The 72,089-nt window shown below is 42.3% G+C and overlaps 1 long non-coding RNA gene and 1 pseudogene across 1 annotated transcript; both read right to left on the reverse strand.

Annotated features, from left to right (window-relative positions):
* Window positions 1-12,578: 12,578 nt before the first annotated feature.
* LOC123801909 (uncharacterized) lies at window positions 12,579-30,672 on the reverse strand. The gene is made up of 3 exons (XR_006782363.2): window positions 30,289-30,672; window positions 13,692-13,769; window positions 12,579-13,131 (listed from the first exon to the last, which is right to left on the reverse strand). It is a non-coding gene; the product is annotated as an uncharacterized LOC123801909 (long non-coding RNA).
* A 22,412-nt stretch (window positions 30,673-53,084) lies between these two features.
* LOC123801913 (mitochondrial inner membrane protease subunit 1 pseudogene) lies at window positions 53,085-66,484 on the reverse strand (annotated as a pseudogene).
* Window positions 66,485-72,089: the final 5,605 nt, after the last annotated feature.

Here is a 72,089-nt window from a genome sequence, read left to right on the forward strand (position 1 = left end):
CTACACATTTTTTTTTTTGGTATGTGTCTATGCTTTGTCTCGGGGATGATGGGGTCATTGTGTGGGGAATGGCTGATCCTGGGGGTGTACTGCGGCAAGTTCATTGGAAAAAAGTAAGAATTTTGTATTTTTATACTGCTTTATCAGAAACTTCCCCTGTGAGTGGTCTGATGAAACAACAGAGGGGTGCCATTAATAACAGTTTTTTGAAATATTTGTGTGTCTTTGTCCAGTTGTTCTAATTCATTTTTACATTACATACAAGTTCAAAAAAGCCATAGCAGAGCGAGGGCGAGGGGGTTCCAGGATCTTACGGGTGCTGTTCCCTAGCAGTGGGACACACTCAGAGTAGCTCTGGATAAGTCTAGAAAGAGAACTAAGTCTTTAAAGTGATCAAGAGTATGGCTTTTGGTGATGAAGTTAAATGGAATCAAATTCACAGAAGACCCATAAAATACACGAGAGTTTAACTTCATGTGCATCTGTGACTGTTTCCTCAAGTTCCGATTGGAGTTTGGGTCTAAACCCTACCGAAAAATCAATCAACATTTGGGCTTCGACCTGAAGGTGTCTCAGTGTGTTTGACCCACACATGGAGCCAAGTTGGGCCAGAGGGCTGACTTGGGCGTGCTTGGGTCTCTGGCCGCTGCATCCCACGAATGCAGCGCACCACCATCAAGACAGACAGTCGTCCACTGCACAGCCTTGTCCTGAAGTGCACATCATTTACATAAGCCTGCAGAAATTGCTCACACCAGCAAAGGGTGGTGCAGGGGGAGGGGAAGATCAGCGGTCACTTGATGACCACCCTTACTTTTGTTGGAACTCCAAACAGCAATCTGTTCCAAAAATTAACCGGCGAACAAATGCCAAACAACGAGCAAGCAATAAGCATGGTGGTCCTGGGGTCTTCCGAGCTTCCCACCCAGTGGAGATTGGAAGCCCAAAGTGACAGGTGGCTGTGCCCATCACAGAGGCCAGACCCAGACCGGATCTGACCGAGTAGCAGTGAGAGAAAGGAGGACGTGTTCAGGAAAAGAGAGAAACCAACAGACGGCTGAGTGATTTGATTGCAGCTCGGGGGCAGTATTCTTTATGTAATAATATTCTGGTCTGTTAAATTTAATAAATCTCCTTTTGATAATAGTGCCAGGCACTTGCTGTGGTGAGAGAGTCAATCCACATGGCCTCAGAGGAAGAGTTTATCTTTGAAGAGGGCTCTCGAACGGCCAAGAACCCCGACACTCATGACTCCCGCTAAGTGGTCCATCAGATGCTTGTCCCACTTCAGTTGTTTTATTCTCTCCCAAAGCATTCAAGTCCCCTTCCAAGTGCCACTCAGGGGTGCTAGGTCTGCATTTTGGAAAGCAAATATGTGTATTTCCTCACCTCAAAGCTTTTTGATATTTCCCTGTGTTTCTGTAATAGATGATTGTTCATCTCCCATTCACAGGACACTGCAGGACTCTGGAGACTTAATAGTTTAAAAGGAGGAGGAAAGCTCTGCCCCCAGGGGGTGCATAGTCTGGTCAAAAAGATAGTGCATGAAACTAGAAAAAAATATACTAGGATTCTCAATTATGAAATAATGCATTATGAAATTATGGTGTTAACAAGTAGTTTAACTTTTCTAAGTCAACAACCTTCCATTTCTTTAATCATCCCTCTCTGAGTATTCTGAATATATGTATTTTGTATCTAATATGTACACGAGATGAAAAAACAGGTATGTGTGCAAACACCACAATGGGTGGGTATTGGTAACAGATATAAAACACCCACTCCGGTTTTTGAGATGTGGGACAGTAAGAGGTCTGATGGATGTAGGAGTGTTTCTCAGTGGGACTTCATCACAAGAGCACCCAGTTCCCATTAAGGATGGGAAGGGAAGGCTTCCTGGAGGAGGGGAGCGGTGACTAGTGCTAGGCATACCAACTCATTAACAGTAGCAGTCGGGAGGGTACGGAGGTATGTGAAGCAGAAACGGTGCCTGTCATAGCCACTCGTCTACCTGTGGTAGAACTGCACAGACCATACTGGCAACTAAACGCATTTACATGCAACTTACAACAAAACCAAAAAATGCAGGGCAGATCAGATCCGGGAGCTGCAGGGATGTGGCCTGACTTGGTGTTTGTCAGATGGAGGAGGCCCAGAGTCTCAGAGGGAAGGCCTGGGGGTGAGGGAGCTGGCAGGGCTCAAGACAGCCCACCGAGTCTCTGCTAGAACGCGAAGAGATGGGACAAGTCTTCACCCACGTGCTGTCCCGGGAGACCAGCCCCTCCCCTGGCACAGGTGATCTCAGGAACGCTTCTCTGATATGGTGACTTTGGGCCCCGTTTCCCACGTGATATGCCATGACTAGACTCTAAGACTTGACTTTCCCTTTAGCTTAAAAGCTGAGGGGCTCCTTGGTTCCTTACCTACTAGTTTTTTCAGAAACTTGATTTTTGCTGGGTGAAAGGGAGCGTCAAAGACAGGTTTGGGGTTCAGTTTCTTCAGCACACTGTTGGATCCTTGCTGGCAGTCTAGAATCTTCATCTGTGAACTTGAAGTGAGCAGGGGCACATCAGATTTATGGATGCCTGCATCCCGAGGAAGACAGGGGTCCTCCGATGAGCCCCACCTCCTCTAAGGGGGAGATGCTGGTGCTGCAGGACATGGGTGCTCGAGGGAGGCGACACTGGTCCTACGCCGAACTGTCCTTTTCATCACCATTTGAATTCTCCAGGACTTGGCTAAGCTCGGCTACTCTGAGAGCATCACAAAGCATATGTTCTGGCACTTTCTCACCAGTGGTGATTTCCTTAAGCTCGTCGCTTGGCCCAGGCTGACATAGAGGAAAATCAGCATCCATCAGTGGGGAACAGTGGCTGCCATGTGACCCACCAAAGACCGGACATCCGTGCTTTCTCCGTTTGGATAGGACACCTCCTTGTTTCGGGAAATAACTCGTTTCCCCCCTAACAAGCCCAGAACTTGGCTTCTCGGCCAAGGCCCATTCCTGCCTACTTTCCAAGAACTGTTTACTCTGCAGGAAAGCCAGGTGCTCTGTTATTTCAGTTTTCTTAGCCAGCCCCTCTTCCAGTCCCATCTTTGCCTTTATTCATCGGTCTCCTCCGGCTCTCACGGTGGCTGTGCCAGGAGAAGCCACAGACGGTGGCAGGCCCGACCTCGGGCTCCTGAACCAGTTTTGAGCAGTCATCCTAACATTCCGATAGTATGTGAAAAGGACAAACTCAGAGGAAGTGGGTACTTAATTTGCTTCCTAGTTTCAGCATTTGACACCCAAATCTCTCCGAAGATGATACCCTGGTGAGTGAGGCATGACTGCAAATGAACTTCCAGGATTCGTTCTGTTCACCGATTGAAAGCCTAGAGAAAGACCACTCAGCCAATTTCACTGTAAGTCACACCTGAAGAAATGATGACAGTAGGTCTCCCATACCTGTCACTTGGCACACTGTAGTTTTTAAAGGATGTGACACAGAGAAGAGAGGCTGAACACACTTTTTAGCATGCTGTCTGTAAGATCATGACACCTGGCCTGCCTGACAGAGCAGTGGGGACCCTTAGTTTGCACCTGCTAGGCTCAGGCACTGCTGGTGGGTGTAGGGACTTCCCTCTTTTGGTGGGGGTGTGAGGCACGGGACACTGAAGAGAAAGCAGAGCTATCGTTACAGGCAACAAACTCTGTATGTCTGTTAAAAAAAGAAAGCCCTCAGTCCCCTGTTCCATGGAGGAGAAATGAGGTCAATGTTAAGATAGGTACGCTCGCTATTCGTGCACTGGGGAAGTGTCTCAGGGTTCAGGGCTGATGGTGACCACTGGGTTGGCACGTAGGTATGTTGGTCATTGCCCCAAAAGATACAGGATACATAGAGGTAAAACCATGGGAGGAGCAGCCCGTGTTTGTGGGGAAAGCAAGTCTGAACATCCTTTTTAAGACGACAAGCTGAGGACAGATAATAGGAAGGAGGTGTACTTGAGGCCCTATTTCTCTCTTAAGCTGTATTGTGAAGGATTTAACACAGTAACGGAGAGGTGGTCCGAAGACGCATTGAGGAATAAAACATTAAATATATTCCTTGTCGTGGATTCTTACCCCCATATACATTCATCATTGACATAGCTGTCCCAGGGTACTAATAGGGGACCGCATCCCCGCCTCCCGGCTCGGGGATCCCTGGGGCCATGTGTGCCTCAGGCAGGAACTGGCCTCACAGTAGCCTCGGGCTCATTCTCATCAGGATCCAGAGACAGGCTAGCTGGTATCCAATGGGGAAGAGGATGAGGCTCTTAGCAGTCAGGAAGATTAAGGCCAGTCACTAGGAAAAGGCCACAAAAGAAAAACTTGATTTGGAGTTATTTAAACTTCTCTAATCTCCCACAGGAATATCATTTTTGGTTGCGGTTATATTTGCCATTTGTTACAGACCTGGAGGAAGAAGGGAAACCATTCCTGGCACCTGGGCTGGCTTTCCATGTCTCCTGTCCCTAATGATAACAGTTGCTGCCCTTTATGGGGCCATTCGTTGCGTATAGATTGCCCATACTTCTCATAAAACCTTGCTAAGTGTTGCCATCAGAGAAATGAAGAGATTTTCAGGTTAAATCCAATGATAAGCACGTAAATGTTTACAAATGGCCATTGATTATTGACTCTATACCATTAATAATATATTGGGCTAGGAGCTTTACATGCATTCTTAGTTCCTTCTTCACAGTTAACCTACAAAGTAAGTTCAATTATTTCCATTTTACACATGTCAAACAGAAATCCATAAAGGTAGAGTAACTAAGGTCTTATACCTATTAGCAGCTAGGTCCAGGATACAAACACGTGTTCGTCTGGCTGCAAAAATCCATTTTCTGACCATCAAGACAATGCAATATTCAGAAAACATTCTACGTAACTCCTCTCATTGCTAAATAAGTCTGGTATTTCAGGCTTCTAATAACCGACTGAGTCCATGTTAGTACTATAAATTACTATCCGTACTCTGGAGAAAAAGAGTACATTTGCTTAAATTCAAAATGATGTATAAATGGATATCCCAAATATTATTGGTAAAAATAATTTAGGGGCCCCTGGGGAGCACAGTCAGTTAAGCATCTGACTCTTGGTTTCTGTTCAGGTCATGATCTCAGGGTCGTGAGATGGAGCCTCGCATCAGGCTCCAAGCTCAGCAAGGTGTCTGCTAAAATTTCTTTTTTCCTCTCTCTCTGCCCCTCCCTGCGTGTGCTCACTTGCACTCTCTCTCTCTCTCTCTAAAATAAATAATCTTAAAAACATTCAGTCATGGTAAAGTGAGAATAATTTGTAGGTAGGTTTGTTTGTTGTTAATACGTACATTTGTGTTAGCGGGAGTGCCCATAGGACACATGGACAAAGAGTGACTGAAGAAGGGGTCTTTCCAAGGCATGGACGAGGTTAAAGCCACCTAGCAGGAATGATGAAGCTTCCTTGGGCTAAGCTAGGCACAAGGAGTCCATGATCCCTGGGCTTGAAGGTTCAAGAGGAGGCAGCCGTCACTGGAACAGTAGCTGTAGGACAAGGTCCCCTGACAGGAGCTGAGGCATAAACAGGGGAGTGTAGGCATTCACAACCCACAGAAAGAACCAGAAACATGAACACGGGGACCTCGATCTCCTGCCACACTCAAGGTTCCTTTGGGATTTCCCATTGTTCTTATCACCCCCATCCTACCCCCAAGAGGTCACAATGCCAGTAAAGCTCCTTAAGGCATAGGGAAGGGTGGAGGGGGGTTGAAAATGGATTTGGAGAGACCCACAAAGGACAATCAACACAATACCTACTTTCATGGTTGGTGGTTATAGCAGAGTAAAGGTTAGATATTATCCTTACTGTACAACCCTGGGATCAGGATATATCTGCCTCGATCTGTTTGCTGGTTGTAAACTACAGACACTGACCTTAGCTCTGTTTTAGAAGAGATTTCCCCAGGATAGACCCTGAGTAAAGAATAGGGGTGCAAGTGATGTTTTAGAAAAGGGTTCCCAGTTAGGGTTGTCAGATAAAATACAGGACACCCAGTTAAATTTGAATTTGAGACAAGCAACAAATAAATTTGTGGTGTAACTATGTCTCAAATATCCCATGAGACATAGATATACTAAAGAAAAAAACAAAACAAGCTTCGTTTTTCTTTCTAAGACCAGGAAAAAAACAGTAAGAGGATGGTTGAAGCTTGAAGGACATGGGAAAGGGCCCAACAAGGCTGCACTTGCCTAAGGTCCAGACTGAGCTCGATCTGGAAGGGAGCCCTGGATAAGGATCACTCCTCAGAGTCAATCCCTCGTCCTTGCAAAGGGACTGGGCTCCTGCTCTCTCCCATCACACCAGTCGTTCACTGAGGATGGGCTCTGTGTGGGGGGAAGGCCTGTGAGGCAGGACAGTGGGACATGTATAGTTCTCCTCTCAGGCACTTCTGGATCTTCCTAACAGCTGCCGATGTGGCTCTAGCGTCCACAGCATTCCCCAGAAAGTCACACGCGCCATCGGTTGATGTCAGTCACACAGAAACTGAGGGATGAATGCACAGATCTGGGAAAAGGGATAGGAAGGGAAACGGCCATGGCCACACAGTGTCCACTACAATATCTTAAGCAAAATGGAAATTTATTAAAATGTTTCGGGGAACTCACAGTAGGAACTGGAAAACGGAGGCCACAACCTGTTGTTTCTAGAGGCTGTGCTCTTAGAATGCTGGCCATCCCTGTGGATTGGCCTGGGCTCGCTGCTTCTGCCACTGTGGCTCTCGCCTCACAGAACCAGGAGAGGCCTCCGACTGGCCCCGTAAGTTGCAGTCTGTCCTCCCTTCCTCTGGACGGCTGTCCTCAAATAGAGCCTCTGGTGCTAATACCAGGGGATGGCTAGTTGCAGGCAGCCAAACAAGGACAAACCCTGGAAACCCATCCACACACGAGCAGCAAGTAGGCATCCCTTTTTCACACTGTAAGTGACAAAAATCAGAGAAAGGAATAAATAATTCAATGATTTTTTTCACGAAATTTCATTGAGTACCTACTCTGTGTTTTCCAGAATTGTCTATTTCTGACTTTGTGACAATTGTCCACAGAGCATTTCAGATGGAAATCGTATCATACTTCTGTTTGGTGTTCTGCACAGTCTTCTCACGTTTGGAACACGTGATGTGCTCTACACGCTCTTGAAACCGAGAGCCTCCTGTCACCTCGCCCACCCGCATTCTTACGACACCCAAGCTCGTGTGGCTGCAGATGTTCCTGACTTCTTCCTCTCATTTGAAAATAACCTGTTAAGACCATTCCCACCTCGCTCCTTGGTATTTTCTCTGCCTGAAACATTCTTCCCCAGAATATCCGCATGATTATTATTTTATCACTTTATTTAGGCATCTGTTCATCTCCCATCTCCACAGAGGCATCCTTCCCTAACCTCTCATCATACACATTTCACAAGAGCAGCTTCTACCCCCCTCCCCTCTATCCCCTTATCCCGCTTTATTTTTGCTCACAATTAGTATCATTCAGGCTATAACATAAATTTATTTGCTTGCTGTCTGTCTCATTCCCTACCTGTCTCATATATATATGAAGGTGATCACGTGTTTATGAACCTTTCCAAGAGGGCAAGTGCTTAGTTTGTTGTGTTCATTTCTGGTCTCCAGGCCCTAAAACAGAGTCTGGCACGTAGGGGACGTTTGAAATATTAGTTGAAATGAGAAAGAGAAGGAAGGAAGGAGGGAAGGAAGGAAGAAAGGAAGGAAGGAAGGAGAGAAGGAAGGAAGGAAAGAGGGAAGGAGGGGGGGAGGAAGGAAATTCAAGACTGACAGATGTGGAGAGTGGTAATAAGAGATCAAGAACCTTGCCCACATCTTCCTACTCTTTTCTTTTTTTTTTTTTCCAAGATTTTATTTAATTGACAGAGAAAGAGAGCACAAGCAGGGGGAATAGGAGGCAGAGGGAGAGGGAGAAGCAGGCTCCCCCCACAAAGCAGGGGGCCCAACACCAGGCTTGATCCCAGGACCCTGACCTGAGCCGAAGGCAGTCGCTTAACCAACTGAGCCATCCTGGTGCCCCTTTCTGCTCTTTTCCAAATGACCTCCTCACCTCGTCGCTTAAGTGGAAACGTGTCTGTCTTCAGAGAAGGCTGCAGCCCTCAGAAGAGGAACAGCCCCTTACCTTACAGCCAGGTGCATATAGGCGTGCCAGTGTTAGGGTTATTGCTCTTACTCCCTGGAAACACCTACTGTAGATTTCTGGGGGGTCACACCATCCAGCAGGGCCCACCCTCACCCCCCTTTTTGTAAATGTGATCTTGGACACTGAGCTAGTGTCCAAGTTTGGGCTCATGGTCTTTCTTCCCTTGTAAGACCCTGTCTTTATTCCTTCAGTAGCAGTTTCCTGACTCAATAACACGGTGTCAGCAGATTCTCAAACTTTAGATGCCATGGACTGATGGTGCTTTAATAGAGCAAGAAATAGAAACCTTAATTAAGGAGAGTGCAGATACCACATCTGATTTACTAAGCAGCCTGGGCCCTGTATGGGCAATCCCTACTACCACTAAGATGTGTTATGAGCCATATAATATTGGCATCAAAGAGCAGAAATCTGAAAATCTGGGGAGCAGGTAACACATTATATACTTTTAAAGTATTATTATAATTCCTAGAATATTAAATGGGCTATGAAAACCATAATTCAGAGAGGGTTCGCTACTTTGGGATGTAATATTAAAGAAAGAACTTGGATGTTTATTGTATGCACTGAGGTATATTTTTCTAATTTTTCCCTATGAATTTAGATTGCTCAAAGTCATGAAAATAAAAGAAAAGTTGAGTGATGGGTCACTCCCTCTCCTGACCATTGGTTTGCAGCTGTACTTATGCTCATGGGAGGTCAGGCAGTTGTTCTAGAAATGAGGGCTGCTCACAGTGACATACAGTAGGGTTGCTCTTTCCCTTTCCTATTGAAACTAGACATGGTAACATGACTTGATTTGATCAATAACAGCAAGGAGAACTTCTATGAGTCACTTCAACAATGAAGCTCTGCAAGCCTGTGGATAATTTGCTTTCTTCCCTTCACCTTGTTTACTTCTCACGTTCTTAGATGGGGCCTCCATCTTCTTGGGTCATAGTCACTACAGTGAGACAAAGCACCTGTTGGCCATGGGGCGTAACTAAACAACTCGGCTTTCTTAAGTCACTGGATTGGGGGTTGTTACTGCAGCATAAACCTGCTTACTCTGAGTACTACAGAGATTGGCATCCAAGGTCGGGAGAGAGAATTGTGGCAAACATTACGATTTTGTTATAGATTGTGCAAGTTCTAGCGTAGAGAGATGGGATGGTAAATGTGGCTATTGTACTCATGATTGGGAGAGAGGGATCAAATCTAAATAAGCAAGTCCAGGAAAGGAAATGTTGTAAAATAAAGAAAGCTCTGAGGCATGGGATCGAATCCAAGAATCAACCCTTATTTATGAGAATATGGAAGGCAATGAGAACCAGGTATCCGTTTTGGTAAGTTCACGGGATTGCTTGGAAAAGTCTCCTGGATTGGAGAAGGCTCTAATCTGTTACCTGCCTTGGTTAGTCTCATGTTAGGTAGGAAATAAACCAAACAAGACAACAAGAGCCATGGTGATACCTGAATGCCTGTTGAGTGTGTTCTATATTTCCGGTTCACAGGAGACCACAACTGCTAAGTGCAGTGATGTGAATTCTAAATTGTCGGGGGTCCTACTGATCCTGTATAGTGTAGGACTCCTGCAGAGCCACATACAACAGGACTGAGGACACAGCACGATCCCACGCGAGCTAAATAACAGGGAATGCAAATGCATCAATGCGGTGTTGGTGAAGATACTGCAGGCTCATTATGAAGATGTAAATCTTGTACAGGAAAGCCATGATGGCATACTCTAAACAGCAGCACTAGATGGTAGGCAAGAGGATGGGGTAGCCAACAGCTTGCTGAGGGTTGCGCTCCAGTCCTATGGCAGTCACTTCCTGCCTGAATGACCTTGAGTAAGCTGTTCAAATTCTCCGCACTTCCGTTTCTTCATCTTTAAAATTACAAGAATGCCCACCTGGGATAGCATTTCCCAGTAAATGTTAACTATATGTACTGAAAATTTTTTAAGACGGTGCGTGGTAACAGGAACAGAAAGGGCCTTGGAGCCTGATCGATTTGTGGGAAGCACCGGTGAGATCGTGTCTGTGCAGACAAGAGAAGGGGGCGGTAATCCAGACATTTCCTAGTTACAGTTTTTACAGATGGGGACGTTCCGGTCCTACGCCCACTACCCGCAGCTCAACATCAGCACATCACTGGATGATCTGACCTCCAGCTCTTCTCAAAGATCTCCTCGGTTATTTGGGGAATTGCTGGGAGTTACAGGCTCCTTAAACGAGGCTGTCACCCTGCACTCACCCCACGTCTCCTCACCCGCCCATTTCCCCCTGTTGTCTGCCCCCAGCTGTTGGGACAAGACTCAAGCTTCCGGCCCATCGGGACATTTCTATGGTCGGGGCCACTGAACCAGCTCGGAATGCTCTCAAACCATGGGGTTTGGAAGGCACTTGCCATTTACTCTTCCTTTGGGGGGAAAAAAATCATGGTAATGATCCTTCTTTTCTGTATTCATTTGTTCTAAACAATTAATTAAAAAAGAAGACCAACATTCAATTTTAAAATGTTATTAAATTCGGTAAAAGCTTTCGGTAGAATCGGAACTACAACCTGCACTCACCAAGCAGCAGCTTCACCCCTCCCAATCCATACACTGCTTCGCTGCTTTAAACATTACACACGAAAACCGCGAGTGCTCACCAAGGAGGCCAGAGCTGGGCACGAACACGCTTACCTATCTTTGTCTTTGCCATCACTGTGCGATCACCGTTCACCCTGAGTGCACCGCTCTAATGTGGAAACATGTGGCGGGCGCCACGGGGATGGGCACCCAGACTGCGCCCAAAGCTCGCTCGGATGAATTCGAACCTTCACCGATGTGTTCTTGAAGCAAGCCCGTGTAGCTGAGCGCACGTGCATGTCAGCGTCTGAGTCAATCACTGAGCATCGGAGTACTGGCCTTTATGTAGAATGCGATGTTTATTTAAAGGTAAGTCGTAAGAACGTGCTAATTTGAAGCAAATATACGTGCTTGGACGTGGTGCTGTGTGTGCTCGGGACTCCAGCAGGCTTGGCAGTTCTGCAAGACTCGAACCAAGAATTTGTTCATTTGTTTGTTTCAAGGAAGAGTATCTCGTCACTGACATTAAGAATTTCTGTTCATGGTGATTCTAAGGCAGATTGACATTTGGTCAGCCTCGTTACATTTTCTCCCCCTACATTTTCCAAGACATTGAAGCGCCTCATGGCCCACCTTCAAGACAGACCACCTCACTGCTCTGCCTTCAGTGCCTGCCTGTCCTGAGTTTCTTTTCTGCAGGGTCCTGGCCGCTGTCAGATTTTCTGCTGCTGGATGGAGAACCATGTTCTCTCGATGCCTCATTTGATCCCTTGGGCCTGACAAAATTGGACAAATGCCCAGAGAGTCTGAAAATCTCTCCATAATTTTTTTAAAGATTTTATTTATTTATTTGACAGAGAGAGAGACAGCCAGCAAGAGAGGAAACACAAGCAGGGGGAGTGGGAGAGGGAGAAGCAGGCTCCCAGCAGGGAGCTTGATGTGGGGCTGGATCCCAGGTCCTGGGATCACGCCCTGAGCCGAAGGCTTAACGACTGAGCCACCCAGGCACCGCTCTTCAGAATTTTTGCAATAGCTTCCACCTTCCATGGTGTGGCAGGTGCAATCCAGGTCACCAGGAAGCGGCAGATGTCAGAGGCCACACTGTCCCACGCTCCTTCTGCTCTATCTCTGGCTCCTCATGCCTCGGAAATCTCCGTCGTACAGTTACAGACACACGTCTCCATGCGCAGGAGAGGAGAGGGTACTGATTCACGTGTGTGGAGTGCGCTGGGTGGGGGTGGAGAGAGGATTCCAACGCAGCAGAAGCAGCCTGCAAACCCGTGTGGTGTCGTGAGCCTCTGTGACATCAGCATTGTCGTGCCCCAGCCCCCGTGCCGATAAAGCAGAGAGAAATCTCCAAGATACATGCATGTATGCACGTCTACACCTATTTGTATATATACGCATGCATACATAAAGACTTAACTTGTTTGCTTTTTCTCCGAACATCTGATTATATGAATAAGAATGATAAGAAAAATTACAGAGAAAACAACGCGCTTCATCATGGCGTTGTTGTCACATATGCGCCAAGCACAGCGGCTGTCAGAACTGTGATAAGAAGCTGACTTTGCTACCAAGACAGGAGTGCTGTCCTCCTCCTCCTTCTTCACCCCATGCCCACCTTTCTCTGGTTGTTAATCAGCTTCAAAAACCCCCAGTTCCATGCATAATTGACTGCAGTTTTAGAGTTTTCAAAGAAAAGCCTTCTGGACACAATTTTTCATTAATTTATTTTTAGCCAGAGAGAAACAGGTGATAACCTTTAAAAATAAGTAAATGGAACAGCTGAAAAAACCACACACACGCAAGGGAAATGAATTAGTTATTTTCCTTTTTTACCGTTTTCCTGAAAGTTTAGCATTTTTTCCTGTGATTTTTTTTGTCTTGTTAAACATCCCAAAAAGACATTGTACCATAAAATGCAAGAAGGGACTAGATTGTCTCATTAAACTTGGCACCTGAGATAAAGTCTCGGGGGAGCTCAGGAGACAAAGCAGCGTCTACCTGAGACAAGCTGTAAAAGACTAATAGTTTGAACCATAGTTCAAAATGTATCTTAGCAGAGACATTTTAATTCAATTCCCTAATATAACATTATCGAGAGCTAATATGTGTTGTGCCTCTTAAAAAATCAGACACATTCCCCATCCTTAAGAGATCTTTTCATCTGGGAAGGTGGTAGGATGGGATGGATCTGGTCGGAGGATATTTATGTAATTATTTCACCTAATGCTCACTGCATTCCCGTGCTCATATGGCCGGTGGGGTCCTTGTTTTGTCCTTGGGAAACTGATGTTCAGGAGTGTGAGGGAAGTAGGTCTAAACCCCACAGCTCCTCGGTAGTTCAGGTTGCATGCAATGAGCTAGAAAAAGAGACAGATAAATTGTCGTAGGCTGCCAGAGGAAGGACACTAACATTTTCCTGTTTTGGGGGTGGCAGGAATAGAAAGCCCCCATGGAAGGTGATTTAGACAGAACTCAAAAAAAGGGGTTTGCTCAGGAAGCCAGGGAGGGGTGTTTTGGAGAAGATAGCATGAGAAAGGGGAGGGAGGAGTGTATGCCGAGTGAGGAGTGACCTGAGGGCAGGGATGGGCTGTGTAGGATCCACAGAGTGCAAGAGGATAGCGAGACCAGAGAACGGAGAGGTTGGTCTGGTAAGATTATGCAGGGCAAAAGTTATAGTCTGAAAAAATTACAGTTATTTTAGGCAATAACAAACCACTGGAGTTTATGAACTAAACAGTAGTGTGGTCAGTATTGGCTTGGAATATCAATCTGTCCCAATGCGTAAAACGCTCTGAGGTGAAAAATCCCCTAAATGGCTCCATGGGAAATGCAGTGGAGAAGGAACATTCTGGAAGCGGAAGATGTGGGTTGCATTCTATCTCCAGGAAAAAGTAACTGGTGTTTGTTGAGTACTTACCATATTCTTGCTCTAACAGTCCTTCCAAACCCTTCCAAATCCCATGAAAATGTACGAAGTCTGGGAAATGCCTTCTTCCTGTTTGTCGAGGACAAAAACAGAGTCATTTGCTGAACACACAATATTGGCTTTGCCAAAAGAGGAGTGGAAGGTGACACCAGCTTCAGCGGGAGGTGCTGGGTGTGGCAGAGATCCGGGCACTTCTCAGGACCTGAGCTGACCCCTCCTTCCTTAGCAGGTGCAGGGACGGGGTTTACCAGCTCTTTGGTGCAGGACAGATGTGACCTCGAAATGGGGCGAACCACTCCATAAAGGATGCCATCGGCCAAGGTAACGTGAGAGTCATACCATGGAACAGTTGAGTGTCTGTTTGCAGAGAAATGCATCACTGACCTCCACAGAAACATAAATAGATAAATAAAAATAAAAAAAACAATGAAACAAGCCCTTTGCAAACCACTGAGATTTTAATAACACTGGCAAACAGCTCCATGATAGGCATTAGGATGGCCCCGTTGAGAATGATGGAGACATCCCATGCTTTGAGTAATATTCCATCCTGGTTAGAAGCCTGAATTCCAGAGTCTAGCAGAGCTTTGCCTCCCAGCCCTGGGTTTGGAAATTGAGGACTCGAAAGCCACTGCTGTGTGTCAGGGGCTTTAAACGCTAAACATAATATTTGAAAGTGCAGATTATTAGATATTTTTGTTTAAATGGGGACAAACATTAAATACGTTTCTGGGGGAGACAAAGATAGTAATGGGAGACACCAGTTATCGTCATGAAATCTCAGGGATGTGATTCTGTCTTTGTCTTTGGCAGGTAATCTGTTAAGGTAATTATTGAAGTTTAAATCTCGTTTCAAAAGAAGGCGGATGACACTTTTTTTTTGTTTAACAAGGGCACAATCTCTTTATGTGACTCTTGCCATGGAATAAAAGAGTAAATCTAGAAAGTGCTCTTTAAAAAAAAAATCATGCTGATTCTTTTTGCTAACTTATTTCCAGATAACTTCCCCTTTTAGGTATTTCAGTTTATGAATTAAGTTCCCAATAAATATTGTCACAACTCTTTATTCCTCAGTAGCAGAGCAGGATTATACGCCCATGCCCTGGAGGGGCCTGGTGGTGGTAGAATATATTTCTCTTTTCCCTTGACTTTGTGCTGGGCCACTGGCTCACGTGGCCAACGCCTGGTACAGACACAAGGCCAGCTAAGGTTTCGAATATGCCCATGTACTCACCCCTGCCTTTTTGTCCTTCTGTCATTACCATGAAAAGATCATGTCACATTTTGCTGGTAATGTTATTAGAACAAGACAAATGGGTAAACCTGGACCCAGTTTATAGCCTGGACATAGACCAAAGCCCAGCTAAGCCACCACCACTAAGACAGAAACACTTTCCCTTTACAAGCCGCCGAATTTGGTGGTGGCTATGCTTAGCATCTGGTGGAAATAGCCAGAACAATAAGCTATATGTCTGGGGTCATTCCTGTTACAGAGATGGTATCTGTGAACTTCTCCCCAAAATAGCATCTACCCAAAGAAGGGAACTTGTGTGTCTTCCCATCAATGCTACCTCTGTCTTTTACCAATATTTACCCAGTGCCTGTAAGGTATCACAGATTGCATTAGATGCAGTGGCCACAAGGAGGAATTAGCGTGTGTTTGATTTTCTAGAATCTTCTGATACTGCAAACCTTTGCATCAGCCGGTCTGTACTAAGCAGGGTTTTCCCTTTCTCTGCCTTCGATACCAACTCTATTCACCAGGAAAGCCCAACCTTGGTATTTTTAAAACTTAGCCTTGGGGAAACTGTTTATACTGGCCTGAATCCTCAGATCGCTTTGACCATCACTTACGAGAGGACAAGTACACAGGTCCTGGTGAGGAAGCTTGGACCCACCCCAGAGCTGCACACGGATGTTGCTGACAGAGAAGCGGGGACCCCCGGTAAATGCGAACACGGAGCCCGCTCACAGCCAGTCCTAAGTGTGCAGAGCGCAGTGGGGACTCAGCGGGGCATGAACCGTACATCGCAATGCAGATGAACTGAAAAATTGGGCTGATGCTTACATCTTAATTTACCGCGAAGTTAAATTGAAGCAACACCAAATATATTTTCTTGAAGAAACTGTTTAATCAGCATCTCTGCGCTTCCACTTCTGAGTAGACATGTTTAAGCTGCTACCTGGTTCCTACCACCAACTCCGCTCTCCAGTAGCAGAGGGAGTTCCTATTCCTCACCCCTGAGGCTTTGCTCCACGCTTAGCAAAAACCCACCAAGTAATTAAGCAGCCAAATTAAGCCATTCACCTCATTGTGTTTGATTTTGACTAGTTTAGAAATCCACCTCTTTCCTTGGTGGTCAGGCTGGGGGGAGAGGAGATAGATAGATTAGATAGATAGATAGATAGATAGATAGATAGATAGATAGATAGATAATAGACCGATCTATATAGATCTATGGACACATACATCTTTTGTTTTGTATATAAAAGAATAACGATGCTCTATTTCTGATTGTTCCACCTCCAAGTAGCATTGCGGATGCTTGTGAACGCTTGAAACAGACCGCTTTAAAATAAATGTAAATAGGGCGCCTGGGTAGCGCAGTCGTTAAGCGGCTGCCTTCGGCTCAGGGCGTGATCCCGGCGTTCCGGAATCGAGTCCCACATCGGGCTCCTTCGCTGGGAGCCTGCTTCTTCCTCTCCCGCTCCCCTGCTGTGTTCCCTCTCTCGCTGGCTGTCTCTCTGTCACATAAATAAATAAAAAAAATCTTTAAAAAAATAAAAATAAAAAAATAAAATAAATGTAAATAAATAAAATTTATTTAAAAAATAAAAGTAATGTGTAAGATACGTTTACAATAAATGTATAAAATAAATAAATAAATAAATAAATAATAAATAAAAATAAATGGGGCACCTGGGTGGCTCAGCGGGTTGAGCATCTGACTCTTGATTTCCGTTCAAGTCATGATCTCAGGGTCATGAGATCAAGCCTGGCATTGGGCTCCCCACTCAGCTGGGAGTCTGCTTGAGGATTCTCTCTTTCCCTCCCCCTCTCTCCTGCACCCCCACTCGCCCATGCTCAATCTCTCTCTCTAAAATAAAATAAATAAAATCTTAAAAAAAATAAATGTAGGTATGAAAAAAAGAGGCTTGAGAGATGGATAAGATTGGAAGGGAAAAAAACACATTTCTTTCCCACAGAAATTTTTATTTCAAGTTCTGTGGCAGTTCATTTTCTGTCCAGAGCATTGCGTGATAAGTAAAACTAATAGGGAAATGAGTAAGTAAGTAAGAAAGTAAATAAACAGTGTTTTCAAACACAATTATGAAGTAAGACATTAATACTAAAATAAACTGGAACTAATATAAGCTGTGCTTCTCCTCTTCCCATTATGCCCTCAAACCAGAAACTAAATTACACTGTACTCTTTAATCTCTGGCACTGTCCAAATTGAGGGAAGCAATTTAGAAAGGCTCATGCATAATTTATTAAAGGTTCCCTGTGTAGTGTATTTGCCCTAATTCAATAACATCACACTATTATAATTTGACTTTTAATATATTATGGTTATTTATTAAATTTTTAATTAGTCTCAGAATTACTTTTAGCAGACTAAAATCCATTTTAATAACAGAACTGGACAAAATGAACTACTTTAAGTCTCTGTGTCTTTATGAAAATCTTTGGAAATTGCACTCTGTACATGAGTGTGAATGCACACACACACACACACACACACACACACACAGTCCTAAACGGCCATGGCCAAAGATGGAAGGGAGGTTAACACCCACAGGAAAGGCAGACTGACGCCAAATGTGTGGAAAGCTATCGCTAAGGTCCCATTCCAGGACCGATTGTGTCCTTTCTATGAAATGCTCAGGTCTGCCTGGAACACACTGATATTCTTGGGGAAAAATTCTTTATTTTTCTTCTCCACAAGTAAGTTTGAATTTCACAGCAGGAAGCAAGACGAGGCCAGAGCTTTGTTTCATAAACATATAATATCAACACATAGGATGAGTGTAAAGCATAACATTATGATACACCTTAGAAGCCCTGCTTCATGAATGCGGCAGACTCCTTCCCCACTTGATATATCAGTGGCGTCAGGATATAAGCCACATGCGTTTGTGAGGAGCTAGCGGGGTACTGGGCACAAGCAAGAAGCTGGTACAGATTTCCTGAATGACTCTAGGACAAGTTCACTATGCTAGGTGCTTAGGAAATTTTTAAAAATGTACTATATGCTTCATCTCAAAAAGTCTATGCCTGTAACTCTTCAAAAACACAGTATCACTCACCTCCATTTAAAAAATGAAATCCGAACTCCTTTTCAGCATAATGTGGGTTCTATTTTCTCTCCCGCCACCTCCTACCCACCCAGTTGATTTTGCGACTGTGTGGATAAACTCCTCATCTGCCTTTCATGCTTCTCCGATTTTTCTCAGGATTTTCTGCCTTAACAAATCAGGAAAACAAAGTTCTACGGAGCTGAACTGAAATTTGGACCACTGTTCAACCCTAAATCGACTCCAGAACTATACATGCATGGAAAAGACACAGACCAACGTTATCACAGGCTGAGAGAACTGAACTGGTATCAAAACTGAACACCTGCCAAACAGATCACCCCTCTGTTCTAGGTAAGTATGAATAAGCCCACACCTGAAAAAGAAAGTGTGGGACCTGAGCTGAGATTTGAACTACTGCAGATAGAGGATAAGATAGCCTCTGTGTTCTGAACCTGGCAAAACACAAAAACAACATTTTCCAAGGGATTACAATAAAACCCAGTATCCACGTGACACAACATTCACAATGTCCAGTAAATTCAAATTTACTTAATACACAGAAGAAGAAGAAGAAGAAGAAGAAGAAGAAGAAGAAGAAGAAGAAGAAGAAGAAAGGAATAACCAGTTCTCAAACAAAAAAAAAAAACAAAAACAAGAAACTGATAGATGCTAACCCCAAGAGGACTCAGATAATGGAATTATCAAAAACAACAAAAAGCCCCCTAAAAACTTCAAGCTAATTATTAATACCATGATCCATGAGGTAAAGAAATACACACTCAAATTCAGTGAAAAAAGAGAAGTTCTCAGCTCAGAAACGAAAACTGTTTTTAAAAGAACCAAGTGAAAATATTGAACCAAAAAATACAGAATCTGAAATAAAATTCCCCTGGATGTGTTCAATAACAGAATGGAGATAATAGAGAAAAACGCCATGAACTTGAAGATAGACCAACAGGCATTATCCATTCAGAGGAAAATATAGGACAAAAATAACAGGATGAAGGGGCCTTATGGGAACTTTTCAAAATGTTTAACATAGGTGTCATTGGGGTCATTGAAATAGAAAACAAACATATCGGGGTTGAAAACGATTGAAAAAACTATAGCTGAAAAATTTCCAAATTTGCTGAAAGATTTAAATATACAGCTTAAAAAAGCTCAGTAAACCTCAAACACAATACAGTCAAAGTTAATCATGTTTAGACATATCTTATTAAACTGCTAACCATTAGCTGTAAGGACAATCTTGAAAGCAGCTAGAGTAAAGGATCTATTACATGAAGGAGACACAGAGCTGAATGCGAATTTCTCATCAGAAAGCATGGAGGTCAAAAGACAGTGGAAAAAAAATACATATTACCATTAGTCAAAGAAAGCAGGGTTACACCAGAATTCTGTATTAAGCAAAAATATTCTTCCAGACTGAAGGTAAGAAAAAGAAAAAAGATATCTTCAGATAAAGGAAAACTAAAGAATATATCACCTACAGACCTTTTCAAAAGGAAATTCTAAAAAGAGTTCTTCAAGCTGAAGAGAAATAACCGAGGGTAACACGAGTCTTTGAGGATGGAAGAACAAGAGAAATGGTAAACATCTGGGTAGATATGAAAAACTGCGTGTCCCTCTTACATCTTTTAAATTATGTGTGCATCTTAAAGCAAATAGTGTAATGTTTTCAGGTGGCATTTTTAATGCATAGAAATATAACACATTTATGTGAAGGGGGTAAAAAGGACCTATAGCATTTCAAGTTTCCAACACATTATTTTAATATTATCTCTAAGTAGAATGTGAAAGGTTAAATATGCATAGCATACAATCCCTAGAGCAACCAATAAAAAATACAGAAACAACCAAAATGCCAATAGAAAAGTTAAAATGGAATACTAAAAAATGATCCAGATAATCCAATACAAGGAGGACAATGGGGAATAAAGAACCAAAACCAGAGAGGGCTAAGTGAAAACAAATAATAAAATGACAGACTGAAATCCAAGCATATCAACATTCACATAGTATTTTCATTCTCTAAAAATTCTAAATACGAGGCAGAGATAACGGAGAACAGACAAACAAGATCCTATTACAAGCTTCCTATAAGAGATATTTTGATTACAAAGACACAGATAGGTTGAAAGAAAATGTATGGCAAAAGACATCATGAGCAATAAGCATAAAAGTAGTGGCTGGCTAATTTAGTGTCAGCAGACGCTGAGAAAGTGTTTTACTGAGATAAAGAGGGACACATCAAGATGGTAAATGGAACAATTAATCAGAAATTTATAAGCATTATAATTATCCATGCACCTAATAAAAAAAGCCTTAAATTGAATAAAGAAAAGTTGACAGAATTAAAGGGAGACACAGAGGATCCCACAATTATTGTAGTTGACAGTAATACCACTCTGTCTGTCAGTGATGGAAATAACAACAAAAAATCAGTAGCGACGTAGAAAATCTGAGGAACACTATCCATTGCTTCGGTCTAATTGAAATGTATGTACCACTATGTCCAACCAACATTGAATGCTCACCCTTCTAAGGAGCACATGGCACGTTTTCCAAGACGGTTGCATGATGGGTCACAAAATAAGTACCGACATTTTTTTTTTTTAATCATACAAAATGCATTCTCATCACAATGGAGTTAATTTAGAAATCAGTAACAAGATATCTAGAAAATTCTCAAATATCTGGAAATTAAGCAGCATACTTTAAATAATTTATTGATTGGAAATAAAATCAAAGGGGAATTGGAAAACACTATGAACTGAAAGACAAATAGAGCTAACATGGAGGACACTTAGAGCTTTAAAATGCTTATATTAGAAAATAATGATACAAAATCAGTGCCCTAAGGATCCATGCTAGTAAGAGAAAAAAAAATAGATGAAATCAACCTGAAATCGAAGACAAGAACGACATAGAGAACAGACAAGCAGGACCTACAGTCAACAGTGCCTTGGGAACATCAAGGGAATTACCAGACTAAGCTGACCACAGAAAGGAAGAACACGAATCATAATAGCAAGAGTCAGAAAGAGGCAATTACTATACATTTTATGACTAGTAAAAGGGTAATAAGACAATACATCAACAATTTTATATCTGCACATTTGACAACTTAGATCATACAGACCAGTTTCTTGAAAAAAACCAAAATTGACATAAAACATTTGCCGTCTTATCAAAGAAGTTGAATTTGTTAGCCAAACCTTCCCAAAATGACAACTCCAGACCAATTTTCTTTTTCTGGTAAATACTACCAAACACTCAAGGATAGAGAGATAATAGCGAAACACAGATTTTATGTATGTATAACCAGACTGGGTACCTTTTAAGATGTTTTATAGCCTTAAAGATCTTTAATATTTCCCAAATTAAAATACTTTTGCAGGGATAAAGAAAGGGGGGTAATCAGAAGGGGGAATGAAGCATGAGAGACCATGGACTCTGAGAAACAAACTGAGGGCTTCAGAGAGGATTGCGGTGGGGGATTGGGATAGACTGGTGATGGGTAGTAAGGAGGGCACGTATTGCATGGTGCCTTGGGTGTCATACGCAACTAATGAATCATCGAACTTTACATTGGAAACCTGGGATGTACTGTATGGTGACTAACATAATATTAAAAAAAAACTTAAAAAAAATAAAAATAAAAATAAAATAAAATAAAATACTTTTGCAATATAATCTATATATCTTTGTAAAACTTCATAGATTACAGAATTGTCAGCTATAAAATGTGAAGGTATACCATTTTCTTTCATTTTTGGACTATACCAAATCCCCTTCCTCACCATTACCATTTTTAAGACTTTTCTGTATATGCTCCCCGATGATTTCTGTACATGCCTAGCCACACATGCTTCTAAATGAGCCCATCCTAAACTCCTTCAAAATGCCATATATCCTGTATTTTTCAGTGAGCACCTGGACTTGATTGTTTCTGATAATGATAAATGTACTAAAAATGACTCAATTAAACTAATCAATTAGTATCCTTGATTATTTCCACTCAAATTCTATCCATCCCTCAAGACCTAATTCAGATGAGGATCAAGCATGTATGTGAACATCTGAATAAATCAGTGGCCTAATATCATATTCAATCTGGACCCTAAATCATAATTTTGCCACAGTTTCCTGGTACGTCCATCCCACCGCACAGTGGCCAGGTTAGATATGTATCTTTTGTTGAAAATACCAGACATCTGGAAATAATTTATTTAAATAAAAGCAGGGGTTACGCATTATGTATCTTCCCCTCCTTGTATCTTTACTGATGTTCGTCCCTCCAGCTGATGAGCCCTTTTCTTTTCTTAAAAAACAAACAAAATTCATATTCCAGTTTCGCTTTGTTATAATTTTCGTTTCCTGGGGTTTTGTTGTATCTGAAAGTAACTTGCCGCTTTTCTGGTATGTGGCAGAAAAAGAGAAAATGTGAAATGAATTTGAAATTTAAAATAAAGGACACCTTTTAGGAAAAATACCTGCATTTCAGGTAAGCAGGGACGATTTGAGAGCTGGTACCCTCTGGACATTTCAGTATATTTCTCAAAAATTAAGCCTTCACTCTGTTCCTTAATATACTCTTCTAAACCAGATTTTCATAATATATTTGCAAAGCACCTTTATTGTCAAATGAGTTCCTGTACTCAACTTCATTATCATAAAAATGCCAGTTCTTCTGTAGTGAGAAAATCCAATTACTTATGACTAAGGTGTTTGGATGAAAATGACAAAGCCAACAACTGTTAGTGGAAAAAAGGCCAGCGTTCTCTATAATCTCACTGGGGTTCCAATAAGGCTCTATGAATATGGAAACAGGGAACCAGAAGAGGAAGCTTTGCAAAGCTTACACTACATTCAGTTCTTTCTTCAATTCGATTTTATTGGCTTTCAAGAATAGCATCAGAGGGAGATTATTCCTCATTATATTTTCTTTTCCATTAATTTGTCAGATTTGAAGGAAATGAGGGAAATTAACACGGACCAAGATGAGCGGTCCAGAACAGTAGAGAACAGGTTTATATAGTGTTTATTTATCAGAAGGGTTTTAGTGAACAGAGCACAGGGTTTTGACATGAGAAGCACAGTTATGGAATTGTGGCTTGACCACAGGGTGTGTCCCTTGGGTGGCATGCCCAGATGCTCCGACGCTCATATCTCATCATTAAAACGAGGGGGAAACATGACACCTCAAGGTGACGTTGTTAGGGCAATATAGTTGAATTCATTTTTGTGTGCAAAGTTGCAACGTAGAATAGATGCGCGTTGCAGAAGTTCAAAGTCAGCTTCTGTCATTAAATAGTATCTAATATTTTATAAAGAGAGTGCTTTAGAGTAGGATGGATCTGGGTGAATATCCTGGATCTGCGTTTGCTATCTGTTTGATCTGGGACAGCATAATTAATTATTCCACATCTCAGTTTTCTGTCCTGCAAACCAGAGATGATAAGCCTCAGTTTCAAGGTTGTCATGAGTTAAATGAGACTGGAATGAAATTTGTGGGGCACAGTCAACCCCAAGACCTTAACTCACTGCCTGGTTCCTCCAATGCCTTTCCTCATGTCTTCACCATGTGCAGAGAGTGAGTTGAGGTGATGCTCATAGTAAAAGGGTTAAGTCCCGTGAGTAGTAATGAGGTGGGTTTTCTTTTAAAGATAGATCTTATTAAGTGTGCGTGCCAACTCACTTTTTCTGAAAGGGCTCCTTATCCAAGTATCCCTTTTCCCGCCCAAAATGAAATATGTCAACAGCACTGACCTTCCTATGTTCTCATAACTCGAGGAATTGATTGCTCCCCTAATCTGACTTTCTCTTATTGAAATTATCCCTAGAGAACCCCCAACGTTCATGTCTTCATCTCATAGAGAACATTGCAAGAATGTGGTCCAGGAGAAACACAGACCTTCCCAAGAAAATGATGGAGTTATTTACTTGTGAAAGTCTCTGGGGGAAATATGTCCCTGAACTCCGTCCCTGCAGCTGGATCTAGAATAATGAGTATCTATCTGCTTTCCAGAGCTTTCTCAAACTAGCTTTACAGCTAAATGGTTTTAAGATTCTGACATCCTATAATTTTATGGCCCTCGGGTGCTAACTCTGTGATCATAAAGATTAAGATTTGTTAAGTCTGTTAATCTAAAATTTAACATGCTGAAGGTCTATGATTTCAGCTCTTATTTGAATATTCTCATAGAATATGTGGATTCTTCATATTAGACCTGACTGGTCAGGGACCTCTCTGGCCATCCTAGCCAGTCTCTTTCTCTTCCACTCTAGAGACTAAAAATTATAAATCCCTCCTATTTCCATGTGGCATCGACTGAATGAGTTGAACATGTATGAACCCTCCTTTTAAAAAAATTTATTCTGGGTATTTATCCTTTTACCAAATCCAATCTTGATATGTAATACAGCATAAGGGAATGAATGACTAATCCAGAAATAACTGAGGTTTTAACCTGATGCAAAGGCAATGCCCCTTTCATCAATATCTACTTCCATGTCCTCATTATAAAAATCACAAATCTAGGATACCCTCCTCCTGGAAGCCTGCCTGGATTAACCAGAGACAATTTCCACACATGTGACATCTCAATGAAAATTGTTCCTCTAATAAAGCCATGATATTGTAACTCTCTAAATATTTTGAATACATGCTGTACTCGTTAATTTGTTTGTTTAGACCGCAGATTCCCAGATGGCAAGATCACAGCTGGAGTGTAAATAATGGGCAGGGAAGATTGTGCCAAGTTGTGCACACTGAGGGCTGCTTACGGTCTGTCAGACTGCGCACAACTTGATGAAGTGACCACTAGGTGGGGGTGTTGCCTTGCATTCTAGGGCAAGGGCGGTGTCCATGGTCACCAGATCCACCATTGTTAGTGCAAAATCAATCCGTAAAGCCTTTCCAAATAGGTGCATTAGTTCTTGTCTAAGCAGGTGAATCAATCAGCAATTTCCACCCTGATAAGGATGGCACATTTTCCCAAAGGATTTTGGACGTGGAAATACCTGTCTTTGCCACATGAAGTTTGGGGATTTTCCCACGGGAAAATACATTCACCCCCACCCCCACCCCCAAATCAGTAGTTTATTTTGACATGAGATTTTAATCTATTTTCTGGAAGGTGTCATATGACACCCATGTCTTGGCCTTTTGATTGTCATTAACTTTTCTCTCTTATTTTAAAGAGGGTACTAGATAGGTCTGGGTTCAGTCTGTCTCTGTGTAACGATGAGCGTGGTTTGCATAAGGTGGCATCTTCCTGGAAGGCCATGTACCACTTCGGTGTAGTCCGCGGACCTGCAGTCAAATTCAAGGTTCTGCCTCTGGCCCCATGTGCCAGGGACTCTGAGATAGGAGGTGTGCAGAACTTTTCTCGCTGACAGGCCAAGGTGTGATGGGTTTGTCTAGGTGTGAGCTGTCATGGGGAAGGCGATGTGTGACGTTCATTTGAGCAGCGGGGGGGGGGGTCATCAATACCACGCTGATGGTCCAACACCACCAACGCCATATAAACTTTTCTAAGAGCTATATTTTTTAAAAAGTGAAAGGAAAATGTAAATTTAATCTAATTATGTATTCATGTAACCCAGTGTATCCCATATGTTATTTCAACATGCAATCAACATAAAACATTTATTAATGAGATAGTTTACCTTCTGTTTTCCTTGTGCTAAATCTTAGACACGAGTGTACATTTTATCCTTTTAGCACATCTCAATCCAGACACTATGCTTTTATAGGGAGTACGTGATCTGTATTTAGGATTTCATATTCCCTGTGGTTGCAAAAGTAGGTCCACATATCCCAGTTGTGGCAAACATAAATGTTTTCCAGTAACTGATTGAATATCAGATTCTTTAAAATTTTAAATTAATTACAATGACATAAAACAAAACCATTTCACTCTTCAGATGCCCGCACCAAATGTCAAGTGCTCCATAACCGTGAGAGGCTAAAATGTAAGGTATCGTGCTACGCTGAAAATAATCTCTTGCTAGGAAAAGAAGAGACAATCATTCTATAACCCTCTGGGAATTTCCTGAGCTGAGAACAACTGTACCATTGGCATAACTCATCTCCCCAACATGACCAGACATCTTTCGAAAGCAGGAGCCTACATTTATGAATGTTTTGTTTTTACAGAGTCTAGTGCTGTATTTATCACACTTCAGGAATTTGATAAATACTTGTTGATTTAAATTGAATAATGCATCTCTTTGCAGATATAATTTAACCCATGAAAATTGATGGAATTCATTAATTATTATTAATATGTTCCTAGCATTCATCACACATGACTGCTGGTTGGTTGCTATTGAGCTAAAGCCTCCTCCTGACCCCGATAATCCCGACTCAAATGCAGTTCACAGAGATGACCATTGTCAGTCTTTGACTGAGAGACAAAAAAGAAAAAAAAAGAAAGAAAGAAAAAAAAAAAAAAGAAACTTGCCTTTTATTACATTTATATTCTGCCCCTGACGATTATCGAACTTTACGAATCTCAACCTCATTACATTTGGGTGGGAGCCAACTGTCTTCAGGAAAGAGTACTAAAAATTAATGATGGTGAATTGCTGGGAAAAAAGTGGTGGAAAGAAGACATATGGTTAATGATGACATATTGCAGAAAAATGCAGTAGTTTGCACAAGTGCTAGGACAGCAGTTAGACAGGGGATGCTGGTAACTCTAGGGGGCAGAGCGGGGACCGTGCAGGTCCCCCAGAAGCTGCTTTGTGACAGGGCTCTTCCTCTGGGATCACCTGTGATATGTGCCATCACTTTCTGGTTGCTGAGGTTCAGCGTGTGATGGGACTTTGTCACAAACCACACACAGATAACAATGCAGGGAGAGGGGTCTTTCTCGGTGTCCCTTAATTTGAATCTAGTGGTGTGTGAGTTTAGTACAAACATACGGAACATCTGTACGCCTAGCTCACCGGCACGGATGCGGAGATGGCTGCATTCCGAAACGTCTTGCCCAGAGCAATGAAATAGTTCTTCCTGTCGTCAGGAAATAGTGGAATCTGAGTGAGACATTCACGCTTTACAAACATAGAAATGGTGTCCAGCCCAATGTTTACCAAAGGAATGCCCTCTCAGAATGCTGTGTTCAGATGTTTTGTTTTCTGGAGTGGATGAAGGGCACTGTAAGTTTATTTTGAGGAAAGAAGATGAGAGAAATGGAGTTTGGTACCAGCATCTGGAATTTAAAAAGAACCACCCACACGGACTTTGCCTTGTCCGTCTTGAATTCCACATAAATGTTGAGAGTGATTTGCTCCTGATTCTTTAACTGCTAATGCAATTTAAATTCTTTTATTCAAATCAAAGAAGACATTGGTGGGGACAAAATGATTATTAACATTGAAGTAGGATTAGAGAATAGATTGCCAAAAAGCCTCAATCTTGCCCAAACCTACAGTCCATCCTATCTGCAAACTTCTGAAAGCAGGTGTATAAGGCAGAAAAAATGACTAACATACCAAAGAATATTTATTCTTAGCAAGCTTGGCAAGTAAACTCAGAAACACAGGTTTGAGTCTCAAAGCTTACCATGCTTTTTTTTTTCAAGAATCTTTTTCAAACCAGGTCTCAGCTCACTCAGGATAAATGAGTGGAAGAAGAAAGACATACACACACTTCAAACTGAAGCCTGTAGCTTACTAGATATGGGACGTTGGGCTCATTTTATTCAAATGGAAGGAACCAAATATCAGCTTCATTATTCTTACAAAGGACTGAATGCACGTGAGTCTCCCAGGACCTGAAATATAGCAAGTGATGACTGCAAGTTTGTTGATTGACTAAACTAGCGAATGCATAAACACTTCACATGACTGCCTGAACGTGCCTATAAATGCTATGCAGGTGTTATATGTATTTTAATTTTTTAAAATTTTGAGGTAATAGTAGATTCACATATGGTCATAATGAACAATCCAGAGAGATCCTGGATACCCTTCCCCCCTTTTTCCCTATTTTGACATCCGGGGCATGACTTTAAGAATCTATGTATCCCCTACACTCTCTTGTGTGGGGTGCTGAAGATAGCAGGAGGTCCAGCTCAGTGGAATATGAAATAAGGTGGCGTGAATGAGGGTTCTGAGCGAAGATGTGGGTTTTGGCATCTCTGTGGCTGCCTCTCACGAGTGAGCTGGGAAACTCCTGAAGAGGAAAAGGAGAGGTGCGCTCTTCAGAGCCTTGTTTCTGCGCCACCTGCATGCCCTGCTCCAGCCGTCCGGGGGCTTTAGAGCCAACACTCAGGTAGACCTGGTGCCCGGCTGGAGGCTGGGGAGGAGTGTGTTTTTTCTGCTCTGAGGAGCTTGACCCAGTGTGGCTCAGCCAGCATGTCAAAGGGAATGCAGATCTCGACCCCTGAGGCAAGTCCAGCTCCACATCCCCAGCTGGAAAGCTGGTTCCCAGGGTCTGCTGGGACTGCACCCAGGGACCCCGCTGCACCCCACTCCCCAGTCCCAGGCCCTTCCTCCATCTTTCTCAGGAGATCGAAGCCTTCAGTTAAGACTGCCTCACTTCCTACTGCTTCCTATGAATGCTTATCAGCTGGGAGATTAGGGCTCCCCACTGCAGCCCCATCCAACTCTTCATTAGAGAGGGGTGGTCCAGTGAACTCTGGGACCTTCAGCAGCTTCCTGGCCTCTCCTCGCCAGATGCTGATAACATAACTGTGACAACCAGGAATGACTCCTGACCTGGCCCCCAGTCCCCTGGAGGTGGGGGGTGAAACCTCCCCTTTTTTGAGAAGTACTGCGATAGACTTCTCTCTTTCATAACTGTCCACTCTCGTCTTCTCGAACATCTTGCTTCATTGCGTATTTACTCTCAAAGTTCTTATGTCCACGGCCTCCTTTCATGGTGTATATAAAGCCATACCTGCTACTCCTGATGGAAAATAAATAAATTGTAAAACTATACAAAAGAAACCAACACCAAACTACCTTGACTTGGCAATCCTTCTAGCTACTGGACCGTTGCTCTCCGGTCCTTCCCCTTCCAAGAAAGAGCTACACTGAACACACACGTGTGCACCCTATGTCCTGTCTTTTCTGGTTTTGACCCCACGATTCTTGGGATTATTTTGCCAAAGTTTCAAATGGCCTCCCTCTTGCTTAAATCTTGTGGACACTTCTAATTTTTCGTGTTTTATATAGCTTCTGCAAATTACACAACTTTCAACTGGTTCTCTACCCACACACATTTTTTTTTAAAGATTTTTATTTATTTATTTGACAGAGATAGAGACAGCCAGCGAGAGAAGGAACACAAGCAGGGGGAGTGGGAGAGGAAGAAGCAGGCTCCCAGTGGAGGAGCCTGATGTGGGGCTCAATCCCAGAACACCGGGATCACACCCTGAGCCGAAGGCAGACGCTTAAGCGCTGTGCCACCCAGGCACCCCTACCCACACACATTTTATACAATTCCCTCTTCCTTTAACTTCCAAGGTAATGTATTTTCTGGTGTTGAATTTTGTGCCAGGCTGGGGTATAATTCATTAGATCTTGTACACGCATCTAACTTCTCTCTCATCGTTGTTTTAACTATTTCTTCATAGGACAGCCTCTCGGGCTGTTCAGTGACCCCTGGTCCATGCACCATGCACTTGCCTAAAGTCAGCACGAGCATGGTGTCCCACATAAAGTCTATAGTTGAAATGATGACCATTAATGGTCTATTCAGCTGTTTTCCCTCTGTCAATGGCACCCTTTCTGTCTCCTTCACTGGCTACTCTTTGTCTTTACCATTACAATCTGGAAACAGGTGTTTTTCTTTCATCCAAACATCTTCCCGTTCACTAACATCCTCCAAGGGTGAACACAACAATGTCTGTAGCTTCAGCAACCTTGAAATTGTATCAGAAACACCTCTAGTCAAGGCATCCACCCTTGACTCCACGCTCATATTTTCAGAAGCTCTCTAGACAGATACCACCAAGTCATGACCCACACACCTCAGGCGAAGAATGTACAAACTGAGCTAATTACATTCTGAACCCTCAGCGCCTAACTCATGGAAGAAGAAAACTAAAGAGAAAATATATTTAAAAAGGAGGAGAAAAAAAAGGAAAAAATAAACTCACTTCTCCCATATGTTCCTTTCCTATATCCCTTATCTGGAATCAATTTGACAAAACTAGGAAACAGTGTCTTTGTTACTGAATCCCTGCAAGTATCACCAGCCCTTTAACTCCTACCTTCTGTATCTCTTTGTAAATGAGTCCCCCATTTCCTTCATTCCTGTTGCTCTTACCTGGATTCAAACATGTGTCCTCTCCGTCTCAGTTCTCTTTCCATTCTGACGTCGCATCCGTGCTAGGACACAAGAGTGAGCACACCAGTTGCTGGGCTACTTCTTTTCCTGCAAGACAGGTGCAGGAAGCCTGAGCCATCCAGCTCAGCATCTCCATTCCTGGGCACCTGCCACTTTAGCCCCTCTCCTGCCACACTCCGGACTACTTGCTGAAATACCGGGGATCTGCTCCCCATGTCACCAGGCCTTTGCTCCATTCCCACATCTCTTGGGGCCAGTGAGCCTTTACTCTACCCTTGAAAGTACAACGAAGAATTGCATTCCACTGGAAAGGCTTTCTCATGACAGTTTCTTCACTTTGACTCTTCCTCTGAGCTTCCAGAAAGCTCACTAGGTCACAGCCATTTACATAATGGTGCCCTCTGTCCCACTGGCAGCTCTTTCTTAACAGGGGCCATGTGTTATGCACTTTAATCTACAGAACTTAGCAATGATCAGCACTTAGTAGATGAACAGTAAATGTTTGTCGATACAGGGAAACAAAATCATAGCATTCTTATTCCACTTCTCCTTTCTTTTTGAACTAGGTGATACTGTTTCTTTTTTTTTTTTTAAGATTTTATTTATTTATTTGGCAGAGACAGCCAGCGAGAGAGGGAACACAAGTGGGGGGAGCGGGAGAGGAAGAAGCAGGCTCCTAGCAGAGGAGCCTGATGCGGGGCTCGATCCTAGAACGCCGGGATCACGCCCTGAGCCGAAGGCAGACGTTTAGCGACTGTTCCACCCAGGCGCCCCAGTAATACTGTTTCTATTCTCAGTGGAACATGTGGCAAATTTATACTAAAAGGTAACATTTAAGTTAATATAAATAAACTCACGAATTATAACAGTCAACGTCCCTTGCCAGTCTTATGAAAACAGAAAAGATCATCTGCTAAAATTGAAATTTCCACTCTGAACGGTTCATTCGATGATGCTTACTGTGTGCAGTTTGCAGACAGGCCTGTGCGCCAGAGCTGGGCTCAGCTGGTTTCACATGACCTTTCTGCATCTGCAGACTTCTGACATTTGGGCTTGCTACCGCATACCGAGTCAATGGATCCCGCCTTGGAAGATGAGAAAGAGATGCTTGTTACTTCTATCGATCTCATTTCCACTTTAAATATTTGACTTAATGGAATTGTATAGCTCACCTCTTTCCTTGCAGTACAGACTTTCATTTCTACAACTTGACTTCTGGTTTGAGGCTTGCTTTATTACTTTATTATGACACGGGCAGGCGTGGACTCCTGCTTCTCCAAGGGGTTACAAGCGCCTTATCACAGAACACGTTCGACTCAGGTAGGAGTTGCTATCCCCATTTTCTGGATAAAACAAGCGAGGCTGTTGATTTGTTCAGACGGCAAATAAAGGTTTTGCCTGTAGGTCTTCTAGTTCAAAATATATAGCTCCGTTCATGTATCCAAAGCTTCTTCTTAAGTCTACAAATACAAGTAAGGGGAAAACTGTGCCCACTAGTCAGCCTAATTCGGGGATAGGGTTAGAGAGAAGGGGGACATAAAAAACAATGACTTCTTTGAGGAAGAATCTCCCTCAGATTAATTTCTAATAGAAGCTGCTTACCGAGCAAAATCTCCAGAATGCTCAAATCTCATCAGCTTCATGCTCCATTTAAGATATTATTGAAAGCAAGAGTGACACGGATGACATTGGGGACTTTCTGGGAGCAATTTATATGGCCAAAAGATGTGGTCAGCTTTCTTCATGATGTGACTTTTGGCTTCCTTTTCCATCAAGATAGGATAATACACCTTACATACATCTGGCTTTAGGGAACTCAAAGTTTCCACCTGCCTGTCCAGTATAGCAGCCACTTGTCATATCGAACTATTCACAATAAAATTTAAATTAATGAAAATGAAATAAAATAAAACATTCTGTTCCTGCACTGCACTAGTCACATTTCAGCGGCTCGATAGCCAAGTGCTCCAAATGAACATGTCCATCATCACAGAAAGTTCTATGGGACGGTGCTATTCTAGACACAATGCCATTTGCTGCTATCTGTAGAATCCTGGGTAAGGTACATACCAAGGATTCAGTTCCACATTTGTAAATTCTCTTATTTATCCTCCAAAAAATACATGGGAAAAAACTCTCCCTAGATTTGGAGATCTTGGGACTATAAATCTCATTTTATTTATGTTTTTGTTTTCAGAGACCTGTACAGGCATGATGTACAATAGCTGTCCTATAGAAGCTTGCTGGAAGAATAAACAAATGTATGAATTTATTTGTTTTTCCTTTGTGCTAAGATTGGTGATATTTCTGCAGTCAGTCCTATTCATTTGCAGGAAACAGATTCAACTGCTAAGAAAAGTGACCAAAACCATTTTGGATATCTACTGCTTAACCATGAGTCGGCCTCATACATTTATTATTCAATCGTTTCCTACAATAAGCCCACTGAAGAAAATATTACAATATTAATATATTTGCCCAGAAAAAACTGCAGAATTGGCTGCATCAGGATTCACACTCAAGTCTGTCAGAAGGCAAGCATAAGGTTGTCCTTCCACCCCAGTCCTCTTGTGCAGGACAGCACCACATCTGGGGGAGACGAAGAGCAATGAGCTCTTACTTAGCATATAATCGCTTGCTTAGCATTTAATAGCAGTGTCTAATGTGTCTATACTGCTTCCATTTCTGGAAATGAAGCTCTTCCTTGACTTTCAGGATACCACGTTATCTTCCTATTCTTCAAATCTTCCAGGTGCCCCTTTCAAGTCCTCTTAACATGTCTGCGCGTGTTGGCCCTAGCGGTGGAGAGAAGGTTAAGTCTTTGTATTCTTGGACTCTAGCAAAAGTGTAAGTACATAGGGTACCCTTTCAAATATTGGTTGAACATTCAAAAAACACTGAATGAAATAGTGGATAAGAAACACAAATACACGAAACTATAGGTTTAAGGTTACCTTAAATATAATTGATCCTCCCCTATCAGCCTGATACTATCATGTTCTCGATAGCAATCACCTGGTTACTTGAAACTTCCAGTGAGGGGGGAAAACTAATTTTTCCTCCATCAGCTGTTGTTTTTGGAGGAACATTCCCTGTGATGAGCGCAACTCTCTCCCTCCAGATGTTTTTCCCCTCTATCTCCCTCTTCTCCCTCGAGTCTCACTGGAGGAGCCTGTCACCTCTTCCACATGGTAGCTTGTATGAAGGCACAAAGGTGACTTAAACAAACTAAAATAGACCTGAGGTCACAGATATTAAGCTCCAGGTCACTTGAGTCCTTTCCTGTAAAGTGAAGCAGGAAGCTCCTTGGTGCTACCATACTGGCCTTGCTGGCTTCATCATAATTCTTCTTAAACTTTTGATGACGTCAGCAGACAAGCACCATGCATCTGAACACGCTCGCCCTTAGCTTAAATTCGTAGAGGCATGTTGTGTGAAAACACAAAGGACTGCAAACGTTATGTATTCCTCTTGTGTCCAGATGGGCAAAGAGAAGTCCAGAATGGTAAAGTGACTCAGTCAAAGTTGTATTACTGATGAGTAATAAAGAGCCAGGACTGTTTTGTCTTGTTTTCTTGTGGATGGAATGCTATCTTCAGTAAGCTTTTTTTTTTTTTTTTTTTTAATAGTAGGCTCCATGCCCAGCATACATCCCAACGCAAGGCTTGAACTCAGGACCCTGAGATCAAGACTTGAGCTAAGGTCAGGAGTCCAGTGCTTAACCAACTGAGCCACCCAGGCACCCCTGCTTGAGTGTACTTCTAATACAATTTATCTTTCTTTTTTGGAAAGTATGATTCTACCTCAAGGACATGAGGAACCCTGGTGGCCAACTGAAGAGTTTGAGAAATAGCAATAATTTATCCTGTTTGCTCCAGCAAGTCACACAGTGGACTGCTACTTTCCCTATTGGCCAAAGCTTACAAATTTTAAGAGCGGAAGGAAAGAGTAGTAGACCATATTTGAAATAGTCCAGGTTGTCCTCTTATCCTTGTCAAAAACTGTCAGTTTTCATAACTGGCTTAGCCCTGTGACTCTCTGTTTGATACCCATTACCTCCAGTAGACTGCGCCACCGCACAACAGTAACCATGGCCATCATATTCAGCCCCATATTTTGGGGGACTTGTTCATGTGAACCAAACCCCATCTGTTGATTTTGCTGAGATGATGGATGGGAAATTGCAGCCAGTATCTCAAGGCCAAGGGCCCAAACTTATACTCTAAGGCCAGGATAAAATCCCCACTTTCCATGTCCCAGTTATTGCTTACAGAGCATCTTGGGTTCTCTAGTGCTGTACGGAGCTCAAAGTGTGCCTCGGCTGGTGGAATCTGACGTTTTCTTTGCCGTCACTGTCTTCTTGTGGTGGTGATCTCCTGCTTTATTCTTAGCTTTGTCATTCCAGGACCCACAGATATCCCATAAAAAGGATGAGCTGTTCCTGGATGACCCACAGCACAGTGTTTTAGAAATGAGTTGCTTTTTTGCCTTCTTTCATTGAATTACATACTTCCGTCTTCTTGCACTTGGGGCTGGATTGCTGTCCAGATTGATCAGGTGCTGGCCAAGAGGCCAGATTCTGGCATTACTATTTGGAATGTGTCCCTTATGGAGTTCCCTTAGCCCTTCAAGGAGATAAATACACATTTGTCTATATTAAGTTCAGGGGAAGTTCTAGACTTTTCATCATATATTTTCTTCTGAGCTGATTCTAGCTGCCATGTACCATGAGCACAATAGACTTCCATCACAGCTCATGGTGCTCATTTGTTTAACTGGATTGGTTCTGGATGTCAGCACCTGGACTTGAGGTAGAATCAGGTAGGCCTCGAGATGATACGTTTCCCCCGATTTCCCAGGGCTTACAAAACAAGGTCTTTGCATTTCTTGTTGTGCCTTCTGATCCATTCTCTACCTTGTAACCAGCGCAGTCTGTTAATATAAATCAGATTATGTCTTTCTTCTGTCTAAATACCCTTCAATAAATTCTCATTGCACTCATAATAAGGTTCAGATGCTTCCCCAGGATGAATGAGGACCCATTTAAATTACACCTGCCTCCTCTTCAACTTCATCCCCATCTTGTCCTTGCTGCTGCCCCTCCTGGGATGCTGCTCTCCCAGCTCACTGTATTTCTGGTGCCTTCCCGGCCTTGCACTCGTGGCATTAAAGTATTTGCCTAAAATAGGTCTCGTAATTATCATGCATCAGGACGTTCTGCTTGTTTTGTAGTTTCTTTCCAATTTGCATCTACTTAATCCATGTGTTTTTGAGTTACTTGTATTCTGTCTTCTGGCCTCCTAGCAACTAAACGCCAGACAGGCACAACCCTTGTTGAGCCTGTTTTCTGTTATCATGTCAGCGCTTCACGTGGGGCCGGTGCACGGGAGGCCACAAATAAATGCTGATTGGAGATTTATTTGGAGTAATATCATTAGAAGCATTTTTATACTATTAGGAGCCATGTCTGTTACTTCCTGGATGACTTCGCATCCAGTAACAGGTGTTGTCTAATAGGTAATCAAAGCATCCTGGATTTAAATAAATCTTTGATGTCATTAAGATGATGTTATCACCAGGGGACCCAGGGATGACTAAATCCATCTCTGTCAATCACTTATTTTCCCCCAGAGGTCTCCAAAAGAGATGTACATATAAGCCACAAATGGAAAAGGAAAAGATGCAGCAATTGAATGCTTCCTGGCCCTATGTGTACAATCCCAGGGCCGTATTTGTACAAGCCTCGGTGATCGGGGCTGTAGCACCTCATCCAGAAAGTGGTCACTGTTCCTATTTTACTCATCGAAGCTTAAAAAATATGCCCTAGGGAGGGACAGATGAATGAGAAAAGGAGGAAGACCAAAAGCTAGGGAAAGGTAGAGATGGCCCTCCCCTCCATGCTACTGTGGTTCTGACTCTGCCAAATGTAGTGGGAAAAAAAACAAACCATGCCCAAACTCAGGACCTTTAAATAACCACGACCCCATTCACCATAGGACGCAGTGCAGGTGGCACAGAATCCTTTTTGCTGTGCTCACAGGAAGAGGAAACCAAAGTGAGAAGCATCAGGAACATCTCTCTGCGTGGTCCCTGTTGTCATGGGTTGCACCCACATGCATTCAGGTGGTTAAGACATGAGACTGCCAGGTTGGGGGATGGGACATTTGGATGGGATGGATGAGGAGGACCTCTCTGACAATATGGCATTTGAACAGATACCTCAGCAAAGTGAGGGAGGAAGCTATATGAATGTTGGAGGAAAGAGAACTCTGGGCAGAAGGGCAGCAAGAGCAAAGCCCTAAGGTTGAGTGTGCTTGGCATGTTCTAGAAGAAGCAGGGAGGTCAGCGTTGCCGAGCAGAGAAAAAGAGGCAGGCTGAGGTCCAATGACAACTCCAGAGGTCATACAAGAATTTAAAAGTTGGAGCACTTTGAATTTCTTTTGAATGCGATAGGAAACCACAGGTAGTGTTGAGCAGAAGAATAATCAATAATCAATTGACTTAAACACCCGATTTTGATTTAAAAATGAAAACACATGAGATCAGGACGTTGATGGGTAGACTGGGTTCACTCAGTCAGCGGGACAGGGCCAGCGGGTCTTCCAGAATGGCAGACAGCGCTATTTCCATAGCCACATCACATGGAATCCAGGGGCTTGGACAGACGCAGAACACAGGAAGCACTCTGAGAGAAGATGAGTTCAAGCCCAGCAACACAGAGGAACCACTGGTCACAACAGATCTTATGATGTCATGCTTGTGGTTTTTAGAATTTTTTTTTGGTATGTAATTTTGTGGTTATCTTATCCCTTAGAGGATGGGGGGGAATGGTAAAGAAACACTTAACAGCTCCATTTATTTTCTGATTTTCTTCTGTACTGAAATGTACCAGACCCCATCTCCTCCCCGCAACTCTATGACTTCTTTCCTGGAATGCACAGGACAGGGGCCAAGTCAGGACCATCTACTTTGTCAGTCAGGTTTGCAGGTCCACTGGCATGTCCAAAATATTTGTCTTTGTTGTGAGTAGCTCTTTTGTGGCTTCACTAGCTGAAGATTTTATTTTACAGTCTCAAGAAGACAAAATAAATAAGGAGACTAAAAGCAACCACGTCAGATACATCTTTCAAGGATTCTGCCAAGATCTGTCAACCTGCGTCTCTAAATAACCAGTGACAAATGTTGTGTTGACATATTTCTCCATTTCCCAGTGAATAATTAACAGCAAATGTCAGGGAAGGCTGGTGAAATAATTTCAAACAAATAAAAACCTACTTCCAACTCATTTCAAGCATCCATAACCCTCTCTGCTACAGACACACTTAGGAAACAAAGCAAACTATTTCCCAAATTATCAGAAACCTGGGTGCCTTCTAGGCATGGCGGAATTGTGTCTTCCTTATCGTGTCAAAGTGAAAATACGTAGAGAGCTCCAAGTGTGGAAAGTCGCTGGGAGACACTTCACGAAGGGAGTCTTATTTCTACGGCAGTGGGGTCAGTGTGGTGGGAAATGAGCAGAGCGTCTTAAGTCAAATAAATGCACGTTCAAATCTCGGCACCAACACATTCTCACACCGTGACCTGGAGCGCCTGAATTCTTGTCTTAGTCTTCTCATTCATTAAACAGGAGTAATAACCTCTAGTTTGGAAGGCTGTTGGAAGTTTGAGATAATATGCTTATTTTACGAGAGTCACACTCAGTTTGGTTACACTGGCAGCCATGGGGATTGTCCATGAGTCAATGAGATTGATGAGTGGGTATGCTTTGTACCTCCCATAACACCTTGCATGCAGTAGACACCCACAGAAGCACCCCCTCCACTTCCTTTCCCACTGAACACCTCGTCTTTGATAACTGTCTTTGTGTATATTGACTCCGTGTTGTGGGGACAGCGGTGGAATATTGAGGTAGGAACAAGTTAACGAAATTCTCCAGGTTTTTTCATCCATCGTATTGAAATTTTACAGTCTACCGCAAAGGGTGTTTTGTATATTATCGAATTGTAGTTAGAATACTATATTATATATTACATTAGCTGGCTAAGAGTAGGCACTCAATAAATATAAATAAAATTCGAACCATCTGAGATTTTTTTTGGCTGATGGCCAAATTTAGAGTTTGTTCTTCCTAATATGTAGAAGGAAAAGTTCTTCTCTGAGTACAGCTAACCACGTCTCATAGCAGAAACTTTGGAAAAATATATTTCACCTGGATAGAGATTGATTAATTTACATCTACCCTTCAATTACATGGTTTATACAAACTTTGTATCAGAAGAGAATTAGCAATGAAGACTGAAATGGGAACATTATGCTTATTTCCTGATATGTACTCCATAATGATCTATGACTATTCCTTGCCTTATAAGATTAAGGAAATCATATTTTTAATTAAAAAGATGATTTTAAGTTTTATTTCCACAGCTGCCTTCCTGATGAAAGTAGAATAGTTTTTGCAGCTAGATGAGATATTGGAGATTTTCTAGAGCTGTACTCATCAGTATGTTGGTCTATTAATGTTTTAAAATTGGCTGAGCCATAAACTTACCGATTTTTATTTGATATTATGAAAATATCATCTTAAAGTATTTTTTTTGTATTTGCGATTTTGTTATATTTTTTACATACCTCTAAGATTAAAGTGGTTACAGATGTACCCTTTTACAACAGAAATCAGCAGACAATGGCTCACTGGTTAAATATGATCCACCACCTGTTTTCATCTGGCCCTCAAAGCTAAGAATGGTTCTTAGCTTTAAAATTGTTTAAAAAAAAAAAAAGAAGAGCAATTTTTGTGACATATGAAAATTATGCAACATTCAAATTTCAGGATCCATAAATAAAGTTTTGTGGGGACACAGCCAAGCTCATTTGTTTCCTCGGTGTCCACACTGCCTTAATGCTACAGTAACCAAGTCAAGTCGTTGTATTAGAGATTGTATGGCCTGCAAAGCCACACATATTTGCTATCTTGCCCTTTATAGAAAAAGTTTGCCAAACTCCACTCTACAGTCCATTAAGAGATTTCCATATATGCAAACATAAATTTTGAACCAACAGGACAGCAGAGGCCCAGAGAATTTGTGCCTTCTGTGAAGGCGTATCGCTGATCAGAGATGTAGCTCGCACTGGAAAGTAGATCTTCTTGCGAAGGCATTTGGTGAATAAAGATGTGAAGAAGTGATGATATTACATTAAAGAGGCTTTATAAATTGCATGAGGGATTTATGAAAATTCAAACTTGCTAACTATGAATTTTTCTGTGAATGTTTAGAAACTGCTGTGCTTGGCAAAAGAATTCCTTCCCAATTCAAATCAAATTCATTTTCTTTTTTTGTGGATTAAACATTTATGAGTTACCTTTATTGGATCCTGAATAGAATTTTCATTTGCTGATACAAATACTTTGCTGGCCAAGGGCTCTGTCTGAGTGATGCACGGTCCTCGTTCCTCTCCATCCAAATTTTCAGGCTTACTATTTCCAGCCCTTTGTTGGTATCCAAGAAGTTTGATCTTCTCAAAAAAAAAAAAAAAAAAATTAGGGGGCACAAAGGACGCAAGAATTGTTTGATTCTAAAAGCTGATGAAGTTTACAAAACTCTGACCTAAAATAGGACGGTCAGGTGGGTTTTAATCAGACTTTCTTTTTTTATTAGAAATCCAATTTTTTTCTAATACAATTCAACTCTGAGACTGGAGTTATTTTTCTTAGTGATTTTGCCAGCGAAAGCAGGGAACATAGGGGTTCTGTTCTTTATCTTTGTAATATAATGGCTCACCAAAAACAGCCTGTCTCAAAATTTAGTTGGTTGTGCCTGTCTTTCCAGTAAACAAGGTAAGACCAGCTGTGAACATGAGAAGAGACTAACTGTAGGCAAAGCAACCAAGTCTGACGGTCTGGTGCGTGCAGACAACTTTGCTGCTGCTTTGGTCCATGATTAAGAACTGACTTACAGGGGAGGTGATAACTCATCCAAGCAAAAGGATGACAGAGCTCGGAAGGCGGAGGTCATTACAGATGCACCATATTGGCTAAAAGCATGGGTTTGGGACTCAGACTAGTCTGAGTTGAAGTACAACTTTATCACCCAAATGTTATAACCGTAAGCATATTTTTTGAACTTTCTGAATCCCTTACCTAAAAATGATGGTGATGATGATGAAAGTGTCCCTAGTTACCTCCTTTTAAGTTCTTACATTGATTACATGAACTATCATACATAAAGTCCTTAGCACAGTGCCTGGTACACGTAGAAATAATAGATGCCATTCAGCATAACAAAAATGAAGTAAGAACACCAACTACTATTGGTTTTGCGCCATGGCACGGAGGGACATACTCTGACTGTAAGGTCAAGGTGTTGGCACCCCACCTGGAACACAAAATAGCAAAACCTAGCTCATCCATCAGTAGATACACTGGCAGGTTACTAGATGAGATCATTGCGGGTAAAATCCCAACACAGCAAATTGGTTCAAAGCCAGGCTCCACGGTGGTAGTTGGGACAAGGAGAGGGGAGAGACTCAGTTGTCAGAACTGGGCACCTGGTTTCTGCCAGATAAACACAGACGTCTGGGTCTGACTCTGGCACAATAATCGTGAAGTTAGAAAGGCTTATCTACTAAGTTCCTCCAACACTGGGTGACTGAAAAGAATGAGTTCAAGTCCAGAAAGGATCCAACAAAAATGGAACTTCACAATCAGCATGCACTGATCAGAAAGCCCAGACTTCTTTTCATCTGCTTCCTTTAAAGTCTCAGAAAATGCTGCTAATTACATTTATATGCTTCATAAACATTTCCTAGCTGTGCAAAGAGGCTGCAACATACAAGATACATAGTAAGTGCTAGTTGAATCAATAAACACATGAAATTAATATTGATGGAAGAGTACTGTTTCCATGCTGAAGATGTGATGGTGAATAAGATATCATACCTGAATTTAAGGAGCTCAGGGTTTAGTGGTTTAAGCGAGCATTTTTAGTGAAAACTAACATAATTGTTTGCTCTAATTAATTTGTGGACTGCATTGTAGAATTTTCAGAGTCTTCAAACATATTCCCTCATTTGATCTTCAAAATAGCTATGTGAGAAAGATTTTATTCCTAAGCTACAGTTCAGAAAAGAGAAGCCCAAAGAAATTATATCATTAACCTAAGGTTGCATGCCATTCAGAATGCAAGAAGCAGGACCAGGAACAACCCTTGGCCCCTGACTCTAATCCTAACACTTGCTGGCCTTTCTTATCCCTTGGCAACAATGCTCGGAGGGATCAACAGAATTAACAAAATATTCTGAACTCAAAAGTTGATGCCATCTATCTTAGAAGGAGTTTTCATAATCCCATGATGTAGGGAGGGACACAGCTGAGATGGGAGCCTTCAAGCCTTAATGCAAAGAGCCTATATTGGGCCATCCACCCTATGCTATAGTTAGATGGGGAAACATTTGACAAGAAGATACAGGGACACTCTCAGAACTTAGCTCTGATGTGTTTAGACAGTGTAAGTGCTAATTTTGTCAACTAGGCTGAGCCATGATGCCCATTATGTGAGCAAACATTATTGAGGGTGTTTTGGGGGCAGTGAGATTAATATTTAAAGTGGTGGACTTTGAATAAAGCCCATTGCCCCATTCATGTGGGTGGGCCTTATCTAATCATCGAGGGCCTCAATAGAATGGAAGACTGACCTCCCCAAGCAAGAGAGAATTATGTCACCAGACAGGCTTTAGACTTGGACTACAATATCAACCCTTCCCTGGGTCTCCAGGCTGCTAGTCCACCCTGCAGATCTTGGACTTGCAAGTCTCCATACTCGCATGAGCCAATTCCTTAAAATCTCTCTCTTGATAGACAGATTTTTTCATATACATATATAAAAGATAAAAGGAGATAAATGATAAACTCACTCCTACATGCAAACAATCCTGAGTTTGTCGTCTGTAGAGAATCAAGACTCATGACAAGTGCAGCTTCTTGCAAGAGGTTTTTGCAAGGAGATATTCAAAGGACATCTGGATATAGATTCTATCATTATTTCTAGAATGTAATGGCTTGCTCTTGAGACTATTGTTTCACTAGGAGACTGAGTCTCAAAGATCAGGATGACAGACTGGAAAGTAGCAACCAATGGCATGTGATTGACTGGTTGAGGTTGACACATCTCCAATGGGTCTGGTCTGTTGAGTGAGGGCTTGGGCAGCAGGAGTGGCTGGGTCAGGATGGTTACAGCTAGGCCCATAATAGCCTCTGTTCTATGTGGCCAAGTCAGTGTAAGTTAACACAGGACCCAACCAGCCCACGAGGATTGTAAGTCCTGGGACAACTGACCCCCAAGGCAGGGATCCTAGGAGGCACTGAAGGAGCCCCAGTCATGTAGATTGGGACGCAGGACAGAACTTTGGATCCAGTGAAGAATCTGAGTTCACTTTGTGATTTAAAGGAGAGACTAAATTGTGTAATCAAGGACAGATCAAGGGTTTAGAGGAAGAGAATGCTGTTCTAGGGTATGTACACACCTAAGAGTTTGCCATGAGCAAATGTAGTCTGAGACGGCAGACACCAGGTCTTACATTAACGCACTGCAAGGATTAGTTTGAAAGGCTCATGGAGCAGAGAAGGCTGAGTCTTAATGGATGAAGACTTCTTACTGGACTCTGGCTGTCTGAGGCCAGTTGCAGAAGTAGCAACCAAATAGTCTAGAGAGCTTATGTACTGTGCACAGAAGCATCAATGCACCGCTCTTCTGGGAAATCAGAAACATAGATTTGGGTCATGCATACCCTGAATTTGGATAAAAGAGCATCACTCAGATTTTATCATTATCAACTGGTATTATTCATTGAGACAGATATTTTTTCCTCTGTGTCTCTGTAAGACAGACAAACAAGAACACAGAATAGAGAATCAGAATCCTGGCTGACCTCACAATCAATACCTATCTGCAGTTGTCAGATCAATCTTTTGGAGATGAGAAATCATAAAAAGAAAATCTTAAAATTTAAATTCCATTTGCTCAGTGCTCTCTGGGTGTGGTTGTCATTTTGTTTCATCGGTCCAGAAATTTATCAAATCCTAATTTGGCAGCATAACTTCTGCCATCCATCCTGCATACCCTCCTCTGGGGAGACTGTGAAGTCTTCCAAACTAGGTCCCTGTGCACCTGTAGAATCGCAGAGCTAGAAAGTAGCTGTAAAACCCGCTGTATCGAAAACCTTTCATTTTGAAGATATGAAAATTCAGGGAATTCCAAGGGTGAAGATGTCTATCAGATGCAAATGTCCAAGTGCTCCAAACTGAAATCAAAGGAGAGCGCGAGACAGATGTGGCTCTGGAGTTGGGACACTTCACCACATGCTGGCCTCTGAACGTTCTCAAAGCTCCCACCTGATTTCCTCCGCAAGTGCGGGAGAGAAACACAGATGTTGGTCAAGGCCAGGCTTCTGGGACAATGGAGCTTCTGACAAAGCTAGACAAATCTTTAAATCGCTTGCATTCTTATGGCAGATTTTGTAGAATAATGGTATTGCCTCCTCTTTTCCAAAAGGCTGACGTTGTGGTAATAGGGTTGGAGCCTCCTTCTTGCTGGGGGATGTAGCTTCTTCACTGTTTGAAGTCAAAACAGGAATGGGTGGACTTAGGGAGAAGGAATTGGGAGTCAAGGTTTGGCCTTTTCTTGTTCAGGTCAAATAAATTCCTAGAGTTCATACATAGTTCAGATGACCCCACTGGAGTCACACTCCGTATTGAACACTGAGTTGAAAATTACTTATTTTAAAGTGATTTTGTCTGCTCTAGCCGTCTCTGAGCACACATTTCTGTAAGCCAGCCTGGTGGCTCTGACCATGCTAGGTAGTGGCAAGTCACCACCCACAAATCCCTTTCTTCCAAGATTCTCCCTGACCTTCACTGACCTTCCCATCCACTGGACACCCTAATCTCATCACTGTCCTCTCCTCCACCCAGATGCTAGATGTCCACCGCCCCACCCTTTTTAAAGATTTTATTTATTTGAGAGAGAGAGAGAAGCAGACTCCCCCCTGAGTAGGGAGCCTGACCTGGGACTCAATCCCAGGACCCTGAGATCATGACCTGAGCCAAAGGCAGACACTTAACCAAGTGAGCCACCCAGATGTCCCTCCGCTGCCCCTTCATGGGTATTTTCATGTTCTCATCCTGACTTATCATTCGGAGGGTAACACATTGTGATAGTGTTATTTATAGTATGAAATGTATATTTGGTCTTTGTCCCAGTTTCTGGCACAGAGCTCCCCAAACCCTTGGAATTTCCTAAGTGTGGAGAGCAGTGAAGGTGTCTTCTGTTATGTTAATGTAGTGACTTTTGGAAAGCCCCTGAGGGTGGGGGCTGGTTGCCAGTGGAGTCAGTCCTGTGACAAGAGGGTGAGAACTTTCAGTCCCAGTCCCTGACCTCCAGGGAGGAGAGGGGCTGCGGATTGACTTAAATCACCAATGGCTAACACCCTATGTATCTCCATCTGGCATTAATTCATATCTTTTAATATCCTTTATAATAAATCAGTAATCTAGTGACTAAATGGGTTCCCTGAGTTCTGTTAGTCACTCTAGCAAATCAACACAACCCAAGGAGGGGGTGATGGGAACCTTCAAACTGTAGCCAGTTGTTCAAAAGCCCTGGAGGCAACCTGGCCTTGTGATTGGCATCTCAAGGGAGGGCAGTCTTAAAGAACTCAGCCCTGAACATGTGGAATCGTATGCAGTTTTCAGGTAGATAGTGTCAGAATTGAGTTGAATTGTAGTACACCCAGCTAGTGTCAGAGAATTGCTTGGTGGTATGGGGACCCCCCCCACCCCGCTCCAACACACACACACACATACACACACACACACACACACACACACACACACATTGGAAATTGGATCCAGAATTTTTCACACATGAAAACTAAACTCTGCCAGAGATCCACATTATTGATATGATGACAATGCCACGTCATTTTGCGTAGACCCTCATAGCTTTCTTGAGAATATGCCCCATATTGGACTAATAACGCTTCATGGCCCACCCCTGTAAGGAAATTGTAACACGAAGTTCTATGAAGAGGCTTAAAGAACAAAATACAAGAAATCCTCAAATGATAAATTCCATCTTGTACCTTTCCCCAAAATGAACAAGCAAGCAACCAAACAAAATCCTTAGAAACCAAAAATAAAGAAAGGCTTCCAGTCTTTTGAATGGCTCTTGCCCACTCACAGACACAGAGAGGCAGTGAGTCCCCCTGGCTTTGGCCTGGAATGTTCCTCTTATGTGCGGTCAGGCATGGAAGATGTGCACTCAGTGTGCTTTCTCGTGTACCCCAGAGCTTCGATCACAGATTATCTACCAGCTCTTGCATGAGAGCTCTTCTGCTCTCAGCTCTGTGCTCTGCTCAGTTCATTTCTTTGAAGGTGACCTTGATGGCTTCATCCTAATAGCTACGAGTCTTTTTACAAATGGAAAAAAATAATAACAAACTTCTATGTCCATTTACACGTGATTGCAATGCCTCCCCCTCATTTTCCTTCCTTATACTTTCCTCATTTTTGAAAACACCCTGCAAGAGATTCAGAAACACACATCTTAAACTCAGGAAAACCAAACCAATGTTTTGGGAACTTTGCCTACTCTGACAGTATGGACGAGACAAAGAAGCAGCAGAGAAACAGCAGGTACTCAGCTGTCCAGAAGGTAGGTTTGGGAACTGCATATTTTTAAGCTCAGATGACAGAAAGGAAATAATCTTGGAAGAGAAAGAAGTAAAAGACTCACATGTCTTGCATCACCTTTTCAATTGCTGAAACCCCAGTTACTCTAAACGTGGCCAAAAACGTATGTTTAATCTGCCAGACCACACTTGTATTTGTTTCTCGTGGGAAATACTGAAGGAAGAGACGGAGAGGAGTCTTTATCTCCTCTGACTCCTTTCCCTGCTATGAACGCAAACCCAGGGGTTATGCTATAGAATACACAAGACTAAGCCCCTTTTGGATCTCTTTCAACAAAAGAAAGAAATAGAGCGCACACAATCCTCAAATAGACAAATAAATATATGTCTATGCTTGGAAATCTTGGACTCTTTCTTCACTTTCAAAGACATCATTCCATTCTTTCCTGGCTTCCATCTTCCTTATTTTTGCAAAGGTCAGCCATAGGCATAACTGCTGTTCTAATAAAGATAATGTGGTTTTTCCTCCCGCTGGTTTAATGATTTTTCTCATTATCTTTAATTCAATCAGTTTGCAAAGTGCCTTGATAGGGTTTTTCTTGGTGTTTCTTTTTGCTTTTCTTTTCTTCTTTTCTTTTCTTTTCTTTTCTTTCTTTTCTTCTCTTTCTTTTTTTTTAAAGATTGATTTATGTATTTTAGTGGGGGGAGAAACAGAGGAGGAGAGAGAGAGCATCTGAAGCAGACTCCCCACTGAGCACGGAGCCTGACATGACCCTGAGGTCATGACCTGAACCAAAACCAAGAGTTGGACGCTCAACCAGCGGAGCCACCCAGGTGGCTCTTTGTGTTCCTGGGCACGGAGTTTACTAAGCCTGTTGAACTTGTGCGTTGATATTGTTCATCACTTTTGAACATCCCTGGACGTTATTTCCGCAAAGTCTACTTCTAACCTATGTTCCACATAAACATGAGAACTGAGTCCCGCATCTCTCTTAAGTTCTGCTATGCTCTTCCTTTTGTTTGTTTTTTCCTTTCTGTGCTTCAGTTTGGATAGTTTCAATTGATCTTTCTTTGACTCTTCATCCAATGAGTTTTTTATTTTTGGTTTTATGGTTTTGGGGTCCTGAATATCTATTTGAATTTTCTTTTAAAATATTATTTTTCTGTTATTGTCTCATTTTTAATAGTTATTTTATTTATTTATTTTTTAAAGATTTTATTTATTATTTATGTGAGAGAGAGAGCACACAAGCAAGGGGGTGGGAGGAGGAGATGCAGGGGGAGAGGGAGAAGCAGGCTCCCCGCTGAGCAGGGAGCCCATGCAGGGCTCGATCCCGGGACCCCTGAGATCATGATCTGAGCCAAAGGCAGATGCTTATCTGACTGAGCCACCCAGGCACGCCAATAGTTGTTTTAAAGTCCTTTTGTGCCATTAAGTGGGCGGTAAATGGGTCTGCCTTTGTGTCTTTTTCTTTTTTTCCTTGGTTATCAGTTACATTTTTCTGCTTCCATATGTATATATATGTAAGTTTTCTTGTATATACAAGAAACATATGAGGTGAAGTCAACGTTATTTGCCTACAGTCACATTTGCCCTCTTTCCAGATAGACTAGGGGCTGGTCAGAAACCGAGCTGGGTCAGCATTGAATCTCAGTTTTTGGTAGCTTCAAGTGTGTTCCTCTTTTAACCCAGTTCCTCCTTTAAGTGCCATCACTCTGAGTTTTTGTTTGAGAGCTCTGTCTGCCTCTGTCATAAGTCCTGATAACTGCAGTTCAGAGCTTTTGAATTTATCTTCTTATTCCTCTGCCCCATGCAGGTTCAAGTTCTGACAAAGTTCTCGAGTGCAGGATCTGCATGAGCTTACTGTAGGACGTCCTGGCAGGACGTTCTTCTCCTAGGTCATCTGCGATCTCCCTCTGCATTCCCAGCCCAGCCCCAGCTTGCTGGCAGCTGCAAATTTTATGGGGTGTTTCGGCTCCATTTGCTGCAGCAAATGTGCCCTCAGGCACCCCACTGGCTGACCTTTCCCGTGTAGGGTCCCCACCTCTGTAAGCCCGCAGTCAGAGTCAGCAAGTGCCCCTAAGAAAGAAAAGAACAGGAGGTCTTAGCTCACCTTGGAGGGTCTCCTCCTACTCTGGAATTTTATTTTATTTTAAGATTGTATTTATTTATTTGACAGAAAGAGAGAGAGAGAACACAAGCAGGGGGAGCAGGAGAGGGAGAAGCAGGCTCCTTGCTGAGCAGGGAGCCCAATGCGGGGCTTGATTGCAGAACGCTGGGATCATGACCTGAGCCTAAGGCAGATGCTTAACAGACTGAGCCACCCAGGAACCCTATGGGATTGTAGTTCATGTAGGTCTGTTTACACAAATATGCAATAATTGTAAACATGCACATATAATAATTTATCTATCTTCCTGTATGTTTCTCTCTGATTGTTGCAATGTGAGTGACCGCCAGCCACAGGTGTCTATCTACTCAGAAATGGAGGTGCGAATACCTGGATTTGAATCCCAACTCATGCACTTGCCAGCACTGAGTGCAGTTCTGGACAAAGCACTTCTCTCTGAGTGTCAGTCTTTTCATATAGAAAGTAGGGTTGGTATTGTATTAAACGCATGACCTCCATCTAGAAGGTTCGCTATAATGTTTTATATTTCCAACCTACAAGTTTTCATCTTTCTCCCACAAGATTTTTGACCTTTTATTATTAATTCAACAATGACATGTTTTTAGGTTTGTTTTCTTTTGTAACAAATTCTATTTGTGTCACCTGCTACATAGTGGTGAAAGATTGTGAGCTTCTGGGCATGATATTCACAATGCGTAAAATATGAAACAGCACCGAGGAGCAATGCTCTGGAGCACGGGCATCAAACCCACAGAGACTTGACTCATGCAAATGGAACAGCAGCTTGTAGATCATCCAAGGGGAAGTCAAGGTCAAAACAAACCAAAGAAATCATCACGTGTCATTCCCAAACAACACAACCCCGTGCCACTGTGTAGACTGAGTATATAGCACATGGTAAGGGGGAGGGGACTACATTTGAAGGGCAGAGAAAGGAGGAGGACAGAAGAAGAGAGGCAAATGGTGGGGCGGGGGTAACAACCAAATGAGCAGGAGAAAAGATGCAGAGTGTGAAAGATACGCAGGGACGCAAGGACATCCACGGGAAGAGACACAGAGACTAGCTGTGAGGGAGGGAAACTGACAAGAAATGGACAGAGAAAGGACAGTGAGCAAAAGGGGAGGCACACAGCAGAACAGTTAGCAAGATGTAAGGAGAACAGGAGAGCCGCGCTGGGAAAGGACGGGGAGACAGCAGGGCTCACCAAACATAAAGAGCTTTAGCACGAGAAAAAGGACAGGAAACACGAGGACATGGTCTGGGAGAGGTCAGGTCGCCAGGAAGAGACAGAATAGAAGCCAAATGCAGATGCAGAGAGAATGGAGATAAAGGCAGAAAAGGGTAGATGAGAGAAAGAGTGGGAAACAGGAAATTATGATGAAACATGATATTTAATTCAATTAAACAACTGCAGGGAGCTAGACACCTTGCAAAGCTCACTTAATTCACCAAAAAAGCGTGCACTGCATCTGCTGTTTTCTCTCCATTTTATAAAGGTTGAAACTATTGCCCAAGGCCACGGAGTTGGTGGTTGAGCTGAAAATCCATTCCAGGTCTGTACGTCTCTAAAGATCATGTCTTTTCCACTCTGTCAAGCACAGTGATAGGAGTATGCCGAGTGAAAAGGGGATCGTTGTTAAAAGGGATGAAGGATGGAGACAGAGGGACCTGTGATAGAGGGCTGTGGACCCAAGGCTCTCTTTGTTAAGACTGCAAGTTGTCTTGCTCTAAAACAAATTAAATTTGCCAAGTTGATTTACCCAGCGTGGGAATGTCTCCAAAGCAAATCACGGTCTCCTGGTGTTACATCACCCTGATTTAGAGAGGTGGACACCTAACTTACTCAAGCAAGTTTGAGATATAGTCTCTGTTCTCCAGCAGTAACTTGATGTCAGATTGAATCAGCAGCCTTTTCAGAAGGCTGCCCTGGCTTCCTGGGCTGCCTCCTAGAGAAAGCCACATTGTTGGCCCCAGGGACATGCATCCATCAAGAAAAAACAAGGGACACATTACAAGACAGGATTGGAGCAAGTGCAGGTTAAGTGCAGGTCACACACATGTACAGAGGAAATCAGAGCCAACTTGTGACCCAAGGGGTTCCGGAGAAGTGCTGCATGCAGAAGGGCCATGTTGGAAAGGGATTCCAGAGCAACCAGAGGTGCAAACAACCCCGACCTTCCTGTTCCCTAATTCTGGTCATCTCTGTCATTCTGCAGTTATCACCTAGTAACAGTCTTGTCCCCAGCCCGATCCTCTTCTGTTTCACCACATATGTGTCTCCTTGATGCACCCGCTTACCGGCCACCTGGCCATCCCATTCTATGGCTCATGGGACATTCGCTGCCCACTTGCTAGCTTGACAGTGAACACTTTTCACAATTAGCCTTGAAGAAAAAAACATCTACCCTTATCTCCTGTATCTTCCTTTGATGCATTTTAAACTCGAATTATGTTTTCATTTTCACCTGTCCATGAACATGTCCTAGGATAGTTAACTTCAAGGATGAGAGGGGTTTGCTGCAGCATGGGGTTGTCTGGCACTGGGCTTTAAAAATGATCTTGAGGGAGGGTACAAGGCACCACAGACTGGCCATGTAAGGGCTCGGGATAGTAAGCTGTTCTCTGCTGATATGAAGTCACTGACTCTCTAGGAGCAAGAAAGCCCAAGCATCTCCAGGCTTCCTCTGCGGATGCACAGGTCCCCTGGTCAGACCGTCACCTGCATGCAGACGTGCCACATGGCTCCTGGCCTCAGGGCCTGAACTGCAATGTGAAAGGAACACAAAGCACATTCCCAGGTCTTGACAGTTGATAACCAGGTGTCATTTTCTTGCAAACGCATGCAGTTACGAAGTAGAATACCAGACCACCTTCTAGACTTGCCTCTGCGGCACACTGTCTTATGCATCCTTGGGAAAGTCACTTCCATTCTCGAGGACTCAAACATCAAATCTGGGAAAAATAAAAAGCTAAGCTAGAGTGATTCATCAAAATTTCTTTCACACCCAACAGTGATCCTGAGATGATTTCTCTAGTACAGAATATAGCCCCACGAAATTGTGATTCGTTTCGTCCCTGACTTGCTGGGATGCTATTGGATATGTCAGTGACGTCCTTTCTCCAGGACTCAGTTGTCTCAACTGGACTAAATCAGGTGCAAACTGGTAGTCCAGGACCCCAAATCCTCTTGAATATGTCTGCGTTTTATCTAGTCCTGTCACTGTGTGTGTGTGTGTGTTGGCATTCAAATATGAACTATTGTTAAAGTAAGGTATTTATAAATAGTTATAAAAGTTATTTGTAATAGGGGCACCTGGGTGGCTCAGGTGGAGAAGCGTCTGCCTTCGGCTCAGGTCATGATCTCAGGGTCCCGGGATCGAGTCCCACGTCGGGCTCCCTGCTCAGTGGGGAGTCTGCTTCTCCCTCTCCCTTTGTCTGCTGTTCCCCCTGCTTGTGCTCTCTCTCTGTCAAATAAATAAATAAAATTTTTTAAAAAGTTATTTGTAATCAAGGGTATCCTGACAGGTCGGAGGACCTGGCAGCATGGAGCCTTCCTTCCTGGAGCATTGGATCCTGGCTGTGAGCGGCTGCTTTCCTTTGACCTGGTTTGTGTTTTCCCGACTGTCACCTCGCTTGTGATGCATCATTACTCACTTATTTCATCTGCCTACCCCTGAAGCATCTGAATTTCTGGCTGCTGAGGTAATTTCTAGGATCTTTCAACTTTAAAATTGTGTGACTCCAGGCATCAGACGTGACTTCTGCTCTCAGGAATGTATTTTCAATCAATCAAAAAAATGATTGGGAATATAAAGGATCTAAGGATCACGGGTGGTGTCTTCATGATTCTCTGCCGAATTACTTCCCTCTCCTCTCCTGTGTATTTTTTCATGAAGGACGCCTGCACTGACTCCCCTCGGCGTGAATTCTATTATTCATGTATCTATGACAGATACGCAAAACTACAAAATCCTTACAAGGGATTTCTTTATCACAGCCAAAGTTAAGAGATCTGCTAATTGTTAATGCTAATAAAAGTAGCTGCTAGTACTTGGCTTTTAAAATAGAATTACGTGACAGGAACGCTCTGGTTCATTTTCCTCACACAGCCCATGTAATCACCATGTAACAAAATTAGCGATGGATGAGGCTTCAGTGAAAAGTCAGACTTAGCCATTTAGGAGACGGGAAGTATCTGAGATTATAAAAAAAAAAAAAAAATCATTGCAACCTTTTTCGTGGATCCAGGGAGAAATTAAAGCACAACCAGAGGGATGTTTTTAAAGCATCAATCAGATCAGGTAACTTTGCCGTGAGGCAAAGGTTCACACCCGTGGCAATGTCACCACGCCCCAAATGACCTTCGCGACCTCACATTATGCCCCTTGTCTCAAGTTCTCGGTGGCTTCTTCATCTCCCATTGCCCCAGGCTCCTGGGTTCGTTTTGCGTTACTTTCCTTAAAGCTTCCTAGAGAGCAGGATTTTCACATTCTAGTCCCTCTGCCTGACACCATCCTCTTCCAGGTACAGATGCGCTGGCTACTTCTTCACCTCCATCAGCATGTGGGGCTTGGCCTTCTTGTTCTGCTGTACCCCTTTGCCTCCACCATTTTCTGTCTCTCCGTGCCCTGTGTGACTTCAAGCTCCTCCTACTGTCCTCACTCATCCCCTGCTTGATCCTGCCCCCTACCGATTCCAACCACACCTCACCCCAGCTCTCACTCCCCCACCTGAATCACAGCGACCTCTAACACTTGTCTCCCTGCACCATTTGAGGAAAAATGTCCGTTTGGGGCCCCGGGAAGTGTTCACAAGTCAAGTTTTGTCTGGGGTCTTATTTTCTAGGGTAAAGTGAATTAGTATGGTTGACAGCAGTAGGGTAGTTAAATGTTCCGTGTGGCGATCTGGCAGTGTTCAGCGTCAGATGGATAGAAGCTTTGTTTTGAATAGTGAATAATTTATTGGTAAGTGCGTGATTTTGGTGGCACTGATAAATTCATAGGAATAGGAGACAGTGTCAGGTCAAACAAATAGATATCACAAAATCGGTGGCTATTAGGTCTGTCACGTGGAAACCAAAGTTGCTCAGAAGCCAAACCTTAAGGAGACAGAGCCTCTCATTAGTCCATATGGAATAGTTCCATAATACTTAGAATCTGTAGAACCTTAGAGATCGTCACCTTCTAACCAAACATGACTCGTTGGCACATAATCATGGCTTGTAAAGAAATCTGACCGACTGCTGGTGAGGATTTTGTCACCTTCTAAACCAAGTATTTTTTTTTAAGATTGTATTTATTTATTTGAGAGAGAGAGAGCACAAGCAGGCAGAGTGCTAGACAGAAGGAGAGGGAGGGGAAGCAGGCTCTCCACTGAGTAGAGAGCCCGATACGGAGCTCGATCCTAGAACCCTTTGATCATGACCTAACCCCAAGGCAGACACCCAACCAACTGAGCCACCCAGGTGCCCCTAAACCAAAGTTTCTTATAAATATGTGATTTGGATCGCTAGAGCTTTTTGCAATCACAGTGTCACGTCTTTGGACGCCGTGAAAGTGTTGATTAAGATTTTCTACAAAGAAAACGTCTCAATTTTGTATGGAAGTCTCCACCGATGGTCCCCTACATGACAGTACTACCAGGGTATTCAGAAGCATAATTATATTCACAGCCATACAGAAAAGTATGGCCAAGTTGGAAGTTTTTTTCCCAGAACACCATGAAGCAAGGTTCTCTGTAGATATTGTCACCACAGGCCATAGATCTATTCTACAATACTTTCAATTTTGAGGGTGGTTGTGAGACTTCCAGAACACAAACAAACGAAACAAAAACATCTGAAGCATGTCTCAAAGCCTATGTGGGTGATCTACAATTTCAGGACGCCTCTGGCTCCAAAGAACCCCAGAAGACCCTAAGGACCTAAGCTTTTTAACCTAATGAATATTTCTTATATTTGTCCCTGCAATAATCTGTGTGGTTTGCTTTTGTCCACTGGAGAGCTACTCTATTATACTCTCACTATATTGGATTCTGGAGAGTCTGTCATTGAGAAAACCCCATCTCACTCCTGTCCACTGACCCAGGACAGGCAGAGGGAGACGGGAGGACGTGGAGCTAGAGGAGGAAGCTGAGAAAATGCTCCTTCGTTCTGGAACCAGGAGACACATTATCTCTCTACCCCCTCTACCCAAGGCATGGAGCGTTGAGGCCAATGAATTACTGTCTTTGCGTTCATGAATTTGAGTTGGAATTATGTCACTTGTTACCAAATAGCTCTGAATAATTCAGTAAGACGAGATTATTTTCCCTCACAGTTAGGATAATAACAATACCTACCTCTAGGATTACTGTTAGGGTGAAAATTTAAAACAAATCTCATGAAAATGATGGCAGATTATAAAATCCTAGATAGTCATTGCATGGAATTTTTGTTGTGGTTAATTATGGCTTGGGACTGGCGGCCTTAGCAGATGGGTAGATTCCATGTTGATTTAAATAAGTAGGGCATCTGGTTAAAGTTTCTCTGTATTATTTTTAAAAAGATTTTATTTATTTATCTGAGAGAGATAAAGAGAGAACAAGTGGAGAGAGGGGGAGAGGGAGAAGCAGGCTCCCCACTGAGCAAGGAGCCTGACACGGAACTCGATCCCAGGACCCGGGGATCATGACCTGAGCCCTGAGCCCAAGGCAGATGCTTAACCAACTGAGCCACTCAGGCGTCCAGCATTTCTTGGTATTATTTACCAAATAAAGGGACTGTGGAAAGGGAGAAAAGCTGCCCAACCATCTCCTTTGTCCTTTCCCCTGGAATCCTCATGCTCAAGACCCAAGTCGTATGCCATCTGGCTTCTGAAATCAGGAGGAAAAAAAAAAAAAGCTGGTCTGTTCAGGATGGCATATCTCTAAAATCATGATTTTTAGCACTGGTTGAGTATCATATTATCTTTGGAACTAATAAAAATGAATGCTATTCCTAAAGACACCCTCTTTTAGTAGGTCTTGGGTGAGTGGCCCTCATAGGGATTTTCAGTCTGTGTAAGTTTCTGATTTATTCAGCAAGTATTTATGAGCAGTTTACTACACGTCTGACACTTAGTAATGACGAGCGAGACAAAATTCTGCCCCTACAGAGCATAGAATGCCCTGGGTATCTGGGTAGAGCAGAGAACTATTGTAAACATTTCCACTCGAAAATTTTGCTCCATGATTCACTGGTTAATTGGAACTGTGTCACTTTAAATCCAATCCAAGGCTCAGACCCCTGGGTCATATTCAGCTTAGTTAGCGGAATGTCTTAGCTCGATGTCTTTATTTAGTCCTATTATATTTGTTATGCATGAGGTCCTTTAGGAAACTGAAAATTCTGTCATTAACAATTTGAGATAATGGACATTCTAGATTATTGTACTAATGGTCAGTAAAATATACCCCAGGTTAAACAAAGGGCTCTCATGGGCATTATTTACAGTGAGACTGAAGGCTTAGATGTTTTAACAGTTTATGCTTTTCACAAAGAGATTTGATAGTGTGTTTGCACGCTGTAACATGAGAGCCCAGCAAATCAATATCTGTGATTGAAGAGCTGATATCCTTTCTCTGAGAGGCCACATTGGGTTGACATTTCACCTTTGAGGGCAACTCACTAAAAGCAGTGAGTTGGGAGGGGACACACAACAGGTCAACAAGATGAAACAAATCAACCCTAGAAACCATAAAGTGGAAGATACAAAGGTCATAATCTTCCTGTAGAAAAAACTAATACCATTCTTATTTGTTTACTTTTGCAAAGAAGACAAAGCCTTTGTCTTACCCACTCTTTTTCTTTTCTTGAACTCTCAACGAACGCTCACCTTTGTGCCTGTGAGAGGTGATGGGAAATGGGGGCTGATCCGAGGAGTCAGGACGTCAAAGTGTTAGTCCTGATGCTCGACTTACTCAACGTGCCCCTGAAATATTCATGTTGCCAGTTTTCTCTCTGCTGAGAAAGAGGGTTTACGAGATGAGCTCCAGCTCTAACCTTCTGATTCCATCTGCTTTGTTTGCAAATTCATCATCGTCTAATCCATCAATTATTAACATAAAATCTTTTGAATCAATGTTGCTATAAATAAAAACCTCCCAATTCTTTTATCTAAGCCACAGGTGAAATTGGGCAATATTCCTACCCACACTCCTCAGGATAGTTGTTTCTGGCAATGCATGAATTATTAACATGGCAGCAATGTTTACATTTAAGAGGTTCCGGCTCCACCTTTGATGCTGTGAAACTGACATCTGGAGTTCTCGTTTCAAGTGTATTCAATAAGGGTGTTCATTTTATTTACTTTGTGTGTGTGGGTTTAATGGGTATATACAAACCCAATCATCCCTAGTAACTTTTTTCTTTTCCCATTTTCCCTCTTCAAGTTCTGCAGAAGAGTCTTGTAGATGTTAGAAATGACGTCTCACTGGAAGAATGGTTAGGGAAGATTATACTTAGACAATGTTGCTTCATTGTATCAATCAATTATTTCAGACCAGCAGCCAGAAAATGCCTTGTGCTTTTGGAATATTGGTTATCTCTTTTACCCTGTTTGCTGGGTGATTTCAGAATAAAATCTTCTCTAAGTGTAAAGTATTTTACTGGTTTGAACATGATTTAAGCTTTTTCTCTCCTCTTTAAAACGTGGCTTCTTTTAACTGCCATCAGCAAAGAGGCAATAAACAGATCATTAGCACTGATGATGTCATAATGGGTAATGGAAAACCATTAATTTTCATAATATCATCATTAATTATAGCTAACATTGAAATGCAGTGGGGCTGACTTTGTCTTATTAAATGAAGCAAATGCTTTGAAATATTAATTAGTAAAATCAATCTCAATAAATTGGTGATAGCAAAATTTATTGTTTAAAAACGTTTAAGCACACAAAGTAAAGAAAGTTTTGTAGTTTAAGAAGACACCATTAGTATAATTTAGTGCTTCCATTTTACATCACATTATGCCTTGGAAAATCACCAGAAAATTCCAGGAATGTCTGTTAATTTTTCTCAATCTCGGTTTTCATCATCATACTGAGAATATGGCCTATCTCCTACGTTAGTGTGTGGATTCAGTGAGATCATTAATGGGAAAGCATTTTTAAATAATCAAACGCCTTATACCTGTGAGGGATCACTTCTTACTCCAAAAGGCAAGATGGGCTTGGCTGGAGGAAGGTACACCCTTCACTGTGCATTTCCAAAATAGTAACCATAGTTTCACCAAAGATCACAAATAGTCAAGTTATTAAGTAATCCTGTGTGCCTGCCACGTTGTCAAAGCCTTCAGGTGGATTATTTCATGTAATCTTCATAACAAACATTTGAGGAAGATATTTTAATGCTCATCTCACCAAAAACAAAACAAAGAAGATTCATGAGGCCAAGTTCCTTGCTCAAGGTCACAGAGGTGACGAGTGATGGCACCAGACCTCGTTTATCACAGAGCCCACATCCTTAAATACAGGCTAGTCTGTCTAAGAGAATATCTAGGCAGCTCCCCCGGATCAGTCTACATCATCAAGCCTCTGGTGGACCAGTTGGTTTTCTGTAATTTATTTTATTTAGGTCAGCATGTGAGGGAGGAACCCGTGAAGAGACTGAGGTTGGAGAAGGAATCCTAGGAGAAGGTACTTGAGCTGGCCTGACACGTGAATGGGACTTGGTGAGAAGACTATATTTGTATGGCCTCCAACTGAGTGAATGCCAATTTTGCTATCATCTCTATGTCAGTACCCAAAGTTCGGGGAGATGCAGTTTGCTTTTAAGATGTATGGCATTTTATCTGATCCTAAGTAGTAAATTTTAATCCTTATTTTTTGAAGAAATTGAATTTGAAAAACCAACAAATAAAACTTCATGGTCTGTGCTCCTGTGCTCTCATAATACTGTGTACATACGCCAGTTATGACTCTTGCTAACTTATATGTCACTTCATTTGTTTTCATTTTCCTCTTGACTCAGCAATTCTCAGAAACCGTGAACACCGCTCATTTTAGGAGTGAGCATATCATAGGGATTAAGACTCTGTCTCCACCCCCAAAACAAGGTAGTGGTGTGATTATAGGCAAATTATCTTTTAAAACATAATTTTCCTCATATTAAAATGGGGCTAATAATAATGTGAAATTATAGTTTTCTTGGGATGATTAAATGAGACGGCATATAGTACACGGCTTGTGGAAGGAACTCAAAATATGGAGTCTGTTATAGTCACCAACCAACAACTAGCCTGAAATAGGAAACCATCAATTTTGAATTAATTGATGAATTGATAACAGGTTGGAAATATCCAGAGCTGTCCATAAATAAAACCACTTCCTGTGAAATAGTAAACTTCCTATCATTATTAAGGAAGACATGAGATGCACACCTGGTGAGTGTGTAACAAGATGATAGCTTATGAAAGTATAGATTCAATCCTGCCCAAGCCTTCATGTCTGTGAGTCTGAGCTGCAAATTAAATTCAGTATCATCTAAGATTCTTTTAGAGATGTGTTTCCATTTGTCTCTGAAATAATGAAACAGTATAATATTGATGTAATTTACACTTGAGGATCACATTAGCAAGAGCTTTATTTATAAACCATGGCCTTTGCATGTAGAAATTTATGTTTTCATGTCCACTGCTAAAAGGATTGTGTTAGGAGCTATTTCTCAATCTCTCACTTTGCCAAGAAGATGGTGGCAAAATGAATATTGTCTGCTTAATTATTGATGCTGCATTGATTTGTTTCCTCATAGTCCAAGCAACAGCAACAACAAAAAATCCATTCAGAAATATAAGCAATAAAGTCACGGATAAAACTTACAGTAACTTGAGAAAAAATATATTTAGCTGGATCTGGCTAATCTTTCAAATTTAATTTCCGTTCATTTAAAATGGAGGCTATAAGGAATGGAGGGCCATTTTAGCAAAGCGAAATAAAAATTGATTTATATCAATATTTAGGACTTACTATGTGTTGAGCATAGACTAGACATTTTTATACACCCTATCACCATCCATCCAATGTGTCCCTCGAGGCTGGCCGGATTATGACTATTTTACAGATGGACAATGACAGAGAATGAATTTTTTAAGTTTTCTATCTTTTTTTGGAGAAAGTGACAAAGTAGAGGTTGATCAGACCCCAGTGTACTTTCTCTTTCCATTGCTACTTGGAGTTTAAATCATGATCTTTTCCATATATTATTCCCTCAATATTCCCCCTGTTTTCTCTGCTAAGTGTCTGTTGTGATAAGATTGGTGTGGGCCAAAATAGCTAAATCGTGGAAGGAGCCGAGATGCCCTTCAACAGATGACTGGATTAAGAAGTTGTGGTCCATATATACAATGGAATATTACTCAGTCATCAGAAAGAACGATTTCTCAACATTTGCTGCAACATGGACGGCACTGGAGGAGATAATGCTAAGCGAAATAAGTCAAGCAGAGAAGGACAATTATCATATGGTTTCACTCATTTATGGAACATAAGAAGTAGGAAGATCGGTAGGGGAAGAAAGGGAAGAAGAAAGGGGGAGTAAACAGAAGGGGGAATGAACCATGAGAGACTATGGACTCTGGGAAACAAACTGAGGGCTTCAGAGGGGAGGGGTTGGGGGAATGGGGTAGGCCAGTGATGGGTATTAAGGAGGGCACATATTGCATGGTGCACTGGGTGTTATATGCAAGTAATGAATCATGGAACTTTACATTAAAAACTAGGGATGTACTGTATGGTGACTAACATAATATAATAAAAAAATATTATTAAAAAAAAATTGGTGTGGGCCAAGGTCCCAGGACCCCATATGATGTCAATGGGCTTGATACAAGAGCAAGTAGAAATAACACACATTTTTTAAGCTGTTCACATAATAACACATAAGTCATAGGGGAAATCAGCTGAAAAGTCAGAAAGAGGGTCAGAATGCTAAAAATGGAACCACGGTGTTCAAGTTCTTCAATCTGTGGTACAGCCTGCTAGCCCTCTACCAAAATCCATCCTTCCTCTCTTCATTGTAGCATCATGGCAAGTCCTAGCGAAACGTCATCCATGCCCTGCCTTGCAGTCTTGGGTGGCCAGGTTCCTATCATCTTCGCTGGAGTATGAGCAGGAATTCCATGTGCTGGTTTGGGACTGAGGCTTTTAAGTGTGACGGTGCGTATCCTCCAGCGTCTCCTTCCACTGGCTGGACGCAACGAGCAAGGTTCGAGGGGAGGTTAGCGACATGCGATGGATGCAAATTAAATTCCTGAAAGGCTCTTGCTAACGTACCCGATCTAGGCTATATGACAGAGGGTAAAGTTAACTGGGCTGCCTGTTTTCTTCTTTCTTTTTCTTCTTCTGTGTTCTGATCCTTTGGGGACCATTGTGACCCTTCTTTTTACTTTCTGGGCTGGACTTCGTCCATGATTTTCCATTTATGTAAATGCTGTGCATCACATGATATTGAATAGCATTCTGTAATTTCAAGTGATATGCACTGGTTCCTAATTTAAGTGATATCACTGTTATTAGGGGAATGCTGGGCCTCAAAGATATCCACGTCCTAATCCCAGGGATTTATACGTCATGTTGCATGAGAGGGGAAAATTAAGGTTACAGATGGAGTTAATTGTTAATCAGCTGACCTTGAGTGGGGGGAAGGGGGTTATCCTGGGTTACCTGTGTGGGTCCAATGTAATCCCCACCGTCCTTATGAAGGAGAGAAGTCAGGACAGCCAGAGTCAGGGTCACAGAGAGATTTGAAGAAGCTACACTTCCAGCTTTGAAGATGGAGAGAAGGGCCACGTGCCAGGGAATAAAGGAAGCTTCCAGAAACCGGGAAAGATACAGAGAAAAGAATTCTTTCCTACAGGCTTCAGTAGGAACATAACTGTGTGGACATCTTGATGTTAGCCCAGCGAGATCCCTCTCAGATTCTGATCAGCAGAACTGTAAGATAATACATTTGTGTTGCTTGAAGGCCCTGATTTTGTAATCATCTGTTACATCAATAAGAAACTATACATGCTGCAGCTGAATTAGAAGTTACTCGGTCCGTATCCAAGATACCCCCTTCTGTCTTTGACAGCACCTAGAATATTACATGGCCCACATTTACCCTTCGCTCTAAAGTCGATGGAAAGGTGTAATGCCCAGCCTTCAGAAGCAGTCTTAGAAAATCAAGGTGTGTTTTCTTCAGCAAACTTGAACCAACTACAAAAGGACAGCTGGTGCCACAATGATGTAGAAACTCGGAGTTGTCACATCTTCTCCGGGGAGCACGCATGCGTGTGCAACCCAAATTCAACAGGAGCCCCTGAAGTGAACCTTGTCATAAGCAATCAACATCTATCCAAGGATTCTGGCCCAATGTACTGATAAACACCAGTGGACAGGTCTGGGACAATTTAGGAGAGACATGTGTGTTGAGAATAGAGAAAATCAGCTCTAGGGCTCATCATGGTCATTTTTATTAATACATCCACCGAGGGCACAAATGATGCCAAACAAGGAAGGGATGCGAATATGAATCAGGGTAAATGCAGCACAGAGGGGGATGGAGTGAGACACAGGTCTGTGGAAGCGAACGTCGCTCTTTCACAGATGCCATTAAAAGGGACGCATTCCCGCGCGCTCCACTTTTTAGTTCTTGTGTTCTTTTCTCCCTGAAAATACTGCAGAAGTGGCTTACATTTTATTATTGTTATTAATATTACATAGAACAGTTATTGCAGTACTAATAAAAAAGAATATTTCGTGCTTATAATCTCTCTTTCTAGGAGAAGAATAAGCCTCTCTTGAAAGTCCAGAGTAAAGCATTTGCATCTTCATTTTATGAGTATAATTAGCACATTTGTCGGTGCTGTCATCAATGATAATCAACATCATAATAGCCCCTTATGTTTGTATAGCCATATACAATTTACCAAGCATTTCCCCAGCCTTTATCATGTTATATCCACCTTCTCGCTGGATTTTATTAATGATTCTTAGGGGAAGGCAGGACAGGGAGGGATGCCTCCACATTTTTTTTTAAAAGAGGGAAACAAAGGTTCAAAGAGAGGCACAGCTAGTCTTGGATTAGGTCCCTAGACCCCTAGTCTACTAAATTTTGAGTTAGACGAAGCCATGTCAAGGTCATTTCCCTCAAAAACTTTCATTCTTGATGCTGTTCTAGGTTTTGTTTTGTGCAATTTCACATCGACACTGCTATCCTTTCCTACTATTTCATGATAAGGTAAGACTATTCCGTGACTTGAAAGACAGCCCAGATGTCAGCCAAACGTGGTCTTCATTTACTTAAACCAAAATGTGTGAAATTCCTTTGTGTGACTCCCTCCTATGAAAACTATCTGCACACTAAGGGAGAGTTTCTCGGGACACGCTTAGTAAATCTTACAGTGTCATTTAAATAATTGGAAATTTGAGATCCCTGCCAGGTCCTTGGAGTCATTATCTTATATTGTGTAGACTGTGTTGTAAGCAGAAATTATTAGGAAGAGCAAGGAATCAGACAGGCGTGATTAGAATCCTAGGTTTACCTGTACCCAGCAAATGGAATGTATATGATTCCCTTGAGTAGTACTGATAAACAGGAGTTAGTGGGACCACTTTAATATCTGGCTGTGAAGAGTTAAATTCGGTAAGTCAGTTATGCTATGCAAGGCAGAGTAAAGTTTAATTAAATATGCCTATTATAGGATTATTGTTATTATATTGTTGTCCCTTAAATAACAATCCAATTATCTCAAACGATGTTGTGTGGTCAAGTGTGCCAAGACAAATGGACATTGGTCTAGTCTATTCTGTAGCTTTCCTCATCCTCTGATTCTGTCTCTGTATTGTCTTGAAAATGTTTGAAGCTGTTTTGCCATTTTGAGAGCACTGTCACCCATGTTAGACAGCCATCACTGTCTGGATTTCTCTCTTAGGTCAACTTTCATGATCACTTTGTTTCTATGCTGTGTGTTTACATCTTAGGACAGAATACAGCAGGTACCTCACATGAGAGAGGTGCCCTCGGGTTAATATATATGTTCTTTTGGGTTTTTTGGAGGCTTCATTATATAGGCATGATTAATTAACTGATTGGCCATTGGTGACTGAATCAACCTCCAGTCTCTCTCCTTTCCCCCGAAATCAGGGGGTAGGATTGAAAGTTCCAACCTTCTAATCACAGCGCTGTTTCCCTTGACCACCAGACCCCATCCTTAGGTATTTTCCAAAAGCCACCTCATTAACATAGCAAAAGACACCTGTCTGCTCTCATCACAAGAAATTCCAAGGGATTTTAGGAGCTCTATGCCAGGAAAGGGGCGAAAACCAAATATATATTTCTTACAAAAGAGACTATCACAGTTATCAATAATAAACCATATATGATTAATATATCAATAAAGGAAGAAGGCAAATGGAACTTTGGCCAATATTTACCACTTACATGGTGTGATTGTAATGCTTTAGGGTGTCACCCAAGCCTCTCTTTTTCTTAATATATCTTTCTCACTTTCCCTACCATTCTGGTTCTCAGTTCTATCCAAACCCAACAAGTACAAGTACATAATGAGGTGTCAGACACTGAGCAGAGAGGAAATAAAAGTAAACAGGACAAAAATCACAACTCCCCATCCAGAAGGAGGATTAGGGCAGGTATGGGAAAAAAAGTGAGTGTGATCCTTGATAGAACTAGGTACAAGTTTCAGATACTTTACCAAGATGAGTTCACCTAATGTCTGTTTTATCAAGGAAGGTGTTATCATCCCTGTGTTTTCAGAGGAGAAGAGTGAGGACCACAGTGCCTCAGTCACTGGCCCAAAGTCACACAGCAGGTGTGAGTAGTCTGACTCCAATGCCCTTGCACTTTCCTTGATAATGTGAGTGGGTTGTACTCCAGATGTAAGGAGTTATAGGCACCTATGTTCTGGATCTAGCTTATAGGAAGAAATAGGGACAGTAGGTGGAATCAGGTGCCCGGGGGAGAGACTTCCTTGTCTAGCTCCAGTACCCACTTGACTTTTCTAAGAACAATTAAGACTGTGTAAGGAGAAAAGAAAAAGAAAGCAAGAAAGCAGAATAAGAAGAGGAATCAGCAGTGTGAACGCAGCCAGGAGTTCACCTCACTACTTATAAACCTTAATTAAACCTAATTTGTAAATCTTAATTGAACCACATGTACAGGCATTAATGAAGCAGTATCATAACAGTGCTCTCCCAGTAAGACAACACACTAATACTAAATACTTATATTCCTGGAAAATGTACTCACTAGGCCTCATCAAAGCATAATGGGGAAGTAGATAAACAATTAATCTCATTAATTGCAATCAAAGGACAAAGAGTACAAACTAGTTGCCTAGAGGAATCAACTTTGCCAGATTTCCTCACAAACAGATATGGTGCTAATGAAGTGAGAGTGTGAAGTGAGTGAACATCTGAGGAATTAAAAGACTCCGCTGGAATGTCATGAGAAGGACGTTAGAACTGGGGAAAACCAAGGCCTTCTCATGCAAAAGTCAATCTATGCAAGATTCCTCTTAGATTCGCCCCTTCATTTATTCAACAAACCGACGCCTACCACCCGCTCTGGGAAGCCGTTTACAAGCCCTGTGTGCATCACATCACCACTCCGTGCACCTTAAACTTACACAGTGGGACGTGGCAATTATATCTCAATAAAGCCGGAGGAAAAACACACCCGCTCTGTATGCTGCCAGCGTGTTCTTGAAAATGAGGCCTTGATGAGAAGATGTGTAACAAGAGAGACTGAGGGACAATTTTGGGTCAGATACTTTCATAAGTATCTCATTCAATGTGTTTAAAAAAAACCAAAATGTATACAGAACCTTGAGAGTCTGGTGTTACTAATCACATTTTATAGATAAAAGTATTTTGAGGTTCAGTAATTTGCTCCCTTTCATATTTAGTGAGTATGTAGACAAGAGGACTTAATAAAGCATCTGATTCTCTAGACCACAGTTATTACAAAATACTTATTATATATATACATATATATAATATTTATATGTCATATATGCATTATTTATATATGTCTAGACCAGCTCCGTAAGCAGACTTGTTGGCGGAGATTGGACTCTTACTTCTTCTGTCAAGCTTCAGAGGTTGTCCTCTAGGAAATCCCCTCTCGGCCTTGATTACACACCCTAATCGTCAGGCTGACACCCCCAGACAGCTGCTTTTACTTTTACTCGAGGCACCACGTGATGCTCTTCCTCTCAGTGGCCCCTGCGTCTGTGTGCCACAAGGCAACTGTTACCTTTTATATTCTTGTTGCCACTTCCCCCGGTGTCCTTCTGGTCTACCCAGTATCTTTATTCCAGCTGTGGTCCCAATGATCCTGAAATGGGAGCATGACTTTCCTCATTCAGGGTCCGCAGTGATCCAGATCTTTCCTGATCTTCACACATTAACTCCAGAATGAGTCCAACAGTGCTGCTTTATGAGTGTGTCCCTGTTCCTTTTCCCTTCCCTTTGTCCAGCTTGCCTGCCCTGCTGTTACCTCAGGAACATCTCAGCTGATCCCTCAATATTGGGTTCAGTTGACACCTCTGTGACTTCTTCCTTTTGTCAGCGAAAAAAGGCAAAACCTCCCAGGTTTGTGCTTGGTCCATTTCTCCACTAATGGAGTATAGTCACTTGTTTTCATGTGCTGATTTTACCATATGGTGAATTTCTAAACTGAAGCGTTCACCATATTTATCTTGGCATCCTCAGCATAGGGCAATGGGGACTATTTCTGTTGAATATATGAATAAAACTGAAAAGGTCTGACACCAAACTGCATGCAGTTGATCTCCCCAATGCCCTCACTCCCCAGAAACAAAGTAAGGAAGAGGCCAGTTCTTCCCGACTATAGATAGCATGAGGAAGTTATTACTCAGACCATGAGCTTGTGGTTTGCAACTACCCATAGCAAATATGGATCTCCTTCTTCCAAAACCAGGGAGGAACTCTGTTTGCCCATGACGTCTGCATAGGCCTTAGATAGTAAAATGTCCTCTTCCCCTCTTTACATTCCAACTGGCCCAAGTTCTCAAGGCCCAATATCAATCTTGCTTTTGTCCACCAAAGGACATCCAAATCCTTCTAAGTGGTGCCTCATCATTGAGCTTTGAGTCCCTTCAATCTATTCTCCTAAGAGTTTCTTGAAAGATCTTACAACACAACACACACATACACATACACACACACAGAGGGATATTTGATGGTATTACTTCACTGCTGACATAATTTAATGTTTCAGGGATGAAGGCCTAAGTCATCTGATTGTCCTTGAAGGCTTCCATGATCCCTCTCCTGCTCACCTCCACGGGCGCTCTTACTCCATCCTCCGTCGACATTACACGTTCTAATCGTGCATTGTTGCTTTGTGTTCTCTAAACCATGCCATCTCTAATTTTAGCCTTTTAAAAGAAATAGTATTTCTTTTAGAGTGGTCTGAGGTTTATAGAAAAACTGAGCAGAAAATAGAGAGAGCTCTCTTATACGCTTGTCCACACACTCCAACCCTCACAGTCTCCCCTGTTATTAAGACATGTTTGGAGTCCTTAGACAGTGGAATTACATTTGGCTGCTGGGATCTACAGCCCACAGTTCCTTAGAGAGGGACAGGGCTGAAATCCCCCGCTAAAACGTCTATAGAATGACCCATGCCTCATCTAAGTGCTTCCTGGATCCAGGGACACTAATCACTGTATCAAGCAGAGCAGCTCACAGCAGAGTTCGGCCTTAAGGACACCTCCTTTATAAAAGAGAACATGATTTTTTCTTTGCCTTACTGGATTGCTGTGAAGTGAGTATCAAAGGAACAAGTGGTATTGGAGGATAGTATGCACCATAAAATAACTCAACAAATGATAGCGGGGAGAAATGTCTTACATATTTCCCTCCAACTCTGCCTTAGAAGGGCACCAGAACGATCTTGTGTGGGCACTACTCTGCTTCTTCCTCTAGGTACCCTTGACCTATGACGCAGGCGTGACAGGAAACAATGATAGGCCAATCATATTAAAACATACTTTACATCTATGTCATTTTCAGTGATCTGATAGTATAAAATTAAAGATGACCCTTGATTATTAAACATACTCTTGAGCTATGAAGCGCTCTTATCTCAAAGTTGTATGATATTGAAGGCACATGAAATTTAAAAATATTCATCCATTTTCCAGGAGTGGATTGCCTTTATCCTACATTTGATTAACTATTGTGTCTTAAAAAATAAATACATATGAGTTGAATAAAGGACAGAGGAAGCAAAAGTGAAAATACACCATGGGCTTGAGCTGGGACAGAGACAAGGCAAAGCTGTGGGCACGTCTGCCTGTGGTCAGGGGGACCAGGCACAGGCCAGAAGGCGAAGAAGCCGGTGGGCAGTGAGAAGGAGCAAAGCAAAGGAATCGTGTTCCTGTGATGGCACCTGACATGTAATTCTCGGATACGTGAATGAACCAAAGGAGTTATGCTAACTCAATAAGCCGTGTGTATAATGTTTCCATGTGTCAACACCTACTTTGGGCCAGGAAATCATTACATCCATTATTTCTTTAATTTTTATCCCCTCACTTTAGAGGAGGAGATTATCACTGGAAATGCTAATCACCTGTCTGAATTTATACACTGAGTCAAAGATTTAGGATTATAGTCCCTTACAGGTCGGATTGTAGTCTGGTTTTGGTTTGTTGTTTTGTTTTGTTTTTAAGAGAGAGAAAGAGCATGGCAAGCACACAAGGTGGGGGACTGGGTGGGGTAGGGCAGAGGGGGAGGGGAGAAAGACTCCCAAGCAGCCTCCATGCCCAGCGCAGAGCTGATGTGGGGTTTGATTTCGGGACCCTTACTGAGCAGAAATCAAGATCGATCCCTTCGCCAACTGAGCCACCCAGGCATCCCAAGTCTGTGTTCTTTTTTTTTTTTTTTTTAAGATTTTATTTTTATTTATTCGACAGAGAGAGAGACAGCCAGCGAGAGAGGGAACACAAGTAGGGGGAGTGGGAGAGGAAGAAGCAGGCTCATAGCGGAGGAGCCTGATGTGGGGCTCGATCCCATAACGCCGGGATCACGCCCTGAGCCGAAGGCAGACGCTTAACCGCTGTGCCACCCAGGCGCCCCTCAAGTCTGTGTTCTTAACCATGGGTTTGAGAGTCTCTGATGGTAATATTTTCTATGATAGATTGTTGGTTCTAAGTATTCATAGGTTTTTTGGGGCCGTACGGTCTCTGCTTGCGGCTACTCAACTCTGCATGAAAGCTGCTGCGGACCGCATGTAAATGCGTGAGGATGTCTGTGTTCCAATAAAACTTTATTTGCAAAAATGGGCAGCAGGCTAGATTTGGCCTATGCAGCATAATGTGGAAATATTTCAAGGCAGTGTTTCTCAAATTATTTCTGGCAGAGCTCAGAGCTACTGTACAACATTATTTATATGCATCTGTGTTATTTATTGTTAATAACAGAGGTTCTCAGAAAATACTTCAATCCTTCTAGACTTGATGCACATTGATTTTTTATTTTGTATTTTATTTCATGAAAAGTAAAAAGCTTTGGTCCTGAACCATTAAAATGACTTCAAAATCTATTAATGTGTCATGATATACATTTTGAAAAACAAAATATTATAAAGATTAAAAAAAAGAAAAAAACCCCCTGAATTATAGAAAATGCTTGTGGAGGATCCTGAATTATAGGAATTAACAATAGGAATAACAATATATGAAATAACAATAAAAGGAACAGAATCTTGGATCTGGATGTGTCTTTAGAATTCCTAAAATAACTGCTTAGTCAATGAACAATTGAATAAATTGAAAAAAAAGAAAGCTCATCTCTTCACAAAGCGAGGTATCACCTGTCATCTAAAGAAATGTATCCCTTTCAGTGACATTTTAGGTAGTTCTGACTAAGGAAGCTTCCTAGAATCTGCAAATCTGGCTCTTTTTTTAAAAAAGATTTTATTTATTTATTTACTTACTTATTTATTTATTAGAGAGAGAGAGAAAGAGCACAGAGGGAGAGTGTGAGGGAGAAGCAGACTCCACACTGAGCAGGGGGCCCAATGCGGGGCTCGATCCCAGGACCCTGAGATCATAACCTTGACTCAGCCACCCAGGTGCCCTGCAAATCTGACTCTTTCATGCAAAATATACCTGTGGGGTTTCCTCTGTGTTTCGGGGAGTATTCTGGACAAGTTAGGTGACAAGAACAGCCGAAGTCACCGTGTGTGGGAGAGGTGGCGTGGACTGATGGGTGCCACACTGGGGGAAGCAGCATGCACTGTCAAAGCAAAGAGACAGGCATCTAAACCAGGTTTAATCTCCTTGTACATGGGCCCATGTCTTTTAATAGGCTTTTTCTAAAATTAGGAGATCAGAAAAAGGGGTAAAATATTATTTTTAGCTTTCCTTGTAGGAATCCTGTGTGTAAGTACCAAACAACAGACTAAACGGCCCACCATAGATAACCCCCTCTTTACCGTGGCGAACAAATATCCCAGAGTTAAATGTAATACTCTCACGCAGAAATTTAATTACCCCGGGTATCATGTCCATCTGTCTCTCTGCACCATGATATTTATGTATTTGCGTATTTGACCCCACACGTGTAGCTGTTTTAAATTTTTTTATTATAATTAGTATATGTATACAATTGTTAACTGTCACACACACACATACACACACACGTGTGGGTGTGTGAGTGTGTGTCTGTGAGCGCATGTATAATTCTGACTTCAGAAAGTTATTATCCTTCTCTATCCTTTCGCTGTGTTCTAAATCAAATTGTACTGTGGGACCTGCACACTGCAAACTTATTTTTCTCTGAGACAGTGTTTGGAGTCTAAGGTCTGATGAGGGCTGGGTTTTAAGAGGAGAGCTGGTACCGACCATGGCTGAAGCCTGCAGGCCAAGAGTAGCTGCTCATTAGTCCGACTGCATTCAGCTTTGATCTCCAGAACCTTCATGGGAAAGCACTTCATAGGCAACCTTCTTATTTCCTTCTCGGTTCATTAATTGGAACCATAACCTTATCCATTCCAGCACTGAGTTTTTACCGTGCACTGTCTAGATGAGCTGTTCAGCCCATAAATCCAATAAAGTCATTTCCCGAAGTGGAGAGATTTCATCCACGGAACCACAGAGGCTCGCAGCAAATGTGCTTGGTGCTCTCAAAGTCAGGGTCTGATAGAAACATGGATCTTGCTTGTCGTTTTCCTAAGGAATTTTCAAGGAAGGGAAGAAAAGCTGGTTGGGGCTATCTCATTTCTCACAGGGGACTTGGCTGTTAAGGACTCACACTCATCCCAACCCTGCCTTGTTATATTTAAAAACTATGCCAGGGTGCTTCTGATGAGTGCTTTTCCACTTGGAAGGCGGTCACATGGCCATCATTTCATTTGGGCATCAAAAACAATACGTTGGTCAATATTAGTCTAAGTTGGGACGCCTGGGTGGCTCAATCAGTTAGCTGAAGCATCTGCCTTCGGCTCAGGTCATGATCCCAGAGTCCTGGGATCGAGTCCCGCATCAGGCTCTCTGCTTTGCAGAGAGCCTGCTTCTCCCTCTGCCTGCCTCTCCCCCAGCTTGTGTCGCGCTCTCTCTCTGACAAATAAATAAATAAGATCTTTAAAAAATATATTAGTCTAAGTTCCCTTGCATGGATTGAGATTAGGAGATATTTTATTGGCTTTGCCCAAGACCACACCATTCTTTGCTATCTCAAGTTTCTGCTCTATGTGAAGCCACACAAAGTTATTACGATTCAGAATCTAATGCATCATATTTCAGAATTTTTGTTCAAGTTCATTGTAAAAATGAATCTGATTCTAATTCATTTCATCCCTAAAATAACTGGGGGAAACAATTAATAACAGTAACAGCTACCCTTCACTGAGTGTCTACTGTTACCCCCAAGCTAAAAAGTGTCTCTATTTTACAGGTAAGGAAAATGAAGTCCCTCAGCTCATCAGTAAAAGAGTGAGTATTGGGGACTCTTTCTGTTGGCTTCCAAAGCCTGTGTCTCCTTCCTGGGGCTTTCTGTTCAGTTTTGCATGTGACAGACAGTACTGGTAGCCTTTTCTGGGACAGATGCTATGTGAGCACAGGCAAAAACCCTGGAAGATGGGCCGGAGTCTGTCCTGGGAGAGCATGAGATGAGGATTTCAGGCAGAAACGTGAATGCTTTGAAGCAAGCAAGAAAACAACATTCCTGAAGGACTGCAGAAGGGGATGGCAAAGCTACCAGGTAGATGAACCGGAGGAAGTGGTATGAACTGGGGTGGAGGGTGGGAAATAGAATAGATTCATCAGGCAGAGCCTACAGGTCTCAAAAGTGTTCTAAACTAAGAGGAACTTACTGGAAGGATTTAAGAAAATAAATGACATATAATGCAATGCTGCAATTCTTACTTGAAATTCTCTTTTGTTTATGGATTCCAAGGTTATTAATTTAAAAAAAGATCGGAGTCTTGCTATGCTTAATCAGTTCTGTGAATTAGAAAAGATTTGTTCCTGCCCTTGGACAGGTGATGGCCTAGGGGAGAATCAGGACTAGGTAGAAGGAATCTTTTCTCTCCCCCCATCTATATCGAGAAAGACAATGTTACTTAGGAAAGTTGTAATGTGAGGGCAGGCATGGGAGAGAGTAGAGCAGGACCATCTCTACTGTAAGGGCATTTCTAGAAAGAAAGCTTTAGGTCATTTTTCCTAATTCACGTATAGAGATTAGAAGCTCAGGGAGTGGAGTTGAATTAGAACTTTTAGAATGTAAAAGCTAGTGGATGTGTGTGTTTGCTCACCAAAAATTTTTAAAAGTCTATTAAAGGGTCACCTGGGTGACTCAGTTGGTTAAGCTGTCTCTTGATTTCAGCTCAGGTCATGATCTTGGGGTCATAAGATGGAGTCTTGCGTGGGCTCCGTTCTCAGCGGGGAGTCTGCTGGAGATTCTCTCCCTCTG

The sequence above is a fragment of the Ursus americanus genome, chromosome 9 (genome assembly GCF_024610735.1).
Source record: "Ursus americanus isolate L20-20 chromosome 9, mUrsAme1.1.p, whole genome shotgun sequence".
NCBI lineage: Eukaryota > Metazoa > Chordata > Mammalia > Carnivora > Ursidae > Ursus > Ursus americanus.